The sequence below is a fragment of the Anguilla rostrata genome, chromosome 3 (assembly GCF_018555375.3).
Source record: "Anguilla rostrata isolate EN2019 chromosome 3, ASM1855537v3, whole genome shotgun sequence".
Taxonomy (NCBI): domain Eukaryota; kingdom Metazoa; phylum Chordata; class Actinopteri; order Anguilliformes; family Anguillidae; genus Anguilla; species Anguilla rostrata.
This window is the reverse complement of record NC_057935.1, coordinates 45,146,674-45,203,203: the sequence shown is the minus strand read 5'-3', so window position 1 is coordinate 45,203,203 and position 56,530 is coordinate 45,146,674. Positions and strand designations below refer to the sequence as shown.

Genomic DNA, 56,530 nt, shown 5'->3' with positions numbered 1-56,530 from the left:
ATTTCTTAACTGTGAATTTATACATGCTTGCAGCTACTGCGGAGACGGGCATCCCAAGTCTGTGTGCCCCAGGCGAATAAAAAAGCATTAAAGCCATCTACGCCTGTCAACATTCCAGAGCTGGGCAAAGCTCTGAAGCAGCATCCCAACCGTTGTTTTGTCAATTATTTGATAACCGGGTTGATTCACAGGTTTTTTGCTGGTTTATCCTTTCTCCCTAAAGCGTCCTGTGTTTGCCCTAACCTTCGGTCTGCTCTACACGAACCAGGAATAGTAGACGAACTGCTCTCACGAGAGTCTGAGAAAGGCTATATGATCGGTCCATTCGATAGCTCGCCATTTCCGCTTTATCGTATCAATCCCGTAGGCGTGGCCACACGTAAATACTCCGGAAAAAAACGCTTAATAATGGACTTATCTGCCCCCCACAACAATGACGTCCTTTCTATTAATAGTCTCATTCCTTCGCAACAATTTTCACTATACTATGCCACAGTAGATCACGCTATCGAATTCATAAAAAAAGCCGGTAAAGGCGCCTGGCTTGGTAAAGCCGACATAACGGATGCTTTTAAAATCATGCCTCTTCATCCTTCTCAGTGGCATTTATTCGGCGTAATGTGGCGTCAAAAAATGTATTTCGCGGTTAGGCTCACCTTCGGTTGTCGCAGCAGCCCTCAAATATTCGATACATTATTGGAAGCACTTTGCTGGATACTCTTAAACAACTGTAAACTACCTTTCGTTTTACACCTACTAGATGATTTCCTAGTAGTAGATTTCCCACATTCCCAGCCAGATCGCTGCATTGCAGCTTTAAAAAACACATTTAAGGAACTGGGCGTTCCTCTATCGGAGGAGAAAACTAAAGGCCCCGCTAAAGCCATCGAGTTTCTGGGCATTATCCTGGATAGTAACCTCATGCAGGCATCCCTGCCATTGGAAAAACTGGTCTGCATTTGCGAAGCTATTAAATCTGCGGCGGACGCGGAATCTCTTTCAAAAAAGGAGTTGCTCTCATTACTGGGGCATTTTAATTTTGCAACGCGAATAATCCCTCAGGGACGTTCCTTTATATCCAGACTCCTCGACCTCTCAAAAACCGCAAATAACTTGCACGATAATATCACCTTGGACGCAGGTTGCAGATCCGACCTGCGATTTTGGTCTAGGCTATGCGACAATTGGAACGGTATCTCGTTCTTCCATAATGATCAGGTAGAAACGTCAGCCACCCTTAAGTTTTTTACCGACGCAGCACCCTCAATTGGTTTTGGGGGATTATTCAATAATCAGTGGTTCGCAGATGCATGGCCTAAAGAGCTGCAGTCAATGACTTTAAATGCCCACTCTACAGCACTGCTCGAATCATACCCCATAGTCGTCGCATGTATCCTTTGGGGAAGCCGCTGGCCAGGGAAACCATTTCTAGCCTATTGCGATAATGAGGCAACGGTGAAAATAATTAATAAAGGGCGTTGATTCGTTCCTTTTATCTAATTTGTCAATAACAACAATTAGAAACAACTGGCATTGTTGTAGTGTTTCATGTACCAATAAAGCTAAGACACTGAGTTTGTTGTTTCCTCATAGTTCGGTTGCAAAATCAATAAATATCTGAGTTGAGCAACCTCAGCAAGCCGGTATCCTGGCCACTAGAGGGCTTGTATGAAGGGGTTAACAAAAGCTGAAAAAAAGCTGTGCTGCGAGAAAAAGCACATTAACCATACATGAATTGTTTGATTGAAGAACTAAAATGAAGAAAAAAATATGTCTGTCCCAAACATTATGGAACTTACTGTGTGTGTGTGTGTGTGTGTGTGTGTGTGTAATTAACTAATTTAATGTATTTGTATTCAGAGGGTAAAAAAAAAGTGTAAATAGCTTCATTAGTTTTCTGCTCAACATCTTGTTCGATTTATGTTCAGATAATCGCCCTCCAGGCCCCAAAACTTCAGATGATAAAGGCAATTAGCAAACTTTTGTGCTTATCTGTATCTTCTACAAAGATAACACGAGTGCTATTCAAATTACAACACACTCAGCTATAAAGATGCAATCTAACACCACTTCACTAAAAAACATATATCACTCTTTCACCAATTACATCCCTCCCAGCTAGTAAATTGCATTTCCATATTTCAAACTCCCACCAGTGTTTCATACAATACAGTATACAATTTCTAAAGTTGTTTCATACATTTGAATTTTCCATATCAGAGGGACACTGGGTATATGATATCTCTGCAATATGTACTCAATAGATTGAGGGTTACTCAGTTTTACTTACCACTTATTTTGGTTCAATCTTTTTGAAAGTAAAGGCACAGGAGTACTTGGGACACCACTTAAACAACAAAACATGCTTATTCATAATGTAATCATCAATTCTGATTTCCAGGGAAATCACCACAATATGCTGAAAGCATATTTATGTTGTTGTTGTTGTTGTTGATGATGATGATGATGATGATGATGATGAGCATCATCATCATCATCATCATCATCATCATCATCATCATCATCATGGTGCAGTTAAAAACAGGACATCAGCTGAAATAAATGTGCCAGGTTTAATATATAAAAGATGCATGAACCATGGCAAACCACAGATTTAGAGAAAAAATCTATTTATATACCAGCATATACAAAACCTCTGGAGGTCAATTTGACTTGCAGCATTTGAGTATGCTTGATCGAGTGTTCATGGACTGCCATCAACTCTTACTAGAGGGGGAGAGAGCTACTGCAATCAATATCACTCAGGAGAATGATATTAGTCTCTCCTGATAGGTTTGACGTGACTGGAAAAGATATTCATTTCAATCTAAATTTGAATGTCAAGGAGGTGTCTGATTGGAAGTAATCGGAACCTTCTAGAGCTTCGCGATTAAGAGGCAATGATGAGAGGAAGGAGTGACAAAAAATAGCATCTGATGCAGGAAGTACTCTCCCCACAAAAACAGCATTAATACATTGACAGCACATTTTTAAAAAATGCCTTAAAAACATAAAATGGGCACACTTATTTAATGTTAGTGGTTAATACTCAAAGCCGTCCCAAGGATGGTCAGCATAGGAAAAATGCACTCAGGGCACAGTTTAATGAATCAATGACTGCCTTTACTTCAACATTCACCACAAATCAACTTTCTCCAGAGGATTTAGAGAATTAAACATTTTGCAGAGTTATAAACATAGACTAGGTTACAAACCAATCAAAACCCCAGCTAAATCCTGCTAAACCTAAAATAGAATGTTTCTTTAGAGGTCTTACCTCTAATAAATAATTTTAGTTTAAGTTTAATATGATTTACATGGATTTTTATTTAGTTTGTTACCTAGTTATCTTTATTTGGTTGGAAACATAGTTATTTCTAGTCATTAAACAGCAGTCTACACAGCGGTAGCCTACACAACATAGGAACCTTAAATAGTTTAATGATACAATATTAGTCCTGGACTTTGTATTTCATTGCCTCCATAAATATTGCAGAAGGATTTTTTATTTTATTTCCCAGGACTGGCAGAAAACAAGTGCCTTGAAAAAGTATTTGCTCTTTTATTGCATATTTGTCACTCTGAATGTAATATTAAACACAAAACAAACTTTTGAATTACTATTTCATTTATTTAATGAAAAAAAGTTATGAAACACCCATGTGAAAAAGTAATTTCCCTCTTAAACTTCATAACTGGTTGCACCATCTTTAGCAGCAATAACTGGAACCAAATGTTTCCTATAATTTGATATCAGTCTTTCACATTGCTGTGGAGGAATTTTAGCCCACTCTTTACAGAACTGCTTTAATTGAAACAAGTTGCCACAGCATCTCTATTGGGTTTAAGTCAGGACTTCGACTAGGCCTTTCCAAAGTTTAAATTCTTTTTTTCCAGCCATTTTTTCATGTTATTGTGTTTTGGATCACTGTCTTGCTGCATACCCCAATTACACTTCAGCTTCAGCCCACAAACAGATGACCAGACATTCTCCTCAATAGTTTTCTGGTATAGAGCAGAATTCATGGTTCCTTCAATAATGGCAAGGTCTCCAGGTCCCCAGACAGCAAAGAATCCCCACACCGTCACAGTCACACTTTGGTGACTACTTCATTCTGATGGTGAGGTTCAATATGAGTAAAGTTTAGATTCAACACGGCTAGCTGCAATCAAGGCTGGCTGATAACTGATATTGATAATTGAAGATGAATTGGTAATTGTATTGTTAATTGGTTGATTGAGTAACTAAGGGAGGAATTATTTTTCACATGGGTAATATGGGTGTCTGATAACATTTTTCATTCAATGAATGAAATAATTTTAATGTTTTTTGTGTTTACTCAGTTTCCCTTTGTCTAATATTAAATTTTGTCTCAAGATCTGGAGCCATTCAGTACAACAAATATAGTAATAAAGGAAAGCAGGAAAGGGGCACATACTTATTCATGGCACTGTAGTCTTTATTACACACTGTAATTATAAAAATACAAGACAAACAATGATGTAGTTGAGGAATGTGAATTCCTTGACATCTACACTGCCGCCAACAGGACAGCCCCCATCTACTTGCAGGACATGACTCAATTCTATGTGCCTGCTCGACCACTCCGCTCTGCGGCAGCAGGGCGTCTTGTAACACCTCCCACCCGCCCAAAGAGATCACAGAGCTTCTCCACCCTAGCTCCCCAATGGTGGAACGAACTCCCCGTCCCTCTCCGAACCTCCCCCTCACTATCCATCTTCCGCCGTGGCCTGAAGACTCATCTCTTCAGACTATACCTAGAATAACCACCACCACGCTGTATTAAAAAAAAAAACCCTTTCCTGTCACTTGTTACATGTTGCCCCATCCCTGCACTTCTTGGTAAATTGTATTTGTCCTAATACTGTAGCTTATTCTTCTGCCTAGTTTGGCTTTGCAGATGTTAGACCAGGATAGTGTTCATTGTTCTCGGCTAGAAATAGCTGTACAAAATAAGTAATTGTACCTTACTGAACCTGTGTTCAGCAGTTGTCTACGATCATGAAAATGCACTTTTTGTACGTCGCTTTGGATAAAAGCGTCTGCCAAATGAATGTAATGTAATCTTAGCTTGATCAAGTCAGAAAGACATCCACTAAGTTGTGCATTGTATTTCAAGTAGGCCTACAGCATAAACCAAACAATGCCAGTTTTTTTATAGTTTTTGATTATGCATCACGTTATGTTCAGAATTGAAGAAATAGCAGTTGTTGCATGGCACTGTAATGATAAAATCCCCAAGGTACAGGACACAGTACCATTAAGCTCCTGCAGTATTAGGCCTTCTGCCACACAGCCTCAAGGTCTCGTGTCAGCATGGCTTCAACATAGCTGCTAATGGCCATTGCTCACTACATTCGAGTGGCCTCTGGGTTTTTGTGAATCTCTTTACAATAAATATGATTCACGCTTGATGAGAAGAGTCAGGAGCCTCACTGGCAGCCTTATCGCTTCTGTTCATTTCCACTGACTTCTCATGTCTATGAAACCCTTGCCCACATAGACATTCCACTTCCATGGCACACTGCTGGATATTCCTGTGGCTTTGCATGTTACTCATAAAATGTGAAATCCAATCATTTTAATGCTTTTTTTCATTGAAGAAATGTGTGTCAGTGCACTAGTTATTATAATATACAGTACATGAATTACTGCACATTGTAATTAAACATGCTCAAGTTTTAAATGTCAAAGATTACATTCCACAATCAGGAACTTGTCTCTTCATTGACTTACAAATAAACTACCAAAGAATACTTTGGTATAAAGGGCTTACAGGCATACAATTATGGTGAGCAGCTCTTGGTGAGAGCAAGATGAGAGGACCAATGAGCTCAACCGTGGCATGATTTATGAAACTGAAATGTGGAGCATAGCATTTCCAGAATTCATGCAGTGCACATTAATGCAGAAGCCCTCACTGTAACAAAACATTTTTACCATCATTATTCATGTGAGAGCGGTGCAGTGTGCCATTGAGCTGCAGGGGAATTGCCTCTCGCAACAAAATCTTGCTGAATGGTGATCAAAATGGACCGTCCCCCCAGTATAATAAATCTCAACACCTTAGAGGACGACCTACTTTAAATTTAGTAACTTGCAGATATTGGAGGAGCCAGTCACTGAAAAACAGAATATAGTGTATTCATATAAATGGAAGATTGATGATAAATTTGTTATGGTTGCCTCACATATGGAATTGCACCCTTTTCCTTACCTAACTACCTCCCTGGTGTATGCATTTCAGTCCTATTTATGAATCATAACACTCCCCATGCACTGCAAATAAGTGTAGCCCTGTTTCTACATTGGATTCCTAAGTCTCACAGCAAATCCATTTGCAAATGGCAGAGCATAACATGCTAAATCGAAACATTCATAAAACTAGCTGGATGGGTCCTGTGTGGCAGAGGCTTGACATTAGCCTAACACAATCAATGTGTGTTATTTGGTGGTTGTCTTTACAGTATATGTTGAGTTTTCTCAAAAACAAAGGTGTGAGCTCCCATAGCTTGACAATTGTAGTACAGTGAGACTGAGGGCATTACTTTGTCAGTTGGCAGCCCAAACAAGTGCTTCATAATTACTCATTTCAGTGCATGGATGTGTTCCATGTACTAAATGTGGCAATGGATAAGGGTAAGTAGCCAGACTACGCCACCTTGGGAATTTCACCCAAGGAGATAACCAGTTTGGACATTTTACAACAGTTTCCCAGGTTCTTTCATTGAAAGAAGACAGAGACGTGGTTCAAAAGAAATTATTTTAACTTTCATTGAGATTTAAGAGGGCTGGAAGTACCTGTATGGAAGAATCAAGATCAAATAGCCAAAACGATTAGAAGCTACAAAAAAAAAAAAAAAAACAGAAGAATTTAAGCAATGATACCAAACTTTTATTAATTTAACATCAAAATACATACACGGACTTCCAGACTATTTAATTAAAAATTACAAAAAAATGACCACTAGATCGCGCTAACAAATGAGCCGTGCATCCACTCGGTGGGAGGTATACCAACAATAGGGGCTGTCCAAGTGAATTCTACTTACCGCCACGCGTGCCTCCTCATCTGAAACACAATCAAATTTGTGTTAAATAAGTGATTCAGTGCAATTACCATTAACAGGAATGTAAACAGACCTAACCACCGGCTAACCTCCCCACCAGAGCAGCGCTGGGCTCACCGCCAACCTTAATTTAAACAATGTAATAAATCTAGCTAAAAACAATGAATCAGATACAAAGAACCAGTTGGTTAGTTTAGATCATTTCGAAATTAAAAATGGCAATTTGGGTAGGCCAGTCTTTCCCGTATCTCTGCCAACAAACGCAGTTTAGCCCGTTTAATGCAAAGGAACGGAGATTTAACAGCTGAACAATGGCAGTAAAACACGACCAGCGCGAATACACTTCAGGAGCGTTCAGGGTAGCAGGTGTAGTACAAGTACGAAATACCCTTTTGACAAAGCTAGATTAGCCTACCAAATCCTAAACACAGCGGAAACCTACAAGTGGTTAATAAGCTGTAGGCAAGTAATGTTGCAGTAATAAAAAGAGGCAAAACAGGAGCACATTGAGGCAACCTAAAGGGGGAAAAAAAACAACCAATAAATAAGGTAACCGGACAATCGCTATGAAAAATAATTACCTCGGATGCCATAAGGCAATCCTACTTACCAGACCTCTAGCCTACCTTAAACCTCAGAAATGCATGCACCTTGATTGGTGAAGACACACCCTCACTTTACTATTAGGCTATCTCAGCCAGGTGAATCAATCACTCGCTCTGGCTTACGGATATCTGTAAATGAATGGGAGGGTTTGTTAGCCAGTGGAAACACAGACTTTTAGTTAAATGTACACGTCTTCCGAACCTACCTAGATGCAGCAACAACTGGTTCACAGTAGGATCCAGCGATTTACTAGAAGCCAATAAACTACAAATACAAATGTTTATGAATACACCGCTGTGGATATTGAACCTTAAAACAGAGGAACAATACTGCACGGTTACACGTACCTCTCACCAAAGCAGGAAGACGCTCAGAAACACGGGCGGGCACAAAAGCAGGAAACAAGGTAAAGCGATAGGTACATTTCACTTATATAGAAACCTACCTAATTGGCGAACTACTCAGTGAAGAGGGGTGGGGAAAAACACGCAACCAGTTTACCATGATGTCATCCCAAACAGGAACAAGTGAAGAAACACTAGCCCCGGTCACATAAGCATGCAATCCAAATGCAAATCTGTCTTCATATATTAGACTAAGTTTACTAAGCGCTTTGGCACCATTTGAAAGTGATTCATTTCATGTTTAATACAATGCAATAATCAAGCTGACGGTGTCATAAGTTAATTGGTGTTCACTCCATTCTTCTGCATGTGCCCGCCAATCCAATTATCCGCACAAGACTAGTAATATAAAATTAATTAATCTTGTTGATGAAAGAGAAAAAAAAAATCTTACCTGATCTGATTCCATAATTACTGGGGTAAATGTATTTTGATTTATACATTTCTGAAATTGTTTGACCTACAGTATGTCTATCACTATGTCTCGAATTTCTAGCACTGGCTAGATTTTTTCCCTGCCTATCTTAGCTCCTTCAGTATCGCCTCCCCGCCCCAGCCTGAAAATGACATACCCAAAATAAAATGGTTACTACTCTTGAACCCTTTTAACTACTGACACACTCTCTTCATAAAGGTAACTCCTTGCAGTTTGTTTTGCAAGAGAATTACACTAAATATTACTGAAACAAAGTAACAGAAGCTCAAACACAGTGGTTGTGGAAGTTTTTTTCTCATCTAAAATATTTTATTGAGTGGATATAGATGCTTGGTGGCCTAAAAACTCAATGGAGCCACAGCCACAATGCTAGGCAAATCCAGGTTAAATCTGATAACAATGTGCCTAATAATACGCATTCTGCATAGTTTGTTTCCAAAATATGTCCAGGTGGGTTAACAAAAAGGCCATTTGGAGACTCCAAGAGGACACTTGGTAACCAAATGATATTATGGGTCTTTGGAGATGTAAAATAGCATGCTATATCAATACTATGTGATCTGTTAGTCACTAAAAGACTGGTTAAGATTATATACAGTTAGATTCCTTCACACACACACACACACACAACTCTCCCGCCATTAGTTGGAGACAAAGAGATGGCAAAAGGTCTTGAGTTGATGCAAGGAGTGTAATTTGCATTTTAAGTCTGTTGCTATTGTCTTTCAACATGAGGGCCATATATGAGCCAACTCCAGTAAACCAGGCCATCATGAGGCTGAAAAATCTCAATAAATTGATCAGAGACATAGCCACAGCATTGGATGAGTCAAAGGCAACTGTTTGATGAGCTAAGAAATAGCAAACGACCTGGCAGACCACAGAAGACGACTATTGTGGATGACTGAAGAATGCTTTCAAATGTGAATAAAAACCCCTTTTTAATTGTTGAACAAATCAAGGACATGTGCCCGCATGTAGGCACAGACATGTCAGAGACTACCATAAAGAAAAGATTACACCAGCATAGCCTCAAAAGGTTCACTACAAGATGTAAACCACTGGTAAACCTCAAGAACAGAACGGTCAGAGTGGAAAAGGTCTTATGGACATATGAGATGAGTATTAACCTATACCAAAGACATGGAAACAGGAAATGTGCAGACAGAATGGAAGTGCTCATGATGCAAAGAGCCCATGTGAAACACGGGGGTGGTGTTATGATTAAGCTATGTATATCTGCCACTGGAACTGGCTCACTTGTCTTCATTGATGATGTGACTGCTGAAAGTGGCAGCAGGATACATTTTGAAGTGTAGAGAAGCATCTTAATTCTAGTAATTAAGGTTATTCTAGGTTAATTCTAGTAATCGTCCCTTTAGCTTTTTCAGACTGCCGTAATTTTACTCCATTTTACTGCCATTCTTCAATTCCACGAAAAGACCAGGAAGACTATGGACTAATTTATGGTGCATGGTTCGCATCTGGAGGGCACACTTCGCTGCTCGGCTAGCAGTAACTTCGAAGGAAAGCAAACGGTGGCTGTACCACTACTAATTTAAATTTTCACGCAAGTCCGAGTTTTCGTTCTATTCTTGTCATTTTGCGGTTTGCCTATATGGAATTGACGATGAGAAAGTAATCAAACAGCAAATTGTTTACAACGTGTGCATGTTTTCTGCTGTTGTTGCCAGTTATATTGGAAATGTGAATGCATTCTGTCGCTTCGGATATCAAGACATGAAAGCGAATGTTCGCATAAAAACATAATGAATGTGTTTGAGAGGATATATAAAACAGTTACAATCTGACTATTGGCCTGTTATATAGTATTTGTTGCATAACAACGGTCCAAGTTCAACTACCAACGACATTTTTGCTTGACAACGGTAAAATATGCCCAAACGCCTGCAGAAGAATATTTCAATTCCAGGTGATTAAATTGATAAAAATCAATAAATACAAAAGTAACCATATACAGTCATTGTTGGTAGCCCGTTGTATATAAGTGGAATAAACCCCTCCGGGCTGTCCCGGTTATTAGAAAATAATGTAGGCTACTTCGGTGGTAGTATGGGGTTACAGAATAAATCATAGGACAGATGGACGGACGACAACGTCGCTTTTTCATACGTCAGTGGGCTAATTTGCCTAATCTTTGCGGGACTTTAGACCGCGGTGGAAACGCAGACAACCATGGGCTGAAGGAACCTTTTAGTTCCTTGAAAAGTAGTTCCTGGGACTAAAAGTTCCGGGTAATTTTGGTGGAAACGCGGCTATAGTGCTAAAGCAACCAAGGAGTTAAAAGTTGAAAAGTGAAATGATCTTTAAAAGGCCAAGTCAATAAACCATCCTGAACAGAACATGTGTCTTACATGCTGAAGATAAGACTGAGGGCAAAACACACCAGAAACAAACAACAACTGAAGATGGCTACAGTAAAGTCCTGGCAGAATGTCACCAGGAAAGATATCTAGCATCTGGTGATTTCTATGTTTTGCACTTGAGGTTTCAAGTTAATGTCATGTTAATTTGTCAAATTGCTTTTGCCATCCTAAAATGGGGGGAATATGTATAAAAAGTGCTGTGATCCCCAAACAGATGACCTGATATGGATGTAAATGCATTAAAATTAAAGCTGACAGTTTGCCCTTTAACGCCATATCCATTGTGTTATTTCAAGTCAAATGTGCAGAGCAGAGTACAGAGCCAAAACAAAGAATTGTGTCACAGCCCCAATACTTTCACATTTAACTGTATGCTAATTATGCATGACAATATCAAGCCAAGTAGGACTCATTTTTAGGGTGGTAGACTGAACTGAACTGAAAACAAAATTCTGTCAGCATCATAATGTGATAATGTGAAATTTTCTGTTATGAAATGAATTTCTGTCTTTCTGATTGTAATGGAAAACAAATACAACCAAATTAAACGTAAGTTGTGAGAATGAGTAAAGTCAGTTCAAAAATACATGAAGTTATAAAAGCAGGGTAAATACTGTGGCCCTATGAGCGAAAACATAAATACTCAATAAACACCTTAAGAAAAACACAAAGGCAAATGGGGAAAGAAATAACATTAGAAACGATTAATACACCACAATTTTCTATTTCCAAATAATGAATTGGCTAAAGGCTCCCTGTGCATTCTCTGAAAACTGCGATCATTATTACCTATAAACCTAAAAACTTTTTCAAAATCACCTCTTGTGTTTCCAAGACTAAACGTACCAAACTAAGTGACAATGCTGATCTAGTGCCATTATCAGGACAACAGTCACGGCCACAAATTCCCAAGGGTTTCTACTCATTATTTTGACTGCTAGATTCCCATGGCTCATTATTTGGACAGCTTGAGCATAACACTCCAAATGTGTTATGGTAACCCTGATTTGTACTTACCTAAAATATCTTAATATATACATGTGCAAATACACATTTATATCTTAAAATCCTTCAGCTTTCTGACTCTAAACATACAGCCACCTTATGTTTGTTCATACCCACCCCTCATCCCCTTGTTTATTTGTTAATGATTGACCCCGTTGTATCATTGAGAATGTGCACGTGTGTGTGGGTGTATGTGTGTGTATGCGTGTGTGTGCTGGACAGCACGTGTGTCCTTACTGAACCCCCTGGTAACTGCATGACTATGAGTCTTGATTAAACAACAAGAAATTGTTTGCATGGGACAAACGATCAGCATGGCAAAGAACCACGTGCAATTAATTTATAACAGTAATATTTACATGACATACAGAGCCATGGTTGTTCTAGGCTGTACATATAAAATTACAAGCTGCACAGCTGTGTTCCACTATTAGGCTCAGCAAAATGCAATATATTATGTTGACATTACTGTATGTTGTAATTTCTCATGCAGTAGATGCTTCAATACACAAACTATATCTCCTGGTAAATTTAATTGCTTTCATCCTTGAAAAGTAATTTTAGAATATTATTAATGAAGGTTTTATAATGGTGTTGGTATATGGTACTGGGAAATCCCCCTGGCGTTTGTACTGCAGTGATATAGGTGCAAAATGATTATCAGTGCTAAAGGAAAAGGAAAATACATATGCATCTACACACTGCATGGGTCTTTGTTTAAATGATTTATTAAAGAAACATTAATCAAGCAACATTATGACAATAATATGTAAGGGTTTTCCATGTTATATAAATATTGTGACAGTAGAGATAGAGACACAGGAAACCCTGAAATGCAGGTGATTTTATTTGTTCAATTTTAACACTTTACCCCACTTTTCTCTTCAATATGGACTGTTAAATGTACACAGCTCATACTTACAATCTCTGCAGCACTCTCCTCTGAACCACGTGATGTCTCAAGCTGCTGCTTTTCACATCGCTGGCCACAAACTAAGCTTCACACAGCCATGAGTCCGAGGAAGACACTGCACCTGTAGCTTTAGCAAGCAGACAATGGGTATCTGGTCGACCAGCCGGGGCTGCGATGAGAAAAAATGCTGGATTATTGAACCTACCCTAACCCTTGGCGATGCAGCCAGCAATTATGCAACACCCTGGGGAGCATTTCCCGAAAGTGTTGTTGTCTAACTACAGCAAGTAACGTTGGAAGAACTGTCATTAGACGATTTGGCGTTCCTGAAAACCATAGTTTGGACGAACATTTGCAAACAGCTTCACAAAGTTGTGTAGTTGGATAGCTGTGTGGTTAAATAGGTATAGCTCTCGACCTGTAGTTAGAAGCATAGTTCCATGTTAGTGCTTCCCGATTACATCATCAGTTCCAGCAGTTTGATTCCACAGAAGAATAAAGATAAAACACAGTTTGTCATTTTTGTGAATAAAGGTGCTTTAAGGTTCACATGTATAAGAACATTCTCTGCTGGGGTCCGCAATTGCACGTGTATGCAATTAATGCCCTGAACTCCTGTTTTACCTGTGCCTGCCGGTAAGGCATTATGGGGAATTGAAAGTTTTCATTGGCATTTCACTGAGGTAACTGCGTGCATGGCTGAAATTAATACAGCAGATTGAAATATGCCACCAATTGAGGTAAAGCTGGAACAACCCACTCACAAGGAAATGTAGTGAAGCCAGGACTTGCGTGGCAGCAACGGGGAGTGCATATAGGGACAGCAGGCATTCTTCTCCAGCTCATCTGCCAGGAGATGACAGATTTTTGTTACAGCCTTGCGGGATAGCAAGCACAATTTATGGTGGCATTCCCCTTCACTGGGGGACAGGTATGTGGTCCTTGGACGATAAACCCTCTAAAGCCTCTGTCGTCTCCCAATTCTTTGTCCAATCAGGTAGGTTGGCTGTGCGAATCACAAATATATAAGTGAATGCACTAATATTTAACAACTGAAATGTTCTAAAATTGATCTTTTGTTCAACTTGCATGGTCTTGTACGGATGTGGGCAGGGATTTTGGTGGCCCTAAACAAATCTGTGGGCTGCGTTCGAGCAGGGAGTCGGGGGTGCTGTTGGATTCTGTCGAGCGGTGGGGGGGGGGGGGGGGGGGTTGGGTTCTTCTTATATTACATTGTTATGGCACGTTCTGTTGCCATTCCATTTTAAATTTATACTGCTAGTTCCACAATACGGGATGAATACCGTAATTATGAAAATAACGTTATTTACCTTAGATAAACATTGGTTCGTGTGGGCCCCCCCCCTCGTGGTCGTGTGGCCCACCCTATCGGTTGTGGTCCTAAACAACCGCATAGAGCAGGGGTGTCAAACTCAAATACACAGTGGGCCAAAATTTAAAACTTGAACAAAGTCGCGGGCCAACATTGAACAAATGAACCTTTTAATATGGACCCAAACAAGTTTTGCTTTAACATTGAATATGGAACAAGCAACGCTTATTACTATACAATATATAACAATAGTGCAGACATGCAAAATCGAATTTCAAATAAAAAAACACATCAATGGCATTAATTTATTAAATGAAATTTAAATAAAAATCGTATGCCTCTTTTCTATTTGCAGCCTTCTGATTTAAATATCAAAATAAACTTTTTCCACAGGCTAATAATTTTAAAAATAAAACAACAATAATAAATCAATCAACCATTCAAGCCCATGCCTTGGAGTAGCAAGAAAAAGTGCATAAAGAAAAGGTTAATTATTGCTCAGTTTGCTACACACTGATCTAATCTGATGTGCCCAAGCCAGATACCTGGCATCTCTTCTTGGATGCTAGTAGTTCATCAATGTCTGGGCTCAGGCTCTGAGCTGAGGAAATCCTCAGTATCGAGCGAAGGTGTTCATCAGTCAGACGTCTCCTGTGAGATGTTTTAGTCATCTTCATCGAGGAGAAAAGTTGCTCACAGAGATAAGTGCTGCCGAACATGGAGAGCATCTGAGCAGCTTGGGTGCGCAGCTGAGGCATTGTGTCAGGGATGAACTGTGGAAACTGCGGCGCCCACAGCATCATACTTCGACTTCAGTGTGTCATTACACTGGAGTTCAATCAGCTCCATTTGGAGGTTGGTTGGTGCGTTTTCCACATCAACTGCGAAGGGGTTACTGAGCAGTTCAAACCTACATTTCTGGACATCAAAGTCGGTAAATCGCCGGCTAAACTCAGCGCCAAGTACACTGAGTTTTTCAGTAAACTGTGCGCATGGGAACACGGCGGTAGAGATCTGCGTTTTTATGGTTTGACAACAGGGAAAATGGCCAAGGTTTCCTTGCAGCATCTGATTCTCCCACAGGCACAATTTAGTTTTAAAAGCCCTCACTGCAGCGTACATGTCTGTGATGATGCGCCCCCGCCCCTGAAGCTGCAGGTTCAGCGCATCGAGATGGCTCGAGATGTCACACAGAAAGGCCAGCTCACACAGAAACTTTTGCTCCCGGAGCTCTGATGTGTCCTTCCCTTTGCTTTCCAGAAACTGACATATTTCCTCACGCAGCTCGAAACATCTGTTCAGTACTTTTCCTCGGCTTAACCATCTCACCTCTGTGTGATACGGCACGTCTGCGTATTCCGAACCACACTCCTCCAGAAAAGACTTAAACTGGCGGTGATTCAGACCTTTGGCTCTTATAAAGTTAACTAATTGTGTTACTGTGGTCATAACATGTTCCATCTTTAGGGCTTTGCCACACAGTGATTCCTGATGTAGGATGCAGTGATAAACAGTTAGCTCACCTGCACAGTTCTCTTCCCGCATCTTCTCCCGAACCCTGCCCACCAGTCCACTCTTTTTACCGCACATTGCTGGCGCACCATCTGTCGTTAATCCCACGAGTTTATCCCACGGCAGCTTTATTTCAGTTACACATTTGGAAACCTCCTCAAAGATTTCCTTTCCTGTGGTTGTGCCATTCATTGATTTTAATCCCAATAGCTCCTCCGTAACACACAGATTTGAGTCCACTCTACGGATGAAGACTGACAGCTGAGCAGTATCAGATGCGTCGCTGCTCTCATCCACAGAAAAGGGAGAATGCAACGAAATCTTTTCCCTTTTCCATCAGCTGGTCATACAGATTGGTGGCAAGATCACATGTGCGATCAGCTACTGTGTTTCTGCTCAGGCTCACGTTTGAAAATGCTTGCTTTTTCTCTGGGCACACGAGGTTACAAACTTTCATCATGCACTTTTTCACAAACTATCCCTCATTAAAGGGCCGGGCTGATTTTGCGATCTCTGCTGCCACAATATAACTAGCCTTTACAGCAGCCTCACTTTGTGATGTGGCTTTTTTGAACATATTCTGTTGTGAAACCAAACTTCTTTTCATCTCCTCTACTTTCTGTCTCCTTTGAGTTATGTCCAGGTCCTTGTACTTGTCATGGTGTTTCGTTTCATAGTGTCGTCTAATGTTGTACTCCTTAGTTATAGCCACGTTGACTCCACAAACAAGACAAACAGGTCTGTCTTTTACATATGTAAACAGATATTCTTCCTCCCACCTGTCCAGAAAGCTCCGGTTTTCTGCCTTTCTTTTCGCCATTTTTGGGAAGGGGTAGCACGGTGAAAGTTGTAGCGTGAAGTCGCTATGACTACTGTCCGTTTTTTGTTGAACGTTTGGACGTCCTACTGCGTTTCTGCGTCCTGTCCTGATTGACGCGCCAAAACAACAGCAGAGCATTCATCAACCTGAACGAACGATTGCAGAACGAACTTGAGGCTAGCTGACTGTCTGCCGTTATGTTTTAAAATATATGATCAAATGTTTACGGAGTTTAATTTCCATCCGTGACTGTACTGTGTCATGTAATCACGTTATATGTATGGCATTAATAATACAAGTATGTTCAGTTATCTTCAATTTATGTTTCTCGGCAAAACGAATATGCTTAGCTAGCATATCAGCTTGCCAGTGAGCTAGGTAAGCTATCCGTGGTTAGCTCACGCATTAGCAATAGGAACTACAGGGGAAGAACATCGACTGCACTGATGGTCAATCAATCAGAGATGTGTAGACTACTGGTGATTTGACTAGGCTAATTTTCATATAACTGTCTGGTAGACCTGCTGTTAACCAAGCAAGTTATCGTCGTAGGTTTTCGCCACAGTCAGTTAATGAGCCATTAACTGCTACTACTCCATCGCCGTTTGTGGTGTTTACTTGCTGGGTGACGCTAGCTGACCGATCGTTCGCAAGTCACATTTTACCGAATAAAAATTAACACTGTCAGCGGTGATTAACAAATTTACCAAGTATTTTAATAACTGATCTACAGGCGTGTAAATATGACAACGCACTTTGAAGAGCAAGTTTTCCACCTGTTGCATGAAGACAAAAATAATGTACATTGAATTTCTAATTATTATTATTTTCTTGCTAGCTTCTAGCTTTGTCACATTCGTGCAGCATAACCCAGGTAGACATTTACGGAATGTACACGACTGACAAGCCGTCAAACACGTTTGACAGATGGAATATTTGCCGGTTAGGGTTAGCTAGCTAGTCAAATGGCTTGGTAGCCGAAGTTGCGAACTGTTTTAGCATAGGCTACTGGACTACCACATATACTAGCAAATAAGCGTTAGCTGATTACGCTTTCTGCCAACTAATTATTTGGTTAAGTGGGCTAAAGGAAATAGTAAAAATGACTCGGCTACCGCAAAACTTCAGATGAGGATTATTTTATGGTCGTCTAGTGCAGCTGTAAATAGCACACGCTATAATGAAACCACTACAAAATCGGAAGCCTGCATTTTCTGACTTCGCACAGGTGGACCGTGGTCGGAGCCGCAATGTCAAGGCCAAGAGACGCCACCTCCCACCCCAGTGACCACAGATTGTAGCCCCTACTGTAGCTCAGTCCTACGCAGTAATCCGGAAGTGACGCAAGCTGTACCTCATTGGTCCAGAACAAATATTGGCACTGTATACTGGAGCCATCCGTAGTGGCGCTAGTGAGCAACCAGGAACTACAACACCTGGAAATGAGCTTCAAAAACGAAGTCTGGTTTTGGCCGCTTGGCAGCAAGGCACGCAGTAATGGCGGCGCTGCTTTACTTCCGGGTTTCGCCGGATTTGTCTATAATACTGGCGGGCCAGCTCTAGTAGTCATTTGGGATTGCTTCGCGGGCCAAATATAATTACACTGCGGGCCAAATTTGGCCCGCGGGCCAGAGTTTGACACCCATGGCATAGAGCGTTTATGCCACGGGCCCGCCATGGATGTGGGGCAAACGTTGTTTAACAAGTTCAAATATTGAATCTGCATCATCTTTAGAGTGGGTTTGACAGACACCCTGGACCGTATACTTCTGCTGAAATACTTCTGTGTTTTGCCATGATTGGTCAAATAATTATCCTATATTATTCGTCTTTACTGTAGTTATCTAATTTATATCAATATTATGACTAACCATAATGACTCTGCATGTATGTGTACGCCCCTGAAGGGTGAAGGCTGTATGTGTTACACACCTGTCTGTGTAGGCACATTACTATCATAGGCCTAAGCCTGGTTTACACTTAATCGCACAACCATTTCGACAAGTGTCTTTGAGGGGGATTTCTTGCTATATCAATACAATCAGTGTAGTATTAGCGGCTGTCTGACTTGCTGCGGACAGTTATGGATTATAAAATTCCATAATCATCAACCTGAGGTGTCAATTTCAGCCCTACTTTGGAGAAGGTGACTGGATCAAATAGTTTTTTGCATCAGAGAAGAGTGTAAGCTTTACGGCTGTGCGATTAGTGACTGAGAAAAGCAGTAATTTAAGAGAATGCAAATTTCTGCCTGTCTGCGATTTCATTAGGTTAACCCACTGACTAAAAGTGACAGCCAAATGACAACTAGTAATGGTAAAAATGTAGGAGGGTGGAAAAAGTGGGCCAGAAATCTGCAGAATTTTGAACTTCACACAGTGTTCCAGTTATGAACATGCTAAGACAGATAGCAGAGAGCAGGGCACAACTGGTGACACCTTGGCCCGCAATGATTTCAATTCAGTTCACAAATGGTAATTCAATGAAAGTATAGCATTCCCACCCAATACAGTTTGTTTGTGTATCGATGTACCTCTAGGTTTATATTACAGCGGTACATCTTGAACAGGCAGAAAATACAGACATGTTTTTCCTCATTGCTGGTACATGTTAATGGGAAAACAGTAGGTTTTGACCTGAAAGTGACCTTTCTTTTCTCTGCAATAGATCTGCAGCAAAATATCAAGAGAAAAAATGTGCTAAATAAAATATGAAGATGTGGAAAACAGATTATGAGAACATGAGACAGTGATGGATGTGTTATTCCACAGCCTTCTGCTAAGAGCCCATCTTGGTTAATGATCTCTCAACATAAGACATTGTTGTCTCATAATATAACAAGACATAACATAAGGACGGAAACAGGGCATTCAGCTCAACAATGCTCACCATTTTCTTACCACTAAAGTGTATCTAGTGTTCGGTTTACGTACATACTAGATGGTATCTAGTACTGTATCAAGACTGGTCTTGAAAATGCCCAGAGTTTCTGCCTCTACTACATGACCTGGCAAGCTATAGTGACTACTCGCTGGGTGAATAAATACTCCCTAAAATCTGTGCGGAATTTACTTTTTGCTAATTTACATTTATGCTATGAGTGTGACATCTTGTTTCTGACTTCTTATTCTAATTAAGTGCTGAGTCTTTGAATCTCGCAGTGCTACCAAATGCTGTGTGTGTATATATTATGATAAAAAAAACAACACAATCATACACTGAAAGATGATTGGCACAAAGAAACAAGAGCAGTTATTCTGTTGTGGTTCAAGTCTGGGTCATCACCCACTGTAATATCAAAAAACCTGGGAATATCTGCTTTTGTAGATCGCAATGTACTTTTCCCTGTGTTTTGGTTCTTTTTTTGGTGTAAAAAAATGCAGAACCTTGCGGTAACATGACCACAGTCACAGTCAACTTTGCAGATATGGCCTGTAGAATAACCAATTATTTTCAGAAAGAGAGTTCACAAGAAGGAGAATAAAGAGGGCAGGTGAGTGCAGGTGGCTGTTAAGTATAATTCATATTTTGAACAAGATGTGATAAATGTGTTTACATGATCACAATTAAAGTACCATGTCTGCCTCATATTGAGCCAGGAAAAACCCTGTGTATGTGGTGCAACTGGCAGTAATTAATTGGTTAGGCATCCTTTCAACAGTATTTATGTCACGGTTTCTGTGCAGGTAGATCATTTTTCTGTGCCTGCACCGGCTCAGTGGTTAGCATTCCGATTAGCCACTCGGCTAATCGTTATTTTGGTGTGTGGGGACGATTAGTTCGAGCTTGCAGATTAGCCACTCGGCTAATCGTTATTTTTGGTTCCTGTGGGAGGATTGTTCCTGCTTGAACATTCCATGCATTCCTGCAGGGTTACCTCTGATCTGTTTCACCTGTGGGTTGCTCACTTCTTCCGCTGATTACCAGCCACACCTGTGGCTGGGTATTTAAAGCGTCAGTAGGCAGTGGAACGGTGCTTGAGTGTAACGTGTTTTGCTCTAGCCAGTTCTCTGTCGTATTCCTGAGCAAGGTATAAGGAAATTAAGAACAAAGAGTTTTAAAAAAGAATTCTGACTTCAGTTTGTTTGTTTTTTTGGAAAAAGGTATTAGGACGGTATAGGTCCAGATTCTGAGGCCGGCGGTTTTAAGGGGTTATTGTGTCACCGTTGGGGCACAAACCTTTCTACCCTTTACTAACCAGTTTTTCCCCCTGGTTTTAGTTGGCCTCAGAACTTCTTCTGTTTGTTTTTTTGAAAAGACATTTTCTTTTTCTCAGCTTCGGTTCGAAGTTGTTTATTTTTCATTTCTCTTTTCCCTATTTCTTTATTTTCCTTATATACTCCTTCGTCCTCAGTTACCTGTTTAGGGGTTTATTATTCATTATTTGGGATACGTCCCCTAGGAGTATAGCACTCCCTTATTTTGTCTCTCACGAGACTCAGTGGTTACTGGAGTGCCCTTTGGTAACTTATAGATCCCCTGTTTGGTCGCGTCTGGTCTTCACCCTTCCCCGCCCTCACAATTTAACTAAAATGAGAACACTGGAATGTGCGCATAGACCCCCCCCCCCCCCCCATGTACTGTACATGCTTACACTGGTGTCCTATGAGCTTTGTTCTTATTAAGTTATATTGTACAGTAACCACAATAAATTGTACCTGCCATTTTACATAAAAACACAGGTAGGGTAGAACAGTGTAGTCTAATGGCACTTTACTTCTTCCAAAGCCAGTCATTGGCAGTGGGCCAGTCTGACCCTGCCATATGTTAGCCACATTTTGGCTCCAGTTGCAAAAACCATCGCTTGGTGGATATTTGCTGGGATCTTGTAATCACTGTTAGTTTTTTTTAAAGACAAATTTTACATGCCATTACCTTTATTTTATCATGTAATTAACTTAACAGAGATGCTATTCAGGTCAACATATGCCTTTAATATAATTCTTCTGCAAATTATTCAGTTATAAGCTGGATATTTGCCAAATAGTATTGATTAATACTTTATTAGAGGAAACTGCAGGACTTACCACAGTAAGATACATGTACATTTATTTTTCTGGAAGGTGTTCCAACCCATTATTCTGACTTAAATATCGCTGCTGTACTCATGACTGTTGGTTCATTCATAACGTTGCTATGCATGCAGAAATTCTGTCAAAATCCAGAAACAGACTCTTCTTGTGCACTAGGAATTGAACTTGTAACCTTCTGGCTGAATCAACTGCATGCCTTGATTCCTTGCAAGGAGATTTGCCATGCATATTTAAAGGTAGTCATCAATTAATGTCAACTGCAAGGTTTTTCAGCTTACAAATTGAGGAATAGCTATATCACAATTTTATCAGCCAAGGCAAAGCCTGGCAGCAGAGACGGATGTGTACGACTGTGATCCTATAACAACAGGCTGAATATGGGAGACTAAGATAACCTACTTCCTTTTATTCTCTCCAAGTTCTGTGTTAAAAAGATTTAAGGACAAACCGTGCCAGCTCAGGTTATAACATAAACAAGGATCAACCCATCAGAAACAAATGAAGCCTTATTTCCTAAAAGAGTCATTACTCAAGCTTTACCCAAAGGTCCTTAATGTGCTTTAATTCTGGTGACACCCTCACCCCTCCCAGATGAAGGTTTTCCTCAGTTTGCTTTACGCTGAATCAGCCTCTGCGAGGTATGTGGTCACTGGCTGACCCAGGAAGGGTTACAGCCATTGGGCAGCCTGCGGCTACCATACCCTCTGTCCATGCCTGCAGGCAAATAGAAACCTGAGGAAAAAGCACACCGAGAGACTGGAAACAGCATACTACTTCACTTTCAGTGGACAGTATGCATGATTAACTGTAAAAAACAGTGAAGTCCAGATATAACAATGGTTTTGGGGGTTTGCTGCTACTAGTGCATTGCTGCCACATCATAGCATCTGAGGGGCCTTGCGAAAACTCACACAATGGTATTTGAGTTTTTTTCTGCCTGTCTTCCATAATGCATATGAAATTGCGGGTGTTCCCAAAGAGAAGCCACAACATGTAGGACTGGATTCATGCTCAAATTTCAAAATCACTTTAATGACTTTAATCAAAACTTGCAGCAGCTTCTAGAGGTTTTAAAACCAGGCAATCTCTTCCAGGCAAATACCTGCAGTAGTAATTGCTAGTAGTAATTACTAGACCAGTGAGTGATAGTGTGACCAAAAAAGATTTCACACCCAAACATCTACTTTAAATCCCCCCCCCAAAAAATGAATCAAATTAACATACAGACTTTCATGTCTTGCAATAATGGAACTACTGAGTGAAATAAAAACAGTTACATCAATTATGTTACCAGTTACATCAGCTATGAGTTCATTGCCTGTTGCTTTTTCAAAGTTATTACTGACTTAAGTTTTAATGCATTTTGCATTTACTGAATTCAAAGTGCTTGCATAGCACATTATAAAAATATGAATTAGTGGTTGCTAAGAATGTACACCAACCAAATGAAAGCTTTCAACATATGTTTGCACAATTCTGCTTGATAATGTGCCCATCAGTAAGGATGAAATGTTTTGCTTGTGAAAAGGCATGTATTTCCTAGTACCATTTTGGAACTACAGCAAGTAAAGAAATATAAATAATGCATCATAACCAGCTGCCCAAACAATGCTCAGAGGAAGTGACAGTAACTATATTGGTCTCCTATCTTTCAATGAGTATATGTTCCGGAATACAAAGCTGCACTCTGAGCATGTAGGTAATGTGCAAATAAAAAAAGGTCTTGCCAGTGGGATCCTTAGACAATGTCACATCTAATAAATGGTTATTTACACAGATGAGATTAAATGGATTAAGTAAGCATTGATATGATTTTTTAAAAAGTTATAGAATAATCTGATTTACTTTTAGATTTTTGTTTTCTATTTTCAAGGCTTGACGCCATTTCTTATGCCCATTATGTTCTTCACTGTCAGTTTATGATAGTGCCAAAGAACAGGCGATATAATTTGATCTGGCAAACTCGCTCTTATTGAGTACAGGAATGTTACCTGTTTTCTCTTTCTGTCCTCCCTCCCCTTCACAAACACCAAAGGAATGCCTTTGGGGCAACTACGATTGCACCAGAAGTCTCTCAAATGTACTGTATACAATGACCTAGAATTTTCTACCATGAAAGTTTTATTACTTTACTGCCACTGAGGGCCAGAGACCCACTGCATGACTAAAGGATGCTGCACAAGAATGTTCTTTGTGATCTGAAATGGAATGCAGTCTCTGATATTTCATTGAAATCACTGAGTGAAAATTTTAATGTCTCTATAAATACGGGCTGTTAAGGGCTGATCATTGGAATCTACATTTTCAGGGCATTCCAGTTAAAAGCGGAAAATAATGTGGTATGGTTGTTTTTATTACATGGAAAATATTTTACCTGAAGAGGGAGAGTACAACTCACTGTCTTTGACAATTATTTGTCAACAGATTTCACCTCATTGTTAGAAATAGGAGTAAACTTCCACATGTTTTTAGCTAAGCTACATTAACTCCCAACATATTCATGTTTGGTCTCATTATAAAGACGGTAAGAAAATTACTGTTTTGATAATAATAGTGCAGTGCTTAGCCCTGCTTCCAACCACATACGGCAACTTTAAAACATGAATTAGTCAGCTTAGTTGTTAACATGAATTAATGGTGTACAAATACATTAACAAAGCTGTACAGATGAACTTTTCAGTAGTTGGCACCTAACAACTACATTAACTGCTAACTACCAAACACTACAACAACTAGTTAATGCCAATTCATGTGACATTATTGTAAAGTGTTACCACCCAATCTCCTCTGCTAACCAACCTTTGTGTTCTGAGAGATCCAGCAGACTGCTTTGAGACATGAAAAGTTCTTGGAAGCCTTCATAGCTGCAGTTCCATTAGGACTTTAGCTGCTCACTCGTAGTCGCCTTCTGTTGTGATAATCCAAAATCTTTAAAATGCATGCATTAAACATTTACCGCCCAACCCTCAACCCCCACACAAATAATTAAAATTTTCAAATAGAAAATTAATTTTTGGGTTTCCCATTTCATACCTTGAATTAATCCACTGTCCCCTGATAGGCAAGCAATGAGAACAACGTCCAGCAGTCAAAGAATTAGTGGGAGGAAATGAAAACTTCCTCTTCTTGAGATTGCTGCAAGGTCAAGCCTCGCCAGCAGCAGTAAAGTCAGCCAGTCTTCCTCAATGCTTCCCAGGCCGTGTTCCAAAAGGCTGATTCTGGCTCGAGGTGCCCTGACACAGATGACACTGCCTGTACAACTTGATGGTTGACGTTATTCTTCACAAACGGGGGCTCTGTGTGATCCTTGTCTTCTTGCTCCAGTCCCTCGCACTCTACCCTGCTTTAATGTGCCCAACATGATTTGCTGTGTCTCAAGGCACAGTCTCCAGCATCAAGTTAACTAGCGCTGCCAAGCCAGATGCGTCTCAGAGGGCTAAGGCTGATGGAGAGCCCTGTGAGGAGCATATTTCCACTGTAAAGCGTCTTTGTCAGTGTCTCTGTAAAAAAGCACCTTACAAATAAAATTTAACTGAATTTAACATGGTGTTACAGGTTGTCTTGAGCTGTTTGGGTTAAGGAACACATTTTAAAAAGTGTTGTGCATTTAATTTCTGACACAATGTAAATAATTAATTCCACTGAAAATCATCGGGCTCTATTTTCCAAAATCAATGATGCACAACACACAGGCACATTCAACGGAGCAGCATGTGGACGCAGTGTGTGTGGCCACTGAATGTTTGTATATTTGTGACCAGGTGAGGAGTGTGCAGCTCAAAGCATGTGGCACAGGTGGGAAATGGGTTGGATTATGCTGAATATATAATCAGCGGGTGTGCTGCAGCTGGATTCATTCATAGATTTAAAAAAATGGCTTTTAGTTCCCTTGAATTTGAATCAATCACATAAATAAGATTAATTCTTTTGAATTTGTTTGAATTTTCTTCTGTCAGAATTCCAATAAAACATAGCCTAAACATTTATTATGGGCCAGTGTTAATTTCCCATTAAAGTTGTAGCTAAATAGCTTCAACGTGCTTAGCTATAACTAAGAAATAATGACAACAGTATCTTTAAGTTTTATTAAAAAAAATAAAACCAGGGAAGATCATAACAATGCCAGTGATCCCATTCACAACAGTGAAATGGCTCGATATGAACTGTTGCTCGAATGAAAAAAACAAAACAATTATAATGCAGGAATCTATCATTAGTTCACAACTGCATGGCTTATGTAGACTAAACTGAACCAAGTGATTTCCTTTAGAGAGGAAAAAAATGTTTAGCCTTTGGAGGGTTGGAGGGCAGTTGCCGCTCATGTACATTGACGGGGACTTTCTCCTGGATTCATATTTTGTCCCCACCAAAATCCATGAGGAAAATACCACTTCATCAGTGTGCGCTCATATCACGCCATGCACCAGCTGGAGAATAGTTCATATTCTTATTTAGTTCATGGAAAAGTCACTTGCTCACTTCTTGCATCTAAGGAGAAAGCATTTCATGTTTAGTTGGGCCTTATAAAAAAAAATACAAAAATCAAATAAAGAAAGTCTCTTTATATTGTGATGTTAATTTGATAAAGGCTTCCAAAAATACAGATTTCTACTGGCACTGTTTGTATGCGAGTAAACTCACAAGGCCACATTGCTTCAGACAATGCTTTTGAGAACACAAGTTTTCAACAAAAGGTATGTCTCTGCAATCTAACTGACAAACGACAGGCAATTGTCCTGGGTGCCAAAGCCTATTCAATAATTAAAAAGAGAATACAATTGAGTAAGCTTGAGGGCCATATCATTTTGCAACATCTCAGTAATTTCAATTGAAATGTGCACCTGGGGCTCATGAGGCCCTAGTCATGTTCACTATTGACATGGGGTCCTAGCCATGTTCACTATTATCTTGGGACCCTAGTCTTGTTTTCTATTGACATAGGGCCCTAGTCTTGTTCTCTACTGACATGGGGCCCTAGTCTTGTTCTCTACTGACATGGGGCCCTAGCCATGTTCACTATTGACATGGGGCCCTAGTCATGATCTCTATTGGCATGGGGCCCTAGCCAAGTTCTCTACTGACATGGGGCCCTAGCCATGTTCACTATTGACATGGGGCCCTAGCCACGATCTCTATTGGCATGGGGCCCTAGCCAAGTTCTCTATTGTCATGGGGCCAAAGCCATGTTCTCTATTGACATGGGGCCCAAGCCATGCTCTCTACTGACAGTGGGCCCTAGTCAAAATCTCTATTGATACGGAAGCCCCAACCTCAATTAGATGGTCACTTGTCTGTTGCATAATTGTGAATGGCAACAATTCATAAATTATATATCATCCACCTAAAATACAGAAGCAAAATTATGTACCGCAAGGCAAGCAGCAGTCTGTTGATGTAAAGAGAGCTTCCCAGCTAAACTTACACTGCCTCTAGCACTTTTAATTAGGAAATGCATCTGTTGTTGCCTTGAGAAATGAATCATGTTATTTGGAACAATTACTATTGTTTTCTTGTCATTGTGCTTCTCCTTCAGAAATAATTTATTTTAGATGCATCCAAACACAGTTATGGAGTAAGACATGAATTTCCATGTTTTAACAGTGTAACATTTAAGACTCAAGGCATGCTCTCTGAGTGTGGACAAAAAAGAGGGCTTTACTAATTCCCTTGAACTAGGAGACATTAAAACACCAGTTACTCAAGAAGCAAGGTTTTTGACCTCTGATTGTTCCACTTTTATTATTATTACACTGGCTAGATATTCAGGCTACATTTGGTTGAAAAGTGACTAGTCCATTAAACCAACAAAGACTAGTCCATTTATGTAAAAACGTCTCTTAATCTAAATTTCAAGCCCCTCTAGATGGCTGTCCAGTGCTGGCTATTTAAGCAAAGCATCTGTATAGAGACAACAGTGTAAGCCATCTTATTAGCAATACGTGGAAAGAGAGAGACCAGTATCGGTACTAGACCTTCCCGAGTGCCAGATCTGCTCGGAGTCCTGTGCCTGAAAATGATTTACAGCGTCCTGATTGGTCAGGGCGTGGTGAAAATGGTGTATGGTGTTCTGATTGATCAGAGCTTGGGAATGTGATGTCATGCTGTAGTCTGTTGTGAGATTCACTACGATATGTCTATTTCAAAATACGGCAACTGAAACACAATGTAGTGTCGGAATTGCAAGTGGGATAGCTAACGTGTATTAACTCTGCAATATAATCTATTATTGCATTACATTACAGGCATTTGGCAGATGCTCTTATCCAGAGTGACGTACAACAAAGTGTATAACCAAAACCAGGAACAAGTGTGTTGAAAACCCTTGAGGGAAGTACAGTTCCAAGTGCAGGGAATGAACGCGTAGTTTAACTTGGACCCTGTAGGTTAATCTGATTAACACAACAAAAACAGCAACAAAGCAGTCTATGCAAATAAAACAAGCAATAGTTGAGTAGGCACAAGTGCGATAACTAAGTCAACTAAGATAAACAGCTTACCTAGCTACAACCCTAAGATTACATAGTCAATTAGAGACTACAGGGAGGTAGGGAGGGATGGGGAGAGGTGCAGCCTGAAAAGTTGAGTCTTCAGTCGTCATTTGAAGGTGATCAGGGTCTCAGCTGTTTTGACCTCCACGGGAAGGTCATTCCACCATTGTGGAGCCAAAACAGACAGGAGACGTGACCGGGGAACGCAAGTGCAAAGAGGGGGAGGTGCCAGGCATCCTGAGGTAGCGGAACGGAGGGGTCTGGCTGGCATGTAGGGTTTGAAGATCGTGTGGAGGTATGCTGGGGCTGATCCCTTGACATTTACATTACATTACAGGCATTTGGCAGACGCTCTTATCCAGAGCGACGTACAACAAAGTGTATAACCATAACCAGGAACAAGTATGACGAAACCCCTAGAGAGAAGTACCGGTCCAAGTGCAGGGAACAACCGCATAGTTCAACTTGGACCCTGATGGTTAAACTGATTAACACTAACAACGAGAACGGCAACAACGCAATCTATGGAAAAAATACAAGTAGTCGTTAAGACAGTTAATGCACCTAAGTCACCTACGAAACAGCTGCCTAGTTACAACCCTAAGTTTAGTCATTTACAGGGGGGAAGGGAGGGATGGGGAGAGGTGCAGCCTGAAGAGGTGAGTCTTCAGTCGTCGTTTGAAATGGGTCAGTGTCTCAGCTTGACTGCCTGGTATGCTAGGACCAATGTTTTGAATTTGATGCGAGCCATAACAGACAGACAGCCAGTGGAGGGTAGTGAGCAGGGGGGTGACGTGGGACTGTCTGGGGAGGTTGAAGACCAGACGAGCTGCAGCATTCTGAATGAGTTGCAGGGGTCTGATGGCTGATGCCTACAGACACACAAATGATGTGACGGTTCAGAAACACATGACCTAGAACTCACAGGACATGAACGATAGAGCTGGACCGAAAAGGTACATGTAGGCCTACTGTGCAATTGCAACCAATAACACACATATACTCCATAACAGCACTTCTAACAAACTGGTCATTTTTACTTGGCAGAATGGTATATTTGTCTTGAAATTACTCTAATGATTGTGTCAACATTGCTAGTTAACTTGCTAATGGATCTCAGAAGGAACGCTGTACAAAAAAAAAAACGTAGGCTGGTAAAGTTCACTTGCCAAAGCGAAAATCTCTTAACTTTTAGAGTCAATAGTGCATGAAAGGGGAGATAAATTATGAAGTCAACAAATAAAAGAATGAAATATACACACTCAAAATGCACATATATTTTTAAAGATCAAAGTAATAATAATCACTTATTGATTATATGTAATGTGTTTATATAATATCACATCACTGGTTAGTTAGCTACATCTGCCTAGGCCATATAGCTGACAAATATACTCTAAAACTAACATTAGCTTACAATCCATCTTCATCTGTGTATCAATAAATCAATCAAATTTTATTTGTATAGCGCATTTTACAGCAATTGTCACAATATGCTTCACAGACAACCCTGGCCTAAACCCTCAGAGGAGCAAGCATAAAGCAATAGTGGCAAGGTAAAACTCCCTGTGGCAGATGGGAAGAAACCTCGGAAGGCTCAAGGGGGAAATCCTAAAAGGCTGAAGAAGGGAATATGAATAGGAACTAGAGTGTTCTGTGTGTGTTTAGTCATGCGTGTTCTCCAGGACACGTTGTGCAGGAGGACAAAAGCTCTTTTGTTTGGAGCAAATTATGAATCAGCTTTTAGCGTGTGGTGCTAAATGTGGCCTGGAAACCAGGGGAATGGCGTGTACAAAAGGCTACTGAAGTTAGCTACATCTAGCTAATCTCAGTGCACCTTTGCATTCTAAATAAAGAATGTATTGATTGAGCTCCTATTAGTGCAGGAGATGCATTCTCTCTCTCATTTCTGCCATTTGAGGTGTGGTTGGAACAAAGACCAGTATACAGCTAGGACCACCACAGATTTAGAGGATTACTAGCCTGATGTAGGACTCAGGAGGAAGTTTTTCTGGTAAATTTGTACATTTACACTGCATCAAAGGGACAGTATATTTTGGAGCCCAGTGCCCTTATCATTGTGCTAGGGTATGTATCCAACTTGGAGATCCACCAACACCTCTTCCAGCCACAACATAGTTTGCTAAGTATGTCTCCAATGCAAGGGCTAACCAAGCACTTGTCTGCATGGCTTTAGAGCAAGGTACATGGTAATATGGTCCTGGCCATTATTACAAGGACAGAAAGCCATATTTTTATGACCCAAACCATTTTGTTACTTCCGCTTGTTTGCACCTTGGATCAACTGGTTCAAAATTGCAGACACATGTCCAAGAGGCTGCATTATGCACAGGAATGTAGCAATAGTACAAAGTGCTTCAAGGTAGTGGTCCATTAGTAATTTGCACCTGCAGGAATAAGTGTTTTAATAATTCATTAAACACAACTCTCTGGGGACAACAACAGAATGTTATGACAGCATATATACCCACAAAAACAATACACTTCACTTGCAAATACTACCTGAATCCTACTTATATGCCAAAAAATAAATAAATAATGTTCTATCCTCAGCTCACCTTCTGCTTATTTCTCCCCATATGCACTGTTTGCATACCTAATGGTTACAGCATAATAATTACAGTTTGGTTTGCACAGTGTTACATTTCAGAATTCAAATCACCGATGTTCCAACACTGCTTCATGTTTTCCACCATGAGTGTATAAATACACATATTTTACTAGGCTCTTTGGCACATTATGTGTTATTTTGACCTTAAACCAATGTATGGCTTGACCTGACACTGAACGTTCTTTACAAATTGTCTGCCATGTAAGCAACAATTTTCATATGGAAATTATTTTTCCACACCCAAATGCATCACTTCAAAGAGTATAAGGATACACATGAGCCAAGCAGGAACAGCACTGCAGTAAATCCCACCAAATTACCAATTTCTGTCACCACAGTACAGATAATGTCTTTGAACCCAGAAACATGCCACAATCCTAAGCCATAGCACAAATGTCCAAATGGATTAACAATAATTACACAAACTGCAGCCTCCCCCCCCAAATTTAAATGTTTTATTTTGTTAGCCATTAGGAAAGCAGTCGGAATGTGCAAAGCAACATTTCGGTCTAAACGTTGATATTAGATATAATTAAATGTATATAGATTTAATGAAATGTATAGGTATGAAGTTGTTTTTTTAATTTAGAGAGTTTAATATGTGTATTTCTGCTGGACTTTGATTACACCATTTTAATGGGTAACTGTCTAGTCCTCTCAAATAAATATGACATACATACGTTAGTGTTTTAGTTGGTCAATACAGATCCCCCCCCACCCCCCTCAAGTGGTTGATAACAGGTGCTCTCACTCTACCATCCTAGTTAAACCTGAAGATCAGTCAGTGTGTATTAATGTTGTAACACAGAGCTACTGTACACTACCATTATACTCTATAGCAGTCTCAAACTCTGGAAATTACACTTGGATAAAGAAAGTCCTTTGGTTCCACATGTCTACTTGCAAGCTATTTCATTGTCTCTAGCTAATAGTAGGCATACTTACCGATCCACCAAGTTCAGCAACAAGTTCCAGGCGAAAATGGCCATTGCAAATACTAACTGTACAGATTATTGTGATATTGCAGTGCCTGTGGGGTCCAGAAATAAAACACATTTCCTGATGGTCTCTTCATTTTTGGGAAAATAAAAAGTGTAAAAAGCTTTCTCCGTATCCAGACAAGGGGCAGTGTTTATTCATTTTCAACTTGCCTTGCCTTAGATTTCACTGGATTTAAGGTTTTTGGGCCTCATTCACCAATATCTTCATAAGTTTTTTTTCTTAACTTTGTTTTTAAGAAAGATTCTAAGAAAAGTCTACATCAGTTTCACCACGTGTTCTTAAACCGCAGAATTGTTTGCACATGTGTTCTTAAAATGATGAATCCCATTGTCCTCGTAAATGTAAAGCGCGTGCCAGTTGTTCCTAATTAGCATAGGTAAACGCCCCGCCAATCCCCATAAAAGGACATGAGACTGCTGGGCGGTATGCACACACAAAAATCGAAAAGAAAAGTTGAGAGCGAACAAAGTCAATAATGCCCAAACGAAAATCTAAAGACAGTGGAGCATTGGACTCCAAACGTAAGAAAAACTTCAGTAGTTCTGAAGTGGAGATATTGCTGCGGGACGTGAACAGCAAACCACCTGTCATATTTAGTAGCGTAAGTAGCGTATATAAAATAACACAAAAAAAGATGCATGGGATGCTATTACTCGTTCAGTGAACGCTGTATCCAGAGAAGGGCGCACAACTGATGAAGTAAAAAAAAATGGTTTGATGTAAAATCTCAAAAAAAATGCTCATGGGCGCAAAGAATTGCGTGTTATGCATTCAAACGACAAAGCGCTTCTCGTCATGTTAATACCGCTAATTAAATCAACCGGCAATAAGCTGCATCGGAGTAAACCCGTCGCTACACAAAACACTGCACAATAAATTTATTGCCAGTCATTTTGGTGTCACCCCTCCTAGTGACGCCTCTGAATAAATGTTCTCTACTTCAACATGTCCATGTGTTTAACAAGTGTTACCTAAGTGCTTAGTTTGTATTAAAAATGTAAACATTTCCTTTTGCAGCATATGCCAAACATTGCATAATAAAAACCCCCAAAAATAGAAGGTCACTACAATGGTTTGATTTTTATCATTTATTTACAGATGAACTTCCGCTGAGGCAACCACCCTCTGAGGCGGAACCTGGGACCTTAATGCTTTATAAAATAATTAAAATAATTATTTTAAAAAATATTATAAATTATAAAAATATTATTGTAATTTAAATCCTATAATATTATACAACTGTAGAATTGAAGAAAACGCAATAACCAATTATTTTGCACAAAAGTGTCAGCACTTAAATGTGCGTAAGTGTGTTCTTGAGTGTGCGTAGATTCTGTTCTTACCTAAGAAGAAATCCCAAATAAGAAAACATTGGTGAATGTCAGAATCTTCGTGAAAACTGCGTAAGTGGGTTTTAAGAAGAAAATTCTTCTTAAGAACGGTTGGTGAATGAGGCCCTTTGTTATGTAAAAAAATACCTAGTTAACCCTGCCCACTGAAAACCTGGATTGGAATGCAGGCCAATTTCAGCACATGCTTTTACAAGTTCTTTTTTTTTGTTTTCTTTTTTTTTTGCAAGAATCATTTCAAAATATTTCTTGGCCTTTGTGAATGCAAAAAAAACGTATTAAAACAACACATCAGCAAATAATTCACATAAATGTGTACTGAATTCCGACATAAGTTATGGTGTCCATTTTGTGATGTCTCTACCTCTCCCTCATATTTTTCTCATAGCTGTCTGAATTTTGTTATCAGGTGTCATGCAATATTTTTTCTCACGTCTCAATTTGCATGTGGCCATGTGTCATTTTTGCATATTTTTTATTTGCTGTCAGGAGTCAGTCATAATTTTTCTCAAGCCCTCTGCTTCATGCCTCATTCGATTTCACTGTCAGGTGTTGAGTGTCACTTGTATTGTCCCTCAATAGCATGCTCAATTTCATTTTCAGGCGTCACTGATGTTCTTTCTCAAGTCATTTCATTTAATTGTCTGGCCTATTTTTTTTATTTTTGTAACATTACAGATTGAACATTCCTTGTTTACAATATAGTCTCCTTGCAGTGTCATTTGTTTTAATGGTCATGTTTGCCTCCGTGAGGGTCAAACTCAGCACAGTAACCAGTCTTATGAAGCTCTTAGACAACATGCGTGCTCATTTCAGTGATTTGGCAAATATGTAATGTTGCATGAAAAATGTTTAATGATGTATGACTTGAAGCCTGCAATGGTAGAGGCACCGCTGATCAAAATGTTTCTGTTTTATTTTTATTCTGCCTGTCTGTGATTAGCAGATCCTATGCTTCTGAAGAGCAGCCTAATTACAGGGCCTTTACTAAATCTTCCATCTGCCATAACAGCACAAATCCACATTCTGTGATATGTGTGCAGGAATGTCATGACACACATTTTTCTTGGCCGAATAACCTATTGCCTATCTATTCCTGGCCTTGTGACTGTAATGGATGTTTACAGTCATATTTACTGAAGTGTAGCTAGAAATGTATGTCAGAATTTTGCAGATCCAAACATATGTAAACCTCTTAGTTATACTTTATTTATGTAGGTCAGTCCCATTGAGATAGAAATTGCTTTTTGATACAGGTAACATGTTCTTTCCAAGATACATTCTTATTTATCTGTGCCTGTCTGTGCAGGTGTGTTGCTATTGGACTCACTTGAATACAATATCAATCTTGTCTGGTGGCCAAACCATGTTACAGCAGGGTTCCTCTGGTTTATGTCAGTGGAAAGGGGATGTCTGAAACACACCATTGGGATTTGTCATGGTAAACAGGTAAACAGAACACACACACACACGCAGGAATGCATGCATACTTTTTTTTTTTAAATTGGTACATGCTGAAACTAAATTTCAGCTCCTGGACTGATTCAGTTCTCCATATGAATTGAACTTCCTCATCATCATCATCATCTTTATGGTTCGTGCTACCCTTTTCATATCCACAAATCGATTATTTTTATATCCTCCCAAAAGTGCGTAAGAATTTAGAAAATCCTCTAGGTAGACCAGTAATCTCAGGGAATGACAGTCTCTCTGAACCCATATCTAAATATATTGATTACTTTATTAAACAATGTATTCCTTCATATCCAGCCTATATTTAAGACAGCGCAGATGTCCTAAACAAAGTCAAGCAACTGGATAATAGGACAGTCATTTTGGTCACAATGGATGTACAATCCTTATACACATCCATTTAACACAAGCAAGGCTTGGCAGCTGTAAGCTATTTCTTGAGAACGTGGCCTGAGACTGACATGCTCCCTAGAGAATTCATTGTGTCAGTCACTGAGTGGTCTCTGAATAACAATATATTTATCTTTCAAGACCATATTTTTTAAACAAATTAAAGGCTGTGCTATGGGAGCATGTTGTAGCTCCTCGTATGCTAATTAATATTTACATTACATTACATTGTAATTTGATCAATGCAAAAGTATCTATTTTGACCACATTTATATGGTGGGGATGATATATTTATGACAATTTTATTTTGGTCTGGATCAGAAACCTAATTAATTGCTTTTCCTGAATATCTTAAGAATATAAATGTTAATATAAAGCTAACATTAGACTTAGAGTAAAAACGGTGTACATTTTCTAGACCTGGATATCAGTAAAAATGATGACGTTTTTTCTTTTTTACAGATCAATCTCCAGAAAACCCACAGACAGAAATACTATTTTACAAGCAGATAGTTTCCATCCAAAAAAACGTATAGAAAACATTCCCTTCTGTCATTTCAAGAGAGTATGTCGAACTTGCCATAACAATTACTTCAATATCAAATAAAAATAAATGGAAACTGGGTTAAAAAAAAATAGAATTCTGAAAAATGCCTGCATTAAACAGCTTTATCACAACAACTGATTGCTAATATTCAGAACTGCTTCCAACCATGCATTACATTCAGGTGCAGACTGGCTGTCTGCTTAACTAGTCTACCTAGCTATTCTTAGGATGTTTCATTACACTGCACTAGCTAGTAGAAATAAAGCTAAAAATTGTATGGCTAGCTAGCTAGCCAGTGAAATTAACTATAGTTCAAAGTTAACTACAATAAACCAGCTATCTGCTCGCAGTTTTCACTCACCACCTGTAACGCTGAGGTTAGCTACTTAGCTAGCGAACAATATGGCTGTCGGACCAGGGGTTCCCTTCGGAACTGATGCTAGATGCTAGTAGGCCACATAACCTATATATTCTACATACTGAATAATTTATTGCAAATTGGCATTCGAGACCAGCTGTCTAACTTCAACTATACACAGCTGGGACCTCATTGCCACCAATTTAGCTTTTTGAGTTTCATAATACAGTGACCCTGCTTTTATAGTGTTAGTACCACCCACTTTCTGAGAGTTCTAGGTGGCACAGCAAGAGTAAGATTGATATTCACACCATGTGAGAGTTTTCTGTGTGTGGGAAAGACACCATTGTATTGTGCTGAATAAAGACACTTGTCTCGCTGCTTAAAGTGCAAACATTTTTTTAAAGATGTAGTACCTATGTGGGAGAAGAGAAATACAGTCTCTCTCAACTGTTAAAATACATTAAAATATCTGCGTCTGGCAACAAGCTGCGAGGTGACGAGATGAGCAGAAAAAAAGTATATTCGGCAAAGAAAGTTATTTTTTAATAGTTAAGTCTCAGAAAGTAACTCGAATGACTCAAAATGTTAAGTTCATTTTAAAGAATCAAACTTCCCAACACTTAAGAAATACTAATGTTCAAAGGTGGGGAAAAAAGCAAAAGAGCTGCATAAAGGAGGATGGCACAACTTGCTAAGACATAACGAGAGGAACTCAGCAGGAAATCAGTGACAGTGATGTATCATGCATTCTATCATTTAAATGATCGGTGAGCCGCCAGCAGGCTGTAGGGTACTTGTAGCCTTTCATCATAGGTATTATAAGTGGGGAAAATAGAATACTCTGCAGTAAAAAAAATTAGTTTGCACAGGAAATGCTTGATTTCAACACACAGAGCTTTCATATGAATGCTTCATCAGTACACGTTCTGGCCCTGAAAAGGCAAAGGTTGTGCTTCTTGTTGACATGAAAGACGGTACTAACAGAAGCACAAATAGAAAAATCTTGGTTAAAAACAGTAGGCATATAATGCCGGGTGGTTACTGGGCCTTATATCACAAATGATAAATTGAGTGCTTCTTGTGGTCTTTTCTTGGCCTTGTGCCTCTCCCAAAATAGTAACTGGAAAGCAGGCAGAGATTATTTGTTGTGAATGGAAATTGTGTTTTTGTTGTCACCATTTAACGACCGATTTGATTAAATTCCATGTTGCATATTATCAATATTTTTTTTACATGATGACAATACAAGTCTTTACAGAAATGTAACAGCATTACTTTAAAAAATACTGTTGGCTTCTGTCAAAACTTTACTAGGAAATGAATTATATACTTATATAATTGGAAGTGGTCCATGGATTTATTATTTACTTTTGAGTGCTTTAAAAGATGCTCTTCAGATATATTACAAACTATCTGCGACCATAAAACTGAGCGTAAAAGAAAAAAAAGGCATTTGTAGATTATATATTTCAGAAATCTTCAATCTCATATATCTATTTGTGTTGCATTTGTGGCAGCAGAAAGAGAGGAAGTAATCTCAAACTATACATTTTAGTTCCTCTTAAGACACACTCGAGTGGAAGATCTGCCCTGCTTTTCAGCTTTTTGAAAACAGAAATAAACATACTGTTTACTGTCTGTTACAGTTTATAAATTGCCCAACTAAAACAATTATTGAAGAAAAGCAAATGTATAAATAGATAGGCTTGAATATTGAACTGCAAACTAATAATGCTAGTTCTAACACCTGATATTTTATATACTCAGCATGTTTTGTATCTGTAAAAAAAAAAAAAAAAAAAAAAAAACAACCCATTAATTTAGCTTTAAGTCATTAGTAAAATCTCGCCCCTTTCTGGAAACTGAAGTCTTCTGGCAGTTTTTTTCCCCACAGTACTCTGATTTTACTTACCAGAGTGGTTAACAAAAATACCCTTGCAATGCAACAATGTAATCAATACACAGAAGCCACTAAATAAAATAACATATATTGTTATAAAATGAATGCTTTCACTGGTATCGAGCAACATATTTTCTCAATTTTTTTATCACTTTTGATCAATTGAAGTCTCCTCTTTACCCTGGCCCTGCAATGACTCCCCACTACAGTCAGGACAAGCTAAGCCATTGCCTAACTTCCACAACAGACTGAAAACAAAACAATTTAAACATTTATTCTGGGTTGAAATACCCCATTCTTAAGCTCCATTAAACATCATATACTCAAGCCCATTTGCTACACCAAATGACTACATGCTCAATCTCCCTTTGAACCTACTATGACTCTTAATGGTTGTAGTACTTATTGTATAAACCTACAACCTGTTGGTGATTGATGGCTTGGTGCCATCTCTGATTTCTTTTGCCTAAACTTTGTGAATAAACTTTTGTAAACACTCTGGATGAAAGCATCTGCTAAATGCCAAAATGCAAAATTAAAAAATCTATGATTTAGTTGCCTATCATCTGCTGTTTTCATTGCACCACTATTGTGTATATAGTCTGTATAATATTATCTTAGTTTGGCAGAAAATGGTCTTGAAGAAAACTTTTTAAATTAAAATATATTCAGAAAAAGCTGAATAAAAACAAAATAAGTCATAAGCCACTAAAATTGAACACACAACACAGGGCCCTTTGGGGCTACTGGCCACACTCAGCACTGGCTTGGACTGGATTTGATCCAAGACTGCGGAGCTCATCCATACAGCATGGTGCCTAACCGAATGAGCCAGCTAGCAGCCCTACGCCTTTCAATACTTAATAGTGTGTATCAGTGCAGGCCAGTTCCAGTGTCTATTAATAAAATAGAGCAGCTCTTAAACTGGTCAAAAGTTCAGCTTTGAGAATGTGGACTCCTCTTTGGAGACTTGTGGGTTAAAGTCTGGAAGTCTGGAATGTTGACGGATCTCACCTTAGGCGTATGCTGCGTGGGAGTTATTTCCCTTATAACATGAAGAGAAATAAACTGGTTTAGTTGTATTTGGTGGACTATGGCAAGCTAACTTTGTCTTGGCATAGTACAGTTGGTAAAATTTGTTGATGCGAAAGAACCCCATTTGTGCATCTCCTATGAAGGCTGGTGAATGATTGACCATGTGGATTTGAGAGGTACATTGCCCTGAAGATGTCAATCACACAAGGATGGACCTCTGTTGGCATTCTTGATGTAAGCCTGTGAGTTTTTGGCATTAGTGTGCAAGCTCTCTAAAGCCCTGTTCATGCAAGGAACCCACAATATTGCTTGGTTCAATTATCTGGATTAGGTAATGATTTTTCCAGTTCACACATACCTCTTCAGTCTGGAAAAAGTCCATGTCGAGTCTGTTCACACAAAACGTGACCATTCTGGATAGTTTTGGCAAGGCATGATTTTCTCATAATGTTACTACTATACAACACATTGTTTTTCCATAATGTTCAAAACACAAAGATGCCTGGAAGACATCATTAGAGGCTTGGATGAAAAACCAAAGGGAAGTAAAGATGAACACAATGCAGCTAGACTCCGGAGATGGACATGCTATGTGGTAAACCATAGTGTTTATTTCTTGGGTTCAACAACAGAAAGACTTTGAAAGAAAAATGTGCAAGCTGGAGGCCACATTGCCAGGTGTTCTAGTCAAGTTTCTTAAAAAAACTTTGATGGAGAGCAATGGAGAAAGCACTTTCAAATATCATGCGACACATTTAAGTACATGCTAAACCTTGTAGAAACAACCGTACTAGAAATAACTACTCGCAGAATGTAATGTGTCGCCCTCTGTGTATCTTATGATCGGCTTGCTTGCACCACATAAACTCGTCATATGTATGAATGTCATAACCTTTCACGTGCTTTACCCAGGAATGTTGCTGCTTTTGTTCACCCTAGAACTGAGCCTGAATATTTCCATAAATCGTACTAGGTCCTGATGTGGCCAATTAGAGGAACCTCTTACACACAAAATCTACCCATGCTTCTGTTTACACATGATGCTGATGCAGAAAATTGCTGTAACATTTATGGGATGAGATGCATGTATGAAAGGGGCTTAATATTATCCCCCTGGTACCACAATGCCTGATTTGGGATATCTCCTGGTGCATGAGACATTCCATTCTGACAAATGGAGCAACTTACAATCATGGGACTGGGTTTGAGGATAGCTTGTGTGTCCTCATATCCCTCTTCAAAGAGTTAAAACTTGGTATGCTTCTTTGTATTTTTATTGTGCATTATATGCTATAAAATAGCACCCACTAGAATGATTTCTTGGAATTCTGATCTCATTTTTAGGGGATGCTGTGTATATTGGTAAATGGGGTGAGCTCCTAAACTGTGGGCATAATAGGTCCCAGGAAATAGGAAATGAAATGCATAAACCATCTACTGGCAACATGAATCATTCATAATCAGGCCAATGTCACCTTGATGAGACAGCGAAATGTTCCTAGGTTTAGTTCATGACCACACAAAAATCTTCAATAAATTCACCATCATTGTAGCAGAAATTAAGTTGAGGAAGTTTCTGTAGATTGCAATGGCTTTATAAAATTACATGTAAAAAAAAGCCACTTCATGGTTTCATCATCAATTTTCCTTCATTTAGACTATTCCAAAAATCACCCACAGGCAATACTAACCAGAGAATAAAAGCTTCAAGCCAGGCATGCAGTAATTATTTCTCATGAACTCTTAAAACAGGAAGCATGCAGTGTTTATGTGAGGTATGAGGGGGCAATAAGAGTTTCTTTGCAGAGTAAGGGGCTCTTTCCTTTCCCATTGCTTGGTTGTGATTAATAAAGATTAATAAATAATTTACAACAACAGCTGCTGATGTTCCACTGGCAATGTGGATGGTGACTATCTGTGGGAGAGCTACAATTGGTCATTTGAAGCATGTCATGTCAGATGACTGGGACAGGAACATGGAAGAAAATGTAGAAAAAAAAATACAATTTCAAAAATGTATTACGTAGTTTTATTTACAAAATATTACAGTGCCTTTGGAAAGTATTCAGACCCCTTCACTTTTTCCACATTTTGTTGCATTACATCCTTATTATATAATGGATTAAATTTTTATTCTCATCAATCTAAACACAATACCCCATAATGACAAAGCAAGATTTTAGAATTTTTTGATAATGAATTAAAAATAAAAAACTGAAATATCACATATACATAAGGCATTGTAACAAACTTTGGTGCACACACCCATTTTATTTGTATAGTGCTTTTTTAAAGAGAACTGTCACAAAGATGCTGGAACCCCCAAAGTCCTGAAAAATGGTACTTTTTTAATTTTGTATGCACAAGATATTATCCTGGAGGAGCAATTATTTTGAACATGATTTTTTGTAAGCATGTTTCTTGAACCTTCTGATATAATTTGAATATCAATATTGCACAAGGAAATAAAGTTAGAAATACTTGTTAAATGGCAATGAACGGTCAAATTGACCGTCATATTGCATGTATGCTTGACCATTTTGATGGTGTTAGAATGGAATGTAACAGAAATGAAATGCTATAAAAAGGGGTTTAAAGCAGGTTACAGTTGAAGTAATAAACTAACCAGTAGAAGTCCAAATTGTACTTTATAGTTCATTCTAGTGCAGTCATGAAATGAGGGACATGGCTGGAGCTATCCCGTGAACTCAGGGAAAGGAAACAAAGCTGGAGCAGTCTGTGAACTCAGAGCGAGGGAGGGGCAGGAGCCCCAGGGAAAAATAAACAGAGAAGATGAGGCTAGGCACTATAAAGATTGTCAACACAAAAAGTACATGTAGTCTTCGTACCAAAAAAACTAAAATAAACACTTGGACAGAAGCTCCATCCAGCTACTATACAATTCTCGGCCAGCAGTGTATAACCTATGATGGCTAAGGCAGCCACTACTGAGAGCCCTCCTACTGGAGCCCGAACCCAATTTCAGTGTAACCAATTTGCCTCACAGTAAGAAGATCCTTGGTTTGAATCCCTGGCTGGGACCTTTCTGTGTCTCGTTTGCATGCTCTCCCTGTGTTCATGTGAATTTCCTCTAAATACTCCAGTTTCCTCTCATAGTCCAAAGACATACAAGTTAGGTTAATTTGGGAGTCTAAATGTGATAAGTATGAGTGTGTAACTGAATGGTGTGTGTGCCCTGCGATGGATTGGCAAACTGTTCAGGTTATATCCCTGCCTATTTCCCAGTGCATGTTGGGATAGGCTCCAGCACCTCCCATGACCCTGATCAGGAATAAGCGAGTATAGTTTATATATAGATAGGATTTTTTGTAACAGGTGTTCCCTACTTGGTAGAGATCGAAACAGAAAATGGTTGACCCAATATTAGTGCATGCCAAAGCTATCAAGTGTGTCTTTGCCAAAGAAAGACGTCCACGAACAAATGTTACTTAGCAGGACAAAAAGTGTGCTCGAAGGCCTAAATACTGCTTTGAAGCCACTGTCAGAGTTTACTGACTTTTTTCAGATTAAGTGACCATGTCATTAATACTACCTAGGTTGCACTTGCTGGAAAATAAGGTCCTCCCTGCGTCTGCTGCTGATGTGCTGGTCAGCGAGATCAAAATGAGCATCCTTGACAAAGTGCTCTCTAAATACAAGGTTGAAAACATGCAAAAACGAATGTGTTTTGCCACTTTCTTGGATCTCTGTTACCATGGAAATCATTACCGGGACGTTGCTGAGATGCGGTCCATGGTTAAAGAGCAGGTCTCTGTAGCAGGTTTGAATTTGTTACCGTGCAAGTCAAGCCCAAGGAAAAACCATTTTATTTGACCTTTTTACTGTTATAGTAAAGCCTATTTTTCAGCCAGGCTTTTACAGACCTAGAATTACATTGATGTACGCTTTACATGTCTTTGGTTTACATAATTGAATAATAAAAATAAACACCTTTTATGACCGTCATACATATAATGTAGTTATTTCACTGGAATTGAGTTTTGGTTAAAATTTAGGCCTACAAAAGACACAGTATTTATGGAACTCATATTTGAGTAAGCCATTGTAGCTTGGCAAAACAGAGACCTGTCTTGATGAGGCCTCATAGCCTAATATTAGTAACTGCATTATCTATGAAAATGTTAATCTGAATATGACTTGGGAGGGATGTAGAACAGGGACAAGAGTCATACTTGTTTGCTCATCCTGCAATGTAAAAATAGCCTCATATTGTTATCTCTCTGGTTAGCTCTGTCTTGCATCATACTATCTGGACAAGTGAAAAAACGAATGTTACATTTCTTTAAAGAACAAAGTACTCACTTTGTAGTAGCTGTAAACTGTAGCCTAGACAGCACATTCCCAAATTTTAGCCCAATAGATCAGAAGTTACAGTATTTAAAGGTTGCTACAAGTCTAGATAGTTTTGTTTCACCATTCATGCGACTGATATTGTCATTTCCTAAATATTACGAGTATTAAAAAAGAACTCTTAGAGGACATACCATTGCCTGACATCAACTTTAATTTGATACGCTTAGCAAGTTCTTAATTTTATTCGAAAATAAGCCTATTGTCATTAGTTCTTGCATCAAAGTGCGGCCATGTTGGCAGAGGGCTCTGACTGCTGCTAGACTTTACCAACAGGTTTTAAAGATTGATTCACAAAACCAGTAGCCAATGTTGAATATATAGTTTAAAAGCACTTTTATCAGGCATGTGTTTTGGATGCAACAAGTTACATCTACATTTATGTGGTCCCTGGCGCAGTTTGAAAACAAGAATGTAAGTTAGTTATGAAGAGTGAGTGACGCAGCTGACTAGCTGCTACATAACTTCCTAATTTACCTGAAATGCAAATGCCAAGCATGCAATTCCTGCAACTTTAACTGAAGAGTCACAAATTATTTATAGTCTGTATTATGTATTATAATTGATTTATCTGTCTAGTTAGCTCTGTCTTGAATATTCTGATGTCACACGCCAGCGTGACACCACTGAGAGGGAGATGCAGCAGAGAGAGAGAGAGAGAGCACACCCACACTAACATGAAATCAAATAAACGAGCACCTTCACCCTTCCCCCTCACCGGTTCTGCGCAAAAACAATAAACTAAAACAACAAGCTAAAATAACAAAGACAAAAGAAAGTAAAACGGAGTGGAAACTTTTCAGTTCCCCACTTTGTACCTAGACTGCTTTCCAGCAGACCAGCTCCTCCCACTTTTCCAGTGGCGGATTACTTTTCTCCGTATTGTGTTCAAATAAACAAAACTGAAACAAAAATCATAACACGTTCTCGGTGTGAGCTCCCAGTCTCGGCCCCGAACTGTGGAGAGCAGCACACCTTTAAGCACCTGGGCTGATTAGCTAACGCAGCCCAGGTGTGTGTGCTCTCTCCACCAGCCAGCGCAACCAAGACCAATCCGCTTCTCCGGCGGACCGAATGCTACATCTGTCTAACTGGATACGTGATACAGCAATGGTTACATTGCTCACAAGTTAATCACATTCTCTTGATCAGTACCATTGGTACAGTCACAGTAGTAACAGAGGGAGGTTGTGCCACACAGTAATCACAGAAACTGGTCATAATGGTTGATTCAGAAAACCAATAGCTAAGAAGAAGCAGACACTGCTGCCCTCCAGGACTGGACTTTGACACCTCTGCTTTAGGGGCTTCGTAGAAAGAGAAGAAGAACGATCCTGAGAAAGCTAACAGGCTGATACACATATATATATGATTTGGAATCCACCCACATTTAGCGCCATAGAAAACAATGTGCAGCACGTACAACACTTGGTACACAGTTCCATTGTTTTATCTGTGACAGTACCAGGTAAATCAGTGTTTTAGAGCATTGACCTTTTGGGTTCATAACAGTCTTGTAGAATCGAATCTTACAGTCGACACTGTACCTCTGCATGGGCATTTCCCAGGGATGTCCCAAAAAACCCTCACCGACCTACTCCCAGAGTCTTATGCCCCTTTTTGAAGAATCTGGATAACCCTTAGCCGTGGCTGGCCATAACTGAGTTTATCTGAATTTGTCCCTGAGCAGAGACGTCCTTGGGATTTTTGCACTGCTTTAAACATTTGTACACGGAATTTGTCTCAGGGATAGGACAAATGTGAAAAAAATGGAGAAATCAGGTTGGAGAATAGGATGAATTTGAACTGATCACACAGTCAAAATGTCTGCCCTCTGTCTGCCCTTTCCACCTGGAGGGTTTAAGGTGAAACAGACAGAGAGAGGGGGTGATGCTTCGAACAGTGTGAGGGAAATGAAAGACCATTCTTTTTATTTTTTTTTTAATGACGAGGCATCAAAATCATTCAACTTCATTTTATGATCATCCTTTTGAAAACAGAAATAAATAGCATAGATTCGCCATTGTCTGTTTCTATGGCAGGATTATTGTGCTGCAAGTAGGTTATACAATACTGTAACTGCATTTCACAGCGGGACATGCCACTTGTTTATACAGTGATGTATGACTGCTTTTTGTTTGTTCTATTTTTCATCCCAATTTTGAATGGCAATAGCCTTCCTCATTGGTGCAGCTTCCTCCATCAATTCTCATCCTCCACCTCCCGCATCCTAACACGTGCTTCCTGTGAAACGTGCAGCCAGACAGCTGTGTCTTTTTCACTATAGAATTGACCAGGTGAGTTGCCACAGCAACTGCACTGTGAGGATCACTCGGCTGATGTAGCTGCTGCAGGCAGGCAGGCCGTGAAGACCATGTGCGGAGGATGCCCGCTGCCTTGCTTCCCTGGGCACTGGCCATGGCTACAGCGTACTGCCATATTGGATTTGTCCCTCCACAGCTGGCACGCTCTCAGCCTGGACACACGCTTCCACTGATTCAATTAGAACCAGAGCACACTGCAGGAGAGCCTACACCAGAGATTGGATCCACGTTGGGCTGCTTTGGTCCATAGTTAAGAGGGTAGGGTGTTAGACTTCAGTCCTGGAGGGCTGCAGTGTTTGCTCAATTTTATTGTGCTCTGTGATAAGTGATGAGCGCTTTTTAATTGAGGTGATTAGACTGCCCAAGGTATCCACACACCTTGTTTCCAAGACCTACTTGAGAAGCTGATTGAAATGAAATCGCATAAACCTACAGATGCTGTGGCCTTCCAGATTAAGACAGAGTTTTGACAGTTTCGTATGCCTCCCATGTACTAGATGACCACTAGACAATTGAAATTTAACTCTCACATTTAACAAAAATTGTGGGTTTTTAGACCTAGAGGTGCACACATCTTAAGATTCTGAATATACTGAGAATCATGCAGCTTCAAACATAAAATTACAACAGAATTATTTTAGATTTTTTCATCTTAGATTTTTTTAGCCTTCCTCTTTCTGTCAGAAACCCACTACCATTGTCAGGCAAAAGCCCTGTCCAGACGGGATTAGTTTCATGAGGGGAGGTAAGATACAGCAGTTTTTAGGAGCATAATTCACGACCATGTAAAGGATTACCAGGCACTCGAATAATAATTAAGGCTGAAAAAACCAACTGTTTTTCTGTTTTTACCATCCAGACCAACAAATGATTTCCTTTGTATCAATATTTGATGCAAATGAAACTATTTTGGGTACATTTTTATAGTACTTCCCGTTTTTGGCTTTGTGTAGCCTATTTTGGAAAAATTATTTTGTTACTTCATAATGTTACATGTGTGCTGTTTTGTGTTTTTTTTCTTTCTTTTTTTTCCCCTGGTAGGAATCTGTGGCGAATAGACCTACACCTGGAACAGCCAAACAGCCCCCTCAGTAATTTTAGGGAGTAGTAAAGGGAAAGGCTTTTTCTGTGCAGATCGCCCAATGAAATCACTGATGTGCAATGATAAAAATAGGTACATTACCAATGCTGTCATGCAATACTAATTTTATCCAGACGGGGCTAAAGCCGGCGCACCTATTGGCAGTGTAGGCTTATAAATCGCGTTGTTAACCATCACAAACCCTTTGAGCCAAGACTAAAGACTTAAAAGATAATATTAAACATGTTTGATTTTGTCGTGATGGTCGAGGCGAGGAAAAGACTGTGACAAACTCAGTCAGCCGCCTTAATACAATCCCACAGAAATTGTGAGTCGTGACGGGGGTGCGGACTGACTGAGGTAAGACTGGACAGACTTTACTACGACTCCTAAGACTGAAATCGCTTAAAATATCATCTAGTGTCAAGGCCAGCGTTAAGTAACCCAGAAAAATTGTCTCTTGTATTCCTGGATTTGTATAATGTACACAGAGCTCTCACAGTGTTGATAGGTTTCCTTTCAATCAGTACAACAAAGGCCAATCCGTTTTATAAATAAAACTCAGTGTGCTCAAGATTTGTTTGCTCTGCCATTTTTGATAAAATCATGAGCTACATATATGTTCAGACTGAACATATATCCTTGGTTGAAACATTTTACTGTGTAAATGATCACAATGATTGAGCCAGAATCCATGTTTTGAACAAAGAAAGAGTGTACACACAAGCTATCCAGGACTGCAGATGCACATGCCTGCTTTAAATCCATCTCACATATTTAGGCTGTCTGTGTAGTGTGTCTCACTAGAAGAGAGTATTATAGATTTCAAATAACAAAAGCACCACTCTGGTGTGACATTTACCCTATTGCACAAAATAACTGAAATTGCAATGCAAAGGTCTCATTAGGTAGAAATGGATATCAATCGGCTTGAGTCTAAACCAGAACTAACAAATAAAGCCATGGATTTTAGTCTAATTGGGTGAGGATGCAATAAGCTCAAAGCCTTGCACGATTGGACTGTTTTCCACTGTGTTTTGTGCCTGAGGGGAGGTCATAAATTGGAAGTACAATCTTCAACTGTTGTGAAGAGGGGGGGGAGAAAATGAGAGTCAGGAGACTGCAGTGGTGATTCTATCAACATTGTGACTTTTAAAGCAAACAAAATGTCCTGACACGTAGACAGAAAATGAAATACATCAAATGTTTTCCACAATTGTGTATCCTGAAAGCAGCAATTCGAGAGACCCTTAATTCCAGTTAGTTCTCCTATATTGGCAATATAGCCTACCACAACCTTTTCGCCTCATTGCTTTATTATAGTTGGGTTGTTTTGATGTTCAACATGCAGTAGTCTACATTCACTCATTTAAAGGGACAAAAATTACATCCCCCCCCCCCCCCACCCCCAAGTTTTCAGGTGACCCCATCCTCAAATCAGGCAACCCTACATTTTGCCCTTCCTCCATGTGAATTTGCTCCTACTCTGCCAAGTTAGACAGAAAGCAATGATGAACATAAAACGAGTCAAATCAGAGATTTTTCATGAGATGTCATTGATTGGCCAATGGGCCATTCCAGAATGCTGACCTGCTTGCAGTTAAGTTATTCCTTTGCAGTTTTTGCTGTTTTCTTTGTGTGTTGGCAATTAAGTCATTTTCAGGTTTTTAATTTTGATGTCATTCTAAAGAGATCTATTTCTTTACCTGCACAAGAGCAGAAATAAATTCCTAATTTTAATATGACTTTGCAACACTGCACAATGAGTGTGAAAAGGCGCATTTTGGTCTTTATTAAAAATGATTTGACAGAAGTACATTTTAATATTTTCACAATCATTAGATTGAGAATTCCAGAGTAAAATTTCAGCCTGGTCCCACAATGTTTTCTTGCTGAATGTTGAGGGGGTAAAACAAAGGCAGAATGCAGTAAGTGAAGTTACGGTGGTTTGCTTTGGCTTCTCTGTGGCTTTTCGTAGTTACTGTAAATCGACCACCCTATTTTCTCCAAAACACAAAACAGAGACATTATATTTGTCCGTGTAATAAAGGATGTTTTCAATGTCACAAAAATGAAAAGGATAATTACTATTATTATTATTATTTTTACCAAAAATGAAGTTCCTGCCTTTTGTCTGTGTTCTGCAGTATTATAGGATTAACTTTACAGTAATAGATGCTCGGTAGGTGCTTGTGCAGGCACTGCCAGCCTATGGCCTGAGCCGAGGAGAGGATGTGCTGCTAGGAAGTGGATGCCTTCTGGAAATTAGTGGAGAACCTTACTCGCAGGCCAGGCATTAATTGTGTTACAGAGCTCCCAGGCTTTGAAGCATACTGTCTCAATCTCTTTGTGCTCCAGACAGCATATTTTCCAGCAGTAACATCGCCCACACCAGTACTCATGAGTAAGTTAAAACATTTCTCTTCTGATACTAATGTGTTCTTATCCCTGGGCAATACTGCTACACGTCCTAAAGAAGGTTATCTGCTGGGCCTATGGCATTCTGGGGAGGCACATAAAGAAGTCCTTGCCATTGTGTGCTGCCGCTGCAATAACAAGACAGTTTCCAGAAGAAGGAGGAACTTACAAAGGCTTTCTATGGGCTCATTTGGGCGATGAATCGATTACATAAAGCATTGTTTTATGAAGCTCATATAAAGAAGCAGCACAGGTGGCAGTTTACATGGGTAAAACATGTATCAAATAGATGCAGCATTAATGACTATAGGCCTACATACAGTAAAAGCCTAATACGAGCATGTTTATAATGTGCGCAAATTGCCTATATAAATAAGATCAGCAATTATCAGTGCAAACTAATGGTAATAATAAACTGCTAATGAGACATTTCATTTTCACACAGAAATCTGAGAGCAAGCTGCAATCTTGAACTGTAATACTTGTGCCATGAGCCACTGTCTGCTCTCAATGCCCTTTGGGGAATCGCAACTTCAGTGAAAGGTACTGGCCGACACCCTTATCCTTGGTGATCTGCAGGCAGGATCTGGACAGGGGGCGAGATGGAGAGGAGGACATGGTGACACTGCTCTCACGTAGAGCAGCGGGTGACCTGGAGTAGCCCTCCCTCAGAGACTCCATTTGGGCCGATGCGTACGCTGGAGAGGGACAAACATTGTTTAGGTCACATTTAGCAATATGGTTATTGATGCTTGCACAGCACTCAGAAAATAAATCAGATGTGAAGACTGATTGAAATTTCTAACCATACAATGCCCTCTTCTTGATTGCATGGGACTACCCAACTACTCTTGCTTGAACCTCGAGTAGCGAACCACGAAGCACACATCCCCATTCTTTGTGGTCGCTACCTTTCAACTGCTGTTGTGGTTATAATGTCGGGCTGCCAAGAGGAGCCTGTAAAAAAATTAATTCTGCAATTCACTAATATTAATTGCCCAATGTGGCTGCTCTGTTTCCCATTCCAGACTGTGTAATGGAGTCCTAAAGGAGCAACAACGCTGGTTTGATGCAAAGCTATATTGGCAAACATAACAAGATGCCAATATTAAGAGTTTTGCTAGCTTTCTACAAGCTGCCAGGTGAAATCATTATGTACTGAAGTTTAGTGTAGTCATCTGACACCTGAAACCAAATAATTTGTCTCCAGGATCTGAATTCCCGGTTTAAGATAAATGAAAATGTAATAGTTTTGAATTGGGCATATAATGTAGTGGCAAGGAAAAGGAGCTAGGAATAAGATCAGTTGGGATAAAAAGTTTTGATATGCTTCATAGCCTGTGCTTAGAGAGCTACAATTCAGGTGGGACCGCACCAAAACCGGGATCAGTAGTTTTGGCCCCGCAGGTGACAAGTTATGAGCGAGCACATCAGCTTCTGAACATGAAAAATCAACAGTTTTGTGTCAATGCCAAAGCAATTAGCTGGTTTTGTAGTTTAGGAAATTAGCTTTGTTTCTGGAGTGAGTATGCCAACTCTACGTGGAACACATAACGCTACCAGTGGTGCACCTTGAGGACACACGTTCCAAGTGTATCATATCCTCTCGTGGCTTATCTAAACATATATTACAGTTAGCTGAAATTGATAGGGCTGGTTGTGTATGATTGCAAAGCAACTTCAGCCTTCAGTTCTCTCTATGATGGTCTAATTAACATCACTGAATCTGGCAACACTTAGAACATCCCAGAATAAAGGAAAGTTAAGAGTGCTCGTTTGGATGATGATGATAATAATAGTGATTATGTTGTGAATGGCAGCCTTGCTTGATTTTTAATTACAGGCTTTGGTCACATAATCAGTGTGGATGGGTAGAAGTGGAAGTGATCAGGGGAATCCAGGAACAAACTGGGTTCACCAGGCCGGTGTCTGTAATTACTCCCTGATGAGAATCACAGGGATGATTGGGTTCACACACACACACACCCTCTCGCTTATCATTCAGATACACCGCACTTTAAACTGTACCTGAGAACAAATTCTAACCACTTTGCAGTGTACATTCGATTGGTCAAAAGACTGCTGAAGCATGCCATGTACGGAATTAAAACAGCAGTTCCTCAGAGGTGGCTGGACCTTCAAAATGATTATGATTCTGTGAGGAAATAAAGATTACATCAGTGGAGAAATAGTACACAGTTGATGCTTGTATTTTTCTGTTCTCTGTTCATCAACAGCACTTACTTTTAAGAAATTGTTTTCCAGTCATTTTCCTTTTGTTTAATTCTGTTGTCAGAGGCACGCACACCTGTGGCTCTGTTGCTAAATTCTGACTGCCCTGTGCAGGGCTGCACAGCTGTGGATTATCTTCATTTTGGCTTACAAGGGGAGAAGCAGTATTTTCATGCTGCTTGCTACACATATAAACATTTATGTTATTCAATAGCAAAATAGTAAATCCACCTATATTGATATTCTGAATTTGCAATAACATCAAAGGTGTCACCATATCCTCATATAAGAACTGGAAATTCATTTTTGTCCCTTGTAGTGAACATGAGTCTGATCTGAACAGTGCAGAAACCTACATTACAAAGGACAATAAATAAAAATAAAATAAATAATTTTTTTTTTATTTTTTTTTTACTTCTAGTAATATGTTTTTATATATTTTCTGAAGGATCTCAGGAGGATTTTCTGAAAGAGGAAAAAAATAGAACTGATGAAATCTGAAGTTTGCATTCATTACAGTGACGTGAGGTGGTGATCAACATGAACCAAATAAGCACAAATTGCCAAAGTGCATCAATATAAATGTATGATTATCGTCCATTTGCACAAATGACTACTGCATATCCACCTCCGACAAAGCCTCACATGTGGGGAACTGATGTGGAAATGAAAACCTAATAATAAAACAGTTAACCTAAATTTCTCATTTTAGTGAAGGCTTATAGTGATCTCATTGCACCAAGTGATCATGATATGGAACTAAAATGGAGATAAATATACACATTAATTGTTGACATATTTGCTTTTTTCCAATTTCAAATTTCCGAAATAATATTTTAGACCTTCACTGCTGCGTCTTCCATCTTCTCCGATTTGAAATGGACTTTCAGTTGGTGCTGATGAAGCAAGAAAGCAGGCGTCCAATTGTTTTCATCTCACTCTTTCACGGTGTGATGAAGACAAGCCTATCATATGACACCACCTTGGGCTATGCTTTCCCTATCTACAATGCAGTTGATAAGTATTTGGAAATCGACACTTTTTTTTTTCAGCTCGGTATTCCAGCAGATTGAATTTGTATTTAGACAATGAATATCATTTTAATGAGCAGACTGTCAGCTTTAATTTAAACCCTTCATGCAGATGCTAAATCTGGCCAATCCTTGTCTATTTATGTAGTGTTCTATTTAAGGCTTTATAACTGATGTGAGCATCACAGAGACTTGGAAAATGAAGCAAATTTAAATGAAGCAAGACACTTCTGCCATTTACAATACTAAATTTGTTTAGCTTATTTATTATAATAATTTTGGTATTTCATTTAGATATAAATGAAATGCCACAAATACAAAACAATCTATGCGAAAATGCAAAAATGTTTGCAAAAAATTGTGAAGTTGTTCTCCAATAGTTTGCAATGTAATACTGAGTCACACATGTAAAACAGATAAACCTCTGACCACCTCACTTCTTCCCTTGACATTTTGCTTGTAGGGCTTGAGGGTGTGTCCTCAATAGAGGTGTGGGTGGGACTGAGGAGACTTCTTCGATTACAAACAAAGAGTCCAAAAGGGCCAGAAAACCATGCATGATATACCTTTAAGAAAAAATAAGGATAATATAGACAGTGTAGAAGAATCATATATACCCTTTTTCAGAATAATATATGAGTTTACCTTTAGCATGTTTGACCATATAAGAAATTAGTTGTATTTTTTCATATGGGGGCTACTGTTTGCTAGGTTTGTTGCTTCCCTGATGGAATCCAGGGCCATTATGATTACTAAATTAAGGTTCTAATAACCACAAGCCTAAGAAACATGCTTGTGCTTCTCATTATTCAAATAATTAGTGTTTATATAACAATTAATGAACTGAATCTGCAAGCAAGGCACAAGCATTTCTTTAAAAAATCTTGGAGGGAAAAGGTTGATCATGTTTGAAATCCAACCTAGGGACACCTATGTGGAGTTTCACAGTGGTCTGCTGAGCCCTTCACCATCCAAATTGTTTGAACCAATCAGGACCTGCACACCAGGAAGCACCAGTGAAAATCAGACCGACCTTATGTCAAACACTCTGAATGCATGAATGATCTTTGTCACTACTTTAAAAGTTGTATAAATAAATGTTCTTTGAACAACAAACCAATAACAACCACACATAAAAATATTGCGACGTTAGAGACACTGAGGTGAAGTAGCAGTGAGCATAGAGTAACTGTATATCATAGGAGACTACTGTGATGCATCTCAATAACAAAATGAATAAGTTAACCTAATATTCAGATCAATATCTTTTCTTCTTATAAGGTTTTTAAGTCAGAATTGGTGAAAAACAGGTCAATGTATATTTTATTTCAGAAGCATTTGAGGGTTATGTAAACATTTAAAAAAAAATTTAAACCCTGAAGTATGAACTGTTTGAAGTTGTGAACTGCAATGTGTTGAAATCTTACATTTACTGAATGAGCCAATCTATCAATTCAAGTTATTCAGAATCACTTTTGAAAATCACATTTTTTTTTTTTGTTTTTTTGTATTTAAAATGTTTTTCTTTCATCTATGACCTGCCCATACCTTTATGAGAGACCACAATACCTTTATCATTTCAGACTGCAACAAGTGCTCTGCTATCTTATGAAGCAGACCCCATCTGTTTTGAGCTCATATGACATGGGCATTACAATTACAAAGCAAATTATAATTTCTCCCTGTACAAAACCTTCCAGGTACTGTCAGCTTTCACTGTCAAGAGGACTCTTGAAACACAAATGTTATTTTTTCTTCAGTTTGATATGCAGTTCCTCATTGTATGTGGTGCCCCTCAATGGTCCAAACATATCAATTAGATGTTCTAACAATCTCTACCACAACATATTAAAAATCATTAAAAATAAACCAACATATTCCCATCTGCTGTATTTAAAATTAAATGAATGAATTGAATTAATTAAATTGAAGATTTTGCTCAACATTTCATTGTACAGTATGTATTCAAGTTAAAATTATATGTGAAAATAATTAATTACTATCTAATTAATGTAATTACATTACAGACAAAAAATCAGTAGCAGACAAACACCTCCTAGCATTGTAATAGCAGCACAACTCTCACTAAATACTTGTGGCTAAAAGGGTATCATTATGATGAAATGGAGAAATAATTTAATGGTGATGAATTGACAAAGGCCACTATGCATGGTCATCTGGCGACTGACTTTGCCAAATAGGGCAGTATTCTTGTGAGAAGCCAGTGCCAGTATAATCACTGACCATGAGGAACAGAATTGTGTCCAGTCTGTTCTGATTATTTTGTTCTTGTTGTCGAATGTCGATCGCTTCAATAGCATGTCATATTCCATTACTTGCCTTTCACAGTTCTGATCACACAACTGAAATCATTCTTCATCTACCAATCTGTGCAGAAAAAAGCAAAACAAGCCATCTCCAAGCACACACATTTAAATGCAGTATGTTTCACCACTTCATAAGTTTGCATTCAGCAACAATGATTTTGGTGCTTGGGTTATCTGAATAAACCCTGCCAAAGTGGGAAGTCCTCAAAAAGGCTGGTTATGTCATTGGTCAGTCCTGGAATTTAACCCCCTGTACCCTCATCCAAGCTGATGTAGTGAAGCCTTTTTTATTTAAAGGCAAACATAGCTTGCTTTGTTGCCAAATGACTCTTAGCACAAGAACAGGAAGCCAGACTGCTGCAATGGTTGTAAAACGCATGTTGATTCCTTAGCTCAGCCCACCCACGTTTACAGAGCACCTGAAATCGGTCACTTGTAATAATATAGACAGTGCCTGCTGCTGGCATAAAGGCTATGTGGTCGTTCAGGGGCACAGCCATCTATGGGCCACACAATTCAGGTTTTAAATTTGAAAGATATTTAAATTGTGTGGTCCGCGATTGCCACAGTAGTACGATGGATCAAAAAATCGAATGAACAAATTGAAAGGGTGAAGCTTCATTATTTCACACTAATCGTTTGCAGAAGGGTCTTGCAAACTTGAAATAAAAAAGTTGTAGTTTCAATTTGAATTATTGATCAATGGTTGAGCAGAACTAAATCACATGATGTGCAACAGGAAAAGGTTTACAAAAGATAAATATTTCTTGACAACATGAGCATATAACCAGCAAGACCTTTTACTTTTTGATCTTGTGGCTAGCTTAAACTGCTTTGATTAATCAGTACCTGGACTACAGTATAGACAGCTTACTCTAATATACCAATGGTACAATGCATGTCCGATGTGCAGGACCAAACTTCACTTCAGGTAGACTTTCATAAACTCCTGCATATAGTTGAATGAGTGAATTAATAAATTATTAAATAAATAAATATGCCCTTGTATTACTTGGGGCTCCCAGAGGTGGAAAAGAAGTGATAGTTGATAGTTGATCAATTCAAGGTGATGTATTGGTGGTTGCTGAGTAATGTACTTTAAGGCAAACGGGTGTGTGTTTTGCCTTTAGTATGCAATGCATTCCAATGAATGAAATATAAACAGTAATATAATAGTGCTAAGCTGGCTGTATCTGTTGGTCTCACATACAATGGTCTAAAAGTTCATTCTTAGTATTTATATCTCAGACTGTTTTAAATATTGAAAGCAATAGTGATATACTGTGTATAGAGTACAGAATATTAATAACCAAGTAGTAATATAACTACAATACGAACTGACCTGTGAAGGCCATACCATTCACTTCATAACCACAATATTTTGTTAATACTGATTTATTTTATGATGTGGAATATGTGTTCTGTGTGTTGTGGCACTTTAATGTGCTGTTCAGTGACAAGGGAGGCTTGCGCCTGCTTTTCCTGAGGGGGTGACCTGAAGAAACATAAAAAGAAGTACTGGAGTTCAGCACAGGCAATTAAGTGGGAACTGCTGAAAGATGCACATCAGCCATTGAATCAAAAATCTGAGGTCTTCTCCACAGGAGCAATCTTTCATCAGAAAAGGCATGGTGTGATTGATGGAAGGACTCGGGAGAGTGCGAGTCTCGAGGCCAGCTGGCAAGGTAAAGCACCTCGACGGCAGCTCATTTGAGCACCCAAGGAGGTGCACAGAGACAATTAAATAGTGCACTTAAGTGGTGTATTTTTCTCTGTTTGACCATTTCCCACAAGTTCAGCTTGATTGCCTTATAAGTGGTTGGGATAAAATTGAAAATGTTTTAAAGCAAAATTGGCTTATTTATTTATTTATTTAGCGCTGTATGTCAACCTCTTTATAAATGGCATTATACAAAAATAAAGATAGATTGATTTTTAAATAGCTATTTAAACAGTCTAATTCCACAGCACAATATATATATACGCCATGCTACATTACAGAGTTACTAAAATGAATGCCTTGTGGAG

At 39.2% G+C, this 56,530-nt stretch overlaps 2 long non-coding RNA genes and 1 pseudogene across 3 annotated transcripts; all 3 read right to left on the bottom strand.

The window, feature by feature from the left end:
- Positions 1–6,452: 6,452 nt before the first annotated feature.
- On the bottom strand, positions 6,453–8,127 carry LOC135252053 (uncharacterized). The gene is made up of 4 exons (XR_010329287.1): positions 8,046–8,127; positions 7,904–7,962; positions 7,743–7,826; positions 6,453–7,608 (listed from the first exon to the last, which is right to left on the bottom strand). It is a non-coding gene; the product is annotated as an uncharacterized LOC135252053 (long non-coding RNA).
- A 6,197-nt stretch (positions 8,128–14,324) lies between these two features.
- On the bottom strand, positions 14,325–18,157 carry LOC135250980 (general transcription factor II-I repeat domain-containing protein 2-like; annotated as a pseudogene).
- A 3,338-nt stretch (positions 18,158–21,495) lies between these two features.
- Positions 21,496–25,271, bottom strand: LOC135252052 (uncharacterized). 2 transcript variants are annotated; one of them, XR_010329286.1, is made up of 3 exons: positions 24,575–25,271; positions 24,341–24,469; positions 21,496–22,273 (listed from the first exon to the last, which is right to left on the bottom strand). It is a non-coding gene; the product is annotated as an uncharacterized LOC135252052 (long non-coding RNA). The 2 variants fall into 2 exon arrangements; XR_010329285.1 differs by having other exon boundaries at positions 24,341–24,449; positions 24,575–25,268.
- Positions 25,272–56,530: the final 31,259 nt, after the last annotated feature.